The sequence below is a fragment of the Hibiscus syriacus genome, unplaced genomic scaffold (assembly GCF_006381635.1).
Source record: "Hibiscus syriacus cultivar Baekdansim isolate YM2019G1 unplaced genomic scaffold, ASM638163v2 tig00110813_pilon, whole genome shotgun sequence".
NCBI classification, from domain to species: Eukaryota; Viridiplantae; Streptophyta; class Magnoliopsida; order Malvales; family Malvaceae; genus Hibiscus; species Hibiscus syriacus.
The window spans coordinates 301,199-363,900 of NW_024062871.1; the positions used below are offsets into that span (position 1 = coordinate 301,199).

The 62,702-nt window shown below is 33.4% G+C and overlaps 2 protein-coding genes and 5 pseudogenes across 2 annotated transcripts in view; 3 read left to right on the forward strand and 4 right to left on the reverse strand.

Annotated features, from left to right (window-relative positions):
• The window catches only part of LOC120141752 (ADP-ribosylation factor-like protein 2), a 1,622-nt gene extending 1,150 nt beyond the window's left edge, over positions 1–472 (forward strand). The window contains exon 5 of the mRNA XM_039156550.1: positions 203–472. Within this exon, the coding sequence (XP_039012481.1) occupies positions 203–340 (138 nt within the window). The 3' untranslated portion in view covers positions 341–472. The remainder of the gene's footprint in view (positions 1–202) is intronic.
• Positions 473–2,519: 2,047 nt separating this feature from the next.
• Positions 2,520–7,989, forward strand: LOC120141755 (pyridine nucleotide-disulfide oxidoreductase domain-containing protein 2). Its single transcript, XM_039156552.1, is given in 17 exon segments — positions 2,520–2,980; positions 3,097–3,249; positions 3,464–3,510; positions 3,513–3,651; positions 3,877–3,934; positions 4,234–4,284; positions 4,519–4,605; positions 4,833–4,919; positions 5,431–5,472; positions 5,566–5,652; positions 5,786–5,854; positions 6,136–6,251; positions 6,766–6,878; positions 7,017–7,096; positions 7,245–7,365; positions 7,535–7,601; positions 7,717–7,989. Coding segments are annotated over 17 exon segments (1,716 nt in total). The 5' UTR covers positions 2,520–2,717; the 3' UTR covers positions 7,853–7,989.
• Positions 7,990–9,683: 1,694 nt separating this feature from the next.
• Positions 9,684–12,319, reverse strand: LOC120141753 (annotated as a pseudogene).
• Positions 12,320–12,487: 168 nt separating this feature from the next.
• LOC120141787 lies at positions 12,488–13,425 on the forward strand (annotated as a pseudogene).
• A 1,089-nt stretch (positions 13,426–14,514) lies between these two features.
• On the reverse strand, positions 14,515–16,593 carry LOC120141754 (annotated as a pseudogene).
• Positions 16,594–45,037: 28,444 nt separating this feature from the next.
• Positions 45,038–47,488, reverse strand: LOC120141717 (annotated as a pseudogene).
• A 1,950-nt stretch (positions 47,489–49,438) lies between these two features.
• LOC120141788 lies at positions 49,439–59,032 on the reverse strand (annotated as a pseudogene).
• Between the last annotated feature and the right edge of the window lie 3,670 nt (positions 59,033–62,702).

A 62,702-nucleotide genomic window follows, 5' to 3' on the forward strand; every position in this document is an offset into this window, starting at 1 on the left:
ACGAGTCATCTACTTGTTCCAAAAGTTATTGTATAATGCCATCTAATCTTTGCAGTATAGGCTTTCTTTTCTTACTTCATGTTACACTTTATTTGGGGCATTAAGCCTTTCATTCGAAATTCTGATTTGTTTTAGCCATGTAAATGTCATCGAAACATATACCTTTCTAACTTTTATTAGCTTGATTTTTTAAAATATGCAGGTGCTGAACTTGGAAGCTATGGACAAATCAAGGCATTGGAAAATTGTAGGCTGTAGCGCATACACTGGTGAAGGACTTCTTGAGGGATTCGATTGGTTGGTTCAAGATGTGGCCTCCAGGATCTACATGCTTGATTAGCTTTAATCTGTTTGATTTGGGAGCTCAGATTTAGGACCAAGGTAATAGGATTCCAAATCCACATGCCTTGTCTTGGTTGGCTGCTGAAACATAATGATGAAGTTTTGAATTTCTGTCAATGGTTTAAAATTTCTTTAAATTTTATGGTTTCAAATACATTCTGCCACTTCGTATTTTAACAAATCCATTCAATTTTAACACCCTGTGTTTTCATATTTCTTTGCTAATGGATTATGTTATTTATGAAAAAGAAATCGAAATGAGTTCATACGGGACACATTTTTGTATTGAGATTTAATAGTCTTTAAAATCAGATCTTTACTTTTTCGATTTCAAATCTAAATTTAATCATTAACGTTAGCATTTTTTCATTGAAATTTTCTGGTTTATAATATTTATTAAGAGGTCATATTTCAAAATCACAGTAAATTGAAATGAAAAATATTAACAGTAAAAAATAACATATATTTTAAAAATGGAGAATAACTTTACCCAGATAAAGATATTCACGAGATATTTGGATAAATATATAAAATATTTAATACAAAATAAAATAAATATATAAAAAAATAAAATGGTTTCGGCAAAGCAAATGAACCAATGAATTTAAGAAACATCTTTTCAGAGAAAGACGAGAAAATTCTGCCCAGTAAATTGTAAGCACTCGGTAGAATTTATCTGGTTTTTATGAAGAGGAAACAAATAGAATTGTAGGCACCATAGCGAGCAAATAGCTGGTTGTAAAGTGCATAAACTGCTTTCTGAGATGCACAGTTTGCTTTCGGATCCTCTTACCCTGTTTCAGGCATACACATGCGAGGTCTCCACTACGACCATAAACCAAAATTATATATGCTCCAATCATATCTCTACGAAGAGAAATTTGAGCAACAATCGAAGGTAATTGAACGAAGGTTGCTGTAGATGAAACGACGAAGCGAAAGGTATTCGAGTGAGGTGAGTGAAGAGTTAAGATAAAGTGAGTGAGATAGTCAGCTAGGGTTCAAGAGGAATTTGGTTAGAGATTGCTTGAATAATGCAGAAGTGACAAATGAAATGTGTTTGAGTGAAAATGGTTTACAATCTGTTAATGGGCAGTGACCCAATAACATCTATCTGTAATCTATATAGCTAACAAACTAATCATCAATCTGAACAAACTAACGGCCTTCAACAATTGACCTAGTAAACTTCTTATAGCATGTAACAAAAAATCAACAGATTAGTGTCTTCTAACCATCTCGTCACCTCAACCTTCTAAATTTTTTTAAAGTTGTCCTTCAAACAAAACATACAATCATAATTAGTCTGTACCACAAGTGAGTTAGTACGTGAATTTACAATATTTTTTATAAAATATGTGTAAAACTGAAAAGAATTTTATATAGATTTATGATAATTAGATGAGTGAAAACAAATAAATGAGATTATAGTAGGAAATAAGAAGATATTCATTAGAAAAATAAGGAGTTAATCTTAATCATTTTTTTCACTTATCTAACTGTCCTAGATCTGTGTACAACTCTTTAGTTTTATACTGTACAAGTGGATCCTAACTCATGAATGATCTTTCGACTATTAAAAGCTATAAAATAGTCATTCGACTATTTATATGTTCCAAACTCGACATTTTTCGTTAAAAAATTGGCAATCGTATAAGCTGAACGTTAACTCATTGACTAAGGTATGATAAAATATGATACAAAAATCATTTGAGTTGTATTTTATGTATCAACTCTACATCTATATTATGTTTTTGATACAATGCTTTAAACATTATGTCGTTGAACTAATATTTGAAAACAATGTCGATATCAATAGACATAATTGAAATATAGTTTTATCATAATTTTATAAATAATTACCATTAGACTTAAATAAAAATTTGAAGAACTGTTCAACCCGATAAAATAAACATCTTTACTCATAATATTTATTGCAAATTTTTGGGAACCACTTGGTCTCGAAGGAAACAATGACTAGCTGAAAGTTATCAAATTGTTAATTTTGCGCAGATTAGCTAATAGCACCGGTATTCATAATTCAACTAAGCTCGAAAGTCGAGGACTGAGATATATTACAGAGAATTCTGGTGGCATAGTTTATTGTTTTTGTTCGTTTATCTAAAAGTATGTTTGGTAGTGGTGGACGCTCTGAATTTCAAAATTTTATAATACCATAATATACGAACATATCGTGTCTTGATTTCCAGATAGTATGTTATTATTAGTGACTAAATAGTGAATACCGATGCGGATTCCTTTGTCTTGATTCTAAAAGCTTTGAAACACTGCCATTCGCTGCAACTCTCATCATTTTCTCTGTAATTTTCAAACTCTCTCCGAAAGCAAGCCGAGTGACTTCAGAGTTCAGTGCAATGTGGCGGAGGAGCTTCGGTACCGGCAGCTACGCGAGCGCTGTGCACGCGCTAAAGGAGAAGAAGTGGGACGCGCTTGTGATCGGTGGAGGCCATAACGGTTTGACAGCAGCGGCTTACTTAGCTCGTGGCGGTCTCTCTGTTGCCGTGCTCGAGCGACGGCACGTCATCGGTGGAGCGGCGGTGACAGAAGAACTGATCCCCGGCTTCAAGTTCTCCCGATGCAGTTACCTCCAGAGCCTCCTCCGTCCCTCCGTTATCAGGTTTCGAAGCACTTTTTCCATTTTATACTGCTATTTTCTTTCATCTTTGTTCTTTTTTTTTTAAAAAATAAATTAAATGAGTCGATATTGTTACTGTTTATATTTAAATTTGTTAGTGAACTAGATTTAGCGAGACATGGATTGAAGTTGTTGAAGAGGAACCCATCATCGTTTACGCCTTGTTTGGATGGAAGATATCTTTTGTTAGGGCCTAATAAAGAGCTTAATCATTCTGAGATCTCCAAATTCTCCAAGCGAGATGCCGATGCTTCCAAGGTACATGTCAGTTTTGATCTTCCTTTTAACCTGATTGATTTTCCTTTAAAATTTTGAGTTTGGTGCTTAAATTTATGTGTGAATAAGTTAATCATTTCTAGTAGGAAAACAAGATTATTTAAATTTTAGTTGAATTCGAGTGGTAGCTAGTTCAAATAGCGATCTCTGTTTCTTCTTCTTATTCAGTAATCTGTTTTACTGGTTCTTTTTTCATAGATACGAGAATCAATTAGAGAGGTTCTGTAAACTCATGGATCCACTTTGGATTCATCACCTCCTGAATCTTCGCAAGGTATTTCATCTCTCCAAGATCTTTTCAAGAATAAAGTACACAACTCAGTATTTTGGACTCGTTTGCTGCACCAGGCTGCTTCCTTGGGGCAGAAAGACATGGTGTAAGAGTTTCTTTCCCTAAGTTGAAGTGGCTTCTGATGTTGTCATTGTTTCTATGTGAACAGAAAGTTGTTAGAAACTTCCCTATAGTGATACTTTATTTAGTATTTTCTAATGACCTAACTACCTTGAGGTGCTGCCACATTTTATTTGTGAAGGCAGCCAGTCCATTCTATTGAATCTAGTCTAAACCTTACATCATGTCTGTTTATTTATTTATTTTGCAGGGATTTTATGGATCTTTTATTGTCCTCAGCTTCCAAGGTTTTGAATAACTGGTTTGAGGTGGTTGTTTGATCCTTTAATTCCCTTATGTATTATCCTTTTTACTTCATGGCTTGCAATAATCAGGCAGCTTGGCTCATTTCCTTCAATGTCATAAGGAAATGATTATGGTGATTTCAGTATATTTGTTTTATGAGTACTTTTGCCTTGCCTGAAACTAGATAACTTTGATAAATACTAAAACTGGTTGGATGCTCATTTTATTTCTCTGCATTAGCTAAAGGATAATTCATATTTTTTACCAGTTTCAAAGTTATGCTCATAGTTTACAGTTCTGTTGTTGACTGTTAAATGTACAGACAGATGTTCTGAAGGCAACCCTTGCAACAGATGCTGTTATTGGCAGTACGGTAAGAACTTTTAATAAAAGCAGCGAGATGCCTCAGCTTTCAATAAATCAGTCTATATAATAAGTCACACTTAGAGGGATATATGATATACCTTAAACTTGCTGTGAATTGTAACAGGCATTCTTTTTTCTCCGAAGAAAACTGATATGTTGGTGAATCAAACAAAATTTTCTTTGGCTACCTTGTAATAATTAGTGGAATATTTGACATTTTCTCCTTCAATTTGTGTTCTAGGGTAGTGTCTCCACACCAGGGGGCGGATATGTACTGCTACATCATGTGATGGGAGAAACTGACGGTGATCGTGGAATTTGGACGTATGTATTTATTGCTTGATTTTTATATTAATTATAGGGTTAATGTTTACAATTTTGTTCTATTTGCACTGTTATACTATGCTGACTCTTCCCTTCATAGGATTCTGGTTTTGTTCTGTTCATGTTAAATTTATTCCCAAGAGCCACAATGTCCTTTTAGATTATGCTAATGTACTATCATGACAAGCTTTCTCTTAAGAAACCAACATCCCGAGGCTTACAATTTTGTAGATATGTGAAGGTGGAATGGGGTCAGTATCCATGGCTATCAGCAATGCTGCCAGGGAAGCCGGTGCTCATATTGTCACAAGTGCAGAGGTGTAGTTTGAATCACTTCTCTAGCTTACTTTTTTCGCCTTTCTCCTCATGAAAGAATGAAACTTCTTCTCTGAAGTTTTATTTTTATGTCTTTTGTTATTATACAACTACATTGAGTCGTATGCATTATGAATGAACATGAATTTGAAAAGAAAAAAAAGGATCTTTTTTAGATCTATGTACAACTAATTCTTCATAGTTGCATGATAATAATTAATATGATACTAGACTTGTTTTTATCATGCTAATTGCCATGTCTTGGTTAACTTCATTTGCTCTTGCACTGCACCAATATGAAGCAAGGACCTGGAAATTGGTTACTGTCATGCTAGTCACAAGTCGGGAGCATGTAGTTTGTGGTGGAGGATCTCCTTTTCCATTTTAACTTCCTAGTTTCTTTTTTATATTTGCACTTTCTAGCAGAATGCATTTTGGCCAATCATGTGGATTCTGGGTTTAAACTTTATGCTTCAATTCTCACCTTTACTATATTGGCTATGATATTGTCAAGGTTTCACAGCTGATAGTTGATGACTCGGGCAAAGTGAATGGGGTTAGTTTTCCAACCTGCGTTTCTGCGATGCTGACAGATCTTTGAGCTTGAATCACACTAATTAAATGTCGAAAACATGACCATCTTGTTTAGGTGTGGCTGGCTGATGGTACAGTGGTTCAGTCTTCAAGCATTTTATCAAATGCAACCCCTTATAAACATTCATGGTAAAATTTTACCGCAGCTTATTCAGTTATTTTGTTTAAAAATTAGTGTTATCAGCATAAAGAAAGCATCATATGTATTTTGCTAACTAAATTGCGCTTTTAAATGTTCTTTTTTCACCATTGGCTATGCTTAATATCTGTCACAGGAATTGGTGCCGCAAAATGTTCTTCCTGAAGATTTTACCCGTGCCATTAAGTATTCCGACTACAGCTCTGTATGTTCTATTTACATTCTTTTATTTACTGCATATTATTTTTTTCCTTCACCACTTAATCAGCTATACAATTGCTGGCCAAAAGAGAAATTAGCTACACTATTAGAGTTTTTACAATTTTGTCCGTTGATAAAGAAAATTTACAATGTGCTTATCCATAAGTGTGAAATACACTGATTTATGCCTTTCGCTAAATAGGGATGGGGCCATCGAGCAATAGCTGCAAAATGTGGTTTTACTGCCATGCGCTAAACATATTTCGCCATCATTTATTGAAACAGGCAACTACCAAAATCAATCTAGCTCTTGATAAATTGCCTGAGTTCCGTTGTTGCAAGTCGATATATCCTGGTTCAGGTCCTCAGCACACTGGCACCATTCATGTTGGTTCTGAGAGGTATGCTGCTATATTTTAGGCATGTTTTCTAAATGATCCAGGCAAAGAAACTGGTTACTGATATCAATAACTTTGAAGCTTCCTTGAACTAGAAAGTCATTCTCACTTTTCAAACATAGACCGAGTGCCGTGTAAATGCATGTCGCAATTTTGGCTTCTTTTGGATAACATATAAAGTTTGCTACATCAACTTTTTGATGACAGCTTTAAACTGTTGTCACAGAAGATGCATATATATCGATGGCTTATAAATTAATTATCCAACAATTCTGGCAATTGTAACAATAAATATATAGCACTTTTACCCTATGGTGTTCTAACTATTCATTTTACATGAAGTAACCATGTCCGACACATAGATATGGGGATAAGATCTCCAAGGATTCGCTAAATGTATGGGAAAACTTAGGAAACTCTAATCATAACACTTGAACCCTAGTCCGAGTAATATAGCTTTTACTGTATCTTTTTTGCTTTCAATCGCAAGTTTAAAGTTATCCTTGGCGGTTTTCAGCATGGAGGAGATTGATTTAGCTTGTAAAGATGCTGCCAATGGATTGCCATCAAGAAGGCCGGTCATTGAAATGACAATTCCATCCGTATTGGACAAGACGATTTCTCCACCTGGTACCTAATTTTGGCATTTTTGTATCTTCACATTGTTGGATCATTTTCTTCTCTCTTTTTACTCCAAACATATTTTTTACATTAGAGCATAATGAGATTTGCTACTTAATAGAACCGAGAGTGTGATACTTTTCACAGGCACGCATGTCATTAACTTGTTCATCCAGTACACCCCTTATAATCCGTCTGATGGCAGATGGGATGATCCTGCTTACAGAGTGAGTAGAATTTTGACTTTGAGCTTGGGTAACATAAACTTATTAGCAGTAGTCTAGTTATTTAGCGGCCACTTTTGGGCAAGGTGCAGGGCATCATTTCTCCATGAGTGACCATTTCCTCATACTAATCATATTGTTTATATTGTAGGAATCATTTGCACAAAGATGTTTCAACCTGATCGATGAATACGCTCCGGGGTTCAGCTCATCGGTCATTGGCTATGACATGCTAACTCCTCCTGACCTTGAAAGGGAAATTGGCTTGACAGGTTTTCTTCATATCCATAATCCTGTGCATTACAGGCCTGCTAATTTCTCGTTTCAGTCAACTTCATAAAATCATTTTCAAGCTCTTCTACTTGTTGGTATAATTTATAAATACAGGGATGAGTAAAAACAACTCATCTGCTTGAGGTCTCTGACATTCATTGTTATTAGGAGGAAATATCTTTCATGGAGCTATGGGATTAGATTCTCTTTTCCTCATGCGACCTGTTAAAGGATGGTATATTTTTCTCCTTTTCCTTTTTTAACTTTTAAAAGTGGAGAAAAAGGTGCATGTTTAAATTTATACAAATTTATATAATGCATAAAATATTAATCCAAATTTGTGGATGCAGGTCGAATTACAGGACTCCATTGGCCGGCCTTTACTTGTGCGGGAGTGGCGCCCATCCAGGTGGTGGTGTGATGGGCGCACCAGGCCGCAATGCAGCAAAGCTAGTTCTTGAAGATTTCAAGAAAAAATTGAATTGATTTTCAGGAAAAAAAAGAGTCAAATCCAGGACTGCTTTTGTGAAATAAATTCTTTGCTCAAATACAGAGCAGATGCTGCCCGTTACCTGGTCAGTTATTTGGACTTAAATTTATTCCTTCACGTCAACTGTTGTCTTATAACCATAATGCTGTTCGATGAATATTATCTAATAAAAAGTATAACTTAGATTAATTCTATTAATTATATCATTAATATAAAATTAAGTAAAATAAGTACAATTTACTATTATCGTTGATTTGTTTAGTTATCTAGTAATATAATTTTATTTTCAAAATTAGTTATAATTTGCTTAATTTATGTATTAATAATTAATAATTTAAGGATAAGAATTCTTATTATATTTGGTAATATGTATATGTATGTATATATATATATATATATATATATATATATATATATATATATATATATATATATATATATGGAGTGAAAATAGTTGAGTTTATAATAATTTTAATGTGACTTAATGTATAGTTTTTTTAAATACCATGAACTTGTTTTTTATCTACTCTACTTGTTTTATTAATTGAGGGTATTTTAATATTTTTATAAATTAGTGTAACTTAACTCATAACACTAATTTAAGTCGAGAATTTAACTAATGGCATATATGTAAAACGATAGGATACTGTATTTCATTACTATTTTATTTAGGGTCATCTAAAGTAGTTTATGTTAGTAAACAATTGAGTTAACTGCAGTAACGTTTCTAAATTATGACCTTATTCTATATTAGTCTCTAAACTTTAAATTATTTTAATTACATCCTATTTTTTGTTAATTAAATCCTTTCATTATTAAAACAGTTAGTTTAATTTTTAAATATTACATCATCTTTTAATAATAAAAATCTAATTGACATAGACTAATAATTTGTGATGTAATTAGAACATTTTAAAATGTAAAATCAATTTAGAATTAGGGTCATAATTTAGGAAAGTAACTCTAAATAATTTAATATTATTAACATCTTTTTTCACATTTAATTAATTATATATTAAATATTACAAATTTAAAATGTAGTAATGTCTTTTTTCATGAACTTTTTAAGGATTTCTTCTCTTTAAAAAATTTGCCAAAGATTAATATTGGAATAGGCTACCAAATTGATGCCTAAACTTTCGTTTGAATCAAATTGACCCCCCAAATTAACAAATTTAATCAAATTGATCCCTAAACTTGACAAGTTTAGTGACCTTTGAATTTTTTATAGCAACTTATTTAGTTGGGAGTTGAATTGACCTCCCAAAAATTCAAAGGCCAACTTGTCCAAACTTGTAAAATTCAAGGTCAATTTGACCTCAAAAAAAGTTCAAAGGTCAATTTAACCAAACTTGCCTAATTCAGGGGGGTCATTTTGTGGTTTAAAGCATTGAAATATAGTAAAGCCCAGTCGCATACTCACCTCCCAATCACTTTAAGGCATCTCTTCCGTTAAGCAATGGCTTAGGCCACAAGGCCGGTAGCTGCCTACCACCACACCCTTCTTCAGTTCCTTTACTCCCTCCTTCCCCGTTTCTTCTTCTCCACCCTTTCTATGGCTCATTCCCTCCTCCAACCATCCCCATAGCCATGATTTAACTGACGTTTCTTTCTTTCGTAACAGACTACAGTATTACTTTAAGATCAGGTGTTTTCTAGTATGGATGGCCATATCATTTTCTACTATGTGTGCAGTTAAAGCTTAAAATATACCGAAGCTGTCCTAGTTTCCTTTTTATGATCCAAACCATTCAAAAACTACCGCTCTAACGAGTTATAACACTATATGCCTCACATTAAAGGTTATAAGAAAAAACTAGTTAAATATAATACCCCGAAACTTTATGATAATGAGGCTTTCGTCAAGATACACACCCTTCACCATGGTCCCAAAAAGTTGGTTAAAATAAATAGTTATCAACTCACAGAGAGAAGAAAATAATTCAAGGATCAATTTTAACAGCATTTGAATACAAAGCTACCTACTCAGCCAACCGGAAGCAGATTTCGGGATGAGTGTGATAGCATTTGAAGCAGCTTCTAACCTGTATCATGGTTAACGCCATCTGTTATTAACTTATTCTGTAAAAATATAATGCAAATGGGGGCAAAATAAAACCAATATAAATGCACGTAAATTCTCACTATCCTTTAAATGTTAGATATGGATATGTGTCTAACACAAGTATTTTCAAATTTGTTTAAGTTATTTTATATTTATAAGATTATATCCATATACTCATATCTGAATGCAAATGCTGATGACATAGCATGCTTGACAGACAAAAAGAGAGAGAGAGAGAGAGAGCACTTAGATATCTCTTCAACAGCCCTAATAATTTCTGTTGATCTTGTTTCAAGCACTTGACCTCCGAAAATTATCTCATCTAAGATAGTGTGTATCTGCGTAAGAGTTACCGAACGTTTGAATGTATAGACAAAGCCAAATTGATGAGGAAAGAACAACACCAAACAAAAGCAATTATACCATAGATTTAAATCAGAATAGTACAACAATAAAGTGTTCAATTGCCATTAAATCAGTTTTGAGTATAAAACAACTAGGGCATTATAATGATGTCAGAAGTGCTAATCGAGCATATTCCAAAGACAATCCTTAGCTAGCAGGGCATAAAGGCACTAATGCTCTGCTTTGACACCAACCAGGGATTGAATGCAACATTAACAACACAGGATTCCAAGTCAAGATATTAAGGACTTCAGGCAAAAGCCAGCTGCAAAATTAACATTAAAAAGGCTAAATTACAGAGCGCGCCAAGCATCATAAAATGCTATGTTATTCCAACTTTTCATTTTTCTTTAACTATCCATGTCTAACACCAATATATCCGGAAATTGGTACGGAGAGAACTTAAGCATACGGCATATCGGTATAGGACACGTGCTCGTATTACGGTATTATAACATAGGTGCTATCCTCTTGTACTCAAAAGTAAAAAATATAAATAAAAGCACACTTTGTGTTTACTATTCCAATAAAAACACTAGATTTCATTTGAATGTAGAATCTAACATTCCCTGGCACTAAATACATACAGATATAAGTGAGGACAGGATGCAAACCTTGCTGTAATTGAACACAATGTCAAGTTCACAAACATTCTTGAAGCATCTGTCCAATGTTTCCACAAGAACTGAAGGCATCACATCTAAAGTAAGTAAAATTATCCAAAATTTGAAATAGATATCAGGCAAAATGTAATTTTAGAGCCAATATCTTATGCTTTAATAACAATAATCGCTAGCATCATCTATTCAACAAAAAACAAAGGAAAAGAAAAAGTTGTATACAAAATGACATCTGTAAAGCTTATTGATGCAATTTAACATTTCCACTTGAAAGACGCCAAAGTTAAACTCAACTAATTTTGATGACACAAGCATAGTGATCATGATTCTGCGCTCAGACAATAAAATCAATTTCATAGAACAGTGTAACTAAACTGAATTCACCTTCATATCATCACAAAGACTATAAAACTGTCTGCAATCATCTTTATGAAAAATTTCATATCTATAATGGAAGATATAAATATTCAGAGTTCAGGCACCTCAAACAATTAACTGAAATCTTAACTTTGGAAGGACCATGCCATAAGTATCTCTCAACAATATTTAGAAGCTTACCTTGTATCACGTCAAGCATGGCTAGCTCGTTTTCAGAACTATCAAATACAAAAACAAAGTAAAGAGTGGCAAAATGCTTGTAAACAAGGCGACTATCCTGCGAGTGAATTAAAAAGCAATTAAACAGAGTTCTAGGACCAAGAAAAGCTAGTTCATTATTAACAAGAATAGAATTGCAAATCAAAAAATTAAACAGAAAATAAAGGAAATTACCGGACCGAAAATTGATTCCGCATCTACAAATTGCTTACGTTCTCAGGTCTACTGCACAAGACTGTTAAACGATCAATATCAAAATCAAAAGCAAAAAAGAAAATGAATGTTAAAAAAAAAATCAAAATGCAAAATCAAGATATAGGTCCAATAATGAACGCGAATACAAAAATGCATCTAAGGTTTATGCGATCCAGAACGAGGAAAGTTCAAACTAGTTACAGCTAAGTAAGAAAAAGTAGGTGAGAGATCGAACCTCCAAAAACACTGCGTATAAGTTCCTGCTGTTTCTCTACTGGCTGATTTCAACAAAATTCAAAGCGCCATGGATAGCAAAGGAAATCGGATTAGTTAACATTAACAAGATCCCGATATCCATTATAATTATTTAAAAAAAGATCAAATGAGAAAAATCTCAAAAAGAGAAAACGAAGTTTACCAGATATTCGAAGAATTTTACAAGGCGAGGTTTGCCTTGAGTGTTCATCACCATCACAGCTTTTATCATCTTGGCTCCTCCTCAAGTATTCTCTCTCGCTCTTGACCAAACAGACTTTTAGATCTCTCGAATTTAAAATTTCACATTCGAGGACATATAGTTGTGAAATATATAAATGGACAAAATGTCTTCAATTAGTCGATAGTAACGAGGTATGTCAAAAGGCTAAATTGGATACTGTCAATAAGGATGATTGGCAACAAAATAATAAATATATTAAATAATAATCCAAGTCGTCTTTTATCTGGACCAACCCTAGAGAAATATACCATACCAGCTTTGGGACTTTGGCGGCGCGAATAAAACGGTGTCGAACAAAATGGCTTCTCTAGAAGACGATGAAGTCGGTACAGATCCAGTTAAATGATTTTGGCTGATGAAGGGCGGAGAGAAGAAGCTTACTACGCTAGGTGTTGGTGCTGCGAAGCCACATATGCAGAAACATATATCCGTTCGATCGAGGCAATGGTTGTGATTAGCAGCTTCCTTCCGAAGAGATTTCTCTCCAGCTCTGGTCAGCTGCTACAACGCTCGTACTCTTCTTGATGGCTATCTTAGTCACCTTAGCAAAAGCCCCCTTGCAAACAATCTAACGGCTTTATCTAACGGTGGAGATAATGGTTGGAAACTGAAAATCCTGGAGCTTGGTTCCGGCATTGGCCTTGTCGGAATCGCGGCGTCCGTCACGTTAGGAGCTAATGTGACGGTGACAGACTTGCACACTTCATCCCCAACCTCAAATTCAATGTTGAAGCGAATGCTGACGTGTGGCTCGAGAGGTGCTCGTGAAGAGGTGGGGCTGTGGGGCTGACGTGACGTGACACCTATGAGGTGGGGAGAGGATGATGACATAGAAGTTATAGGCGGGAATTTGATCTTGGTTTGGCTTCAAATGTGGTTATCACGATCATCTGTTCGAGCCATTGATCCAACGCTGCATTTTCTGCTGAATGGAGGAGCAAGAGGGGATGGAAAGAAAGTTTTCGTTCTGGCTCACTTGAGAAGGTTAGAAAGGAGACTGCGTTTTTCAAGAAAGCGAAGAAACTATTTGATGTTGAGATTTTACACACAGATCCTCCGAAGGAGGGGTCTCGAATTGGAGTTGTTTATGCGATTCTCCCAAAGTCTCTTTCTTTTATAAGATTAGGATTAGAATTAAAATTTATAAAAAAAATATGGAAAAAAGTATCAAAGTCCAAGAATATGTGAAAATAATGTCCCTGCTTCTGAATTCCATCATACAACAAAAACAAAGCTTCTCATGCTCAGATCCTCTTCATTGTTACAAATCGTCACAAGAAAGAACGCCAAAAAAACAATAATCGTAGTAATTAAAAAAAAACAGAAAGATGACCTAGATGCACTCTTCTGCAAAGTACAATGACAACACACATGAGCAATATACATTCTGCAAATGAGAATTGTGTTGCAACTAAGGGTATGTTTGTTTCCCGTAATTGAAATTACGGAATTGATTTTCCCTGAATTCCCGTGTTTGTTTCACGTAATTCGTTTTTCGAAAAATATTTTCCCGTGTTTGTTTCACGTAATTCGTTTTCCGAAAAACGTTTTCCCGTGTTTGTTTCACGTAATTCGTTTTCCAGAATGTAATTTATTTTCCTAGTAACAGAATTTCCTTTGTGTTTTCTGTAAAATGACTTACGAATTCATTTTCCATAAGTCATTTTTTGAACTTTTCACTTCAAAGCAAAAATACTCAAAATAATTTTATTTTATGAATTTAATATTAATAAAATATTTTAATATCATTTTCAACAAAATATTAATTATTTAAATAATTTAAAATATATTTATTAATATTTATAATAATATAATATATATTTTAATATTATATAAAATAATCAATTATATTATAATAATATAAGATATTATATTTTTATTTTAATAATATATAATTTTTTTTTATATATTTAATAATGAATAATATTATTTATATATTTCAATAATATTTTAGTAAAGATATTAAAACATACTAATTAATGTTTTTAAAATATAATATAGTACTATTACTTTAATAAATAATTAATATAATTTATAAAATTTTATTTCACTAAAATATACCGAAAAAATGTTTAAATAACATCTTCCAAACATCATAAAACGTTTTCCAGATGGTTTCCAGAAATGTAATTCATTTTCCAGAAATGTAATTCATTTTACAGAAATGTAATTCATTTTCCAGTAATTCATTTTCCAGTAATTCAAATTCCAGTAATTCAAATTCCAGTAATTCATTTTCTGGAAAACCAATTACAGCTAAACAAACAGACCCTAAGTTATTTCTTATTGCATTTAGAGCTGGCTGATGTTTAACCTGTACAACGCGCTTTAAAAAAGTTGAGCATACTTGCTTTCAAAGTTCGTTGGAGTGAAGGCACTCGTCTACAAGTTGGCGAAGGTTAGGATTCTCCAAGGCAGCGGCAACTCTTTCTTTATCATTCAACAGCTTATTAACTGAAGAATGAACATGGTGAACATCTTAAGAATTTGATCAATGCAACCGAGAGATGAGGATGGTGAAAGAGACAAGCTGCTTCTATTGTTATAACACATTACATGCTAGAAATAGCTAACACGACATGTAAGTTTTAGACTTTATAACTCGCAAGAGAGAGAAAGATTGATGAATGCAAAACTACTACAGCAGTTGAATAACTCAATCGAATTTATAAATCTCTTAATTTCTTCTATGTTGCTCAAACTCTCTTTTTTCATTTACCCTTGTCTAACACATATCCAACAAGGTATGAAAGGCCCTTTAGTTACAAGAAAAACTTTGAACATGTCCGTCTTGAATACATACAAAGTATCCGAATTCCAGTAACATAGATTCTCTTCATTTATTCAATCTCTCATCTTTATAGGAAAGAAAATCCCTTTTGTTAAGAAAGAGCAAGTTAAAATCCCATTATGTCTAAATCGTATCAAAGGCACTCCATTAAAAGATCACCTATATGAATTTATAGACATCTAAAAATTGTTGCGTGCCAGGTAAACTAAAACCCATTTAGAGAGGAGAAAATAATGAATAAAGAAGCGGCAAGGGTCCCAGATGATACATTTCAACACAGTGAGTTCTCACTTTAGCACAGGCATTGCATATTTGCATGAATAATCAAGATTTGTTGGTTATTCTCTTCAAGTTATCCTATATGAACTTTATATCCCCCACTAAAACTTGAACAATCAATCCCAAACACCTAAAAAAATAATGCGTTTTGTAGAGTAAACTTCTACAAGCTTTTGAACTTCACCTGATTGTTCATCAGCGTGAGATCCGGGGGCAACTTTAATGTCTACCTGCAAAGATAAACAATTAGCAAAGCACATTGTCATCTGTTTAGACTTAGAGCTTAAGAAAAGGAGCTGAATCAAGTTTTACTTCTACGCAAACAATGCAATAGAATTTCACTCTTCAGAAGATTAATTGACAGAAGAAATTAATATAATATTTATAAACTTTGATTAAAGGAACAAAACAGACCTTAAAATGTGGAGGAAAACAATCTTTTAATTTAACCCTTAGGCATAGACCGATTACTGTTGCCATGCTGCAATGCTGGATAGTGGAGTGAAAGTTATCCTAAACAAGTAATCAGCTATATTACCTCAAAATAAATAATGTGGAAGAGTTAGTTTTAAGCGGCAACAAAATACCCCTTAAATTAAACTATAAATCTAATACCAGGGTTTCAGAAATTGAACCTGAAAGCTAAAATTTACTGAATTCAAGCTGTTTTTTTTTCATTTCACGATATTCAATTCAAAATTAAATTGAGAAAATACTCACAGAATTCGACCCATCTTCTCATCAACTGTGATTGATTCCTCCGAAAGAACACTAAGTTGCTCTAATGAATACGGATGTTCAGGATCTCTAATATCCCTAACGAAATTTGGACTTTCAGTCAAAGATCACAACATTTTTTACATTAACTTTGTTTTCCAATTATCATGATGAAGAAATGAAGAGAAAAAGCAAACAGAAAAATTACTATTTGGCTGCTGAAAAATAAGTAATTAAAACCTAAATTAGAGCTTAGCCTTTAACTCTTTCATAATCAGATAAAAAGATGGTGAAAAAAATAGTAGTAGAAGGATATCATAGATTTCGAGTGGATCAACGGCATCGTCACCGTGAGGATCTTCAGTACGAGCAACTCGTTCTTTCTTGGCGTGAACCACTGGGTTCGCATTAATCAAGCCCAGTGTCATTTTTCCCTCTTATTCTTCTTCTTCGTTTGTACGGCTTTGGTTCACTGACTTCTCTTGCACTCTGCTTTCGTTGGGAGACGAGGGGGAGTGCTTTGAAGTTTACAGGCGTTGATTTTTTATTTTTTTATTTTATTTTTTGGCCAACCAAGGCGTTGATTACTTCTGATTGATTGATTGGCTTTTTGTTTTTTTCTTTATAACTTCAACACGCTAAAGTATGGTGGGGGATTTTTTCGCATAAAGCCTAATAATAGTATGCTTCCTGATCTTCCCACGTATTATATTGAGAAAATGTGGATCCAAGTTGTTTGTTTCTTAAAAAAAAATTGTTATTTCTCTCTATAAGTGTTGCATTTTGTTGACGAAATGAAATCACTGTTGATTGAGTTATTTTAGCATAAAAATCTTTAGAAGATTGACACGAAAGTTCCACTTTACTCTTTGGTATTTGTAACTGACGTTTGGTTCGTTGAAATATTTATGAATGAATTAAAATATATGAAATAATTGGAATCTATGAATGAATCGAAATCTGAAGGAATTGGAATCTGAATTTGAAACATATTTGGTTGACAGGAAATTAAATTGAAATCTAATTTCATATTCTATTTGGTTTACATGTCAGATGAATTTGATTTTAGTAATGTAAAATGACAGAATTACCCTTTTTATTTTTTTTTGCTTAATTTTAGTTTGTTTTATAACTTACATGTAGCAATATATTATAAAAATTTAAAAAAATATTAAATTTCATTTTATTGATTGATTATTCATTTTAATAAATTATAAAAATCATACTAATAAATATCATAAGTTAAAATTATGACCCGATAACAAGGGAATCTCCACCTGAGACCCGACCCAACCAAAATAAAGTTTCACCCGACCCGACCCGAATATATGAATTAGAAACCCAACCCGACCTGAAATAATAAAAAAATTATTTTTATTCAATAAAAATAGTGACTTAATTAAAAAAATTATATAAAGGGGTATTATTGTAATTATTCCTAAATATATAAGGTAAAATTATATATTTTGTTGGGGTCGGGTTGGGTATTTTACACACTAAACCCAAACCCAACCCGAATATCATACTTAAAAAAACCCGACCCGAACCCGATTTTTTTTTAAAAAAATCCAACCCGAATACCAAAATATTGATGAGGATAGTATGATCAAATTTCACATTCCCTCTTCCAAAGGATTTCAATTTCATCATGTTATGGATGAAATTTACTTTCCCTCCCTTGATGAAATTTATTTTCCCTCCTTTGATGAAATTGGATTTCAATTTCTCCTTTAAAAACTTAAACCAAACATGGGAAAGTGGTGGAATTAGATTCTAATTCCCCCTAATTCTAAGGGATTCTAGCGAACCAAACGCCACCTAAGTTTCTAAACCTAATCTGAATTTTGTTAATAGTGTAATTAATGTTTGTTATTTTGATAGAACCGAAAATCGTCAAGAGAAAGTAAAATTAATTTTAGAAAATTTGGTGTAAGCCTGATAAAAAATAACTTTTGTTGACAATCAATTTAGAACGTTTTAATTCTATCACACAATGTTTACCTTCATTATTTTAGCTTTTCACCATTAAATATTTAACAATTTACTAACTTGAATTGAACCTTTCAATGAAAAAAATTAATCTTTATAACATTATCTTTTCAAGACTAAGGGGTTGTTTGTTTACTTCAGAATGATTAAGCGCTGAATGATTCAGAGGCTTTCTATAAATTAACTCTGAATGTGACATGTTGTTTGATAATAGCTCTGAATAATTCAGAATGCACTTCTGTGCTGAATTATTCAGCATTGTTTTGTTGAATCAGTCAGCACTGAACCATTCAGAGGTGCGAAACAAACGCACTGAATGCTGAACGATTCAACATTCAGCGTTGAATTATTCCATTAAGAGACAAACAAACAGCCCCTAAGATGAAAAAACTCTCTTTATCTTTTACAATGGCTAAGTTATAACTACTATAATTTTCTTAAGGTAAAATCAGAACTTCTCTTTTTTACAAGATTTGATTTGTATAAACAGTGGATATCTCTTTAAATGGGTGTATATAAAATTGAGCTCAGAAATAAAGAAATAAAATAAATATACAACCAAATTGTATACAGTATGTACAAAAAAAAATAAAGATTGAAACTCTTTTTCTCTTGATCTTTAAATTTGGATGAGTGTAGTAATCTTTTTTAAGTTTGGATGAGTGTAATAATCTTCTTCAAGTGCTTTTGGATTGTTTATATAATATAAAATGAATTTTTAGTCGTTTATGAGGAGATGAATTATAGTTGTTTTTGATGTAAAATAATTATTACCTGCAAAGAAAAATAACTTTAACAACACAAATATCGATCCGTTTCTGAAAGTGATCAGTTCTTTTACAGATATTTGATTGTTTCCAACGAAGTGATTGATCCTTTTTTACAAGAGATCTATCCTTTTTTTTTATAAAGAGATTTGTCCTTTTGAGAAAGATATCAATCTTTTTTTTAATTGAATCGGTCTATAGACTATTTGAATAAAAGAGATTGATCATTTGAGCCAAAGTTCTCAGAAATATAATTTTTTAGCGCAAAAACAATAAATAAATATTTGAAAAATATTTGGTTAAGTTAGAAAACATTTAAAACATATTTTAAGTTAATTTAGACTTTGAATTATTTTTGAGAAATTTTGACAAATTTGATTAAGTCTACTTTTTTATAATTATTCGTTATATAAAATACTAGAATTCAAACTTTATCGAGGTTAAAATTATAATAAAAAAACTAAGCATGAAATTAAAAATATTAACAAAATATTGAGGGCTAATTTTACTATTATATTTGGGGAACATAAAGAATAAAAGGGCTTTATTTGAAAAATTAGTGATACGTTGAGGACTGCTTTTTTCATTATACTTAAAGAACATAAAGAATAAAAAAGGTTTATTTGATTTTTGAAAAAGGTTACAATTATAAAAATAATGATAAATTAAAAAATTAATGAAACTTTATGAATTAATTTTGTTATGATGCATTGAGAATAAAATATGATCTCAAAATAAGTTTTATAAAAACTTAACAAAAATTGGTCTAATTCAATGGTTAAGTGTCAAAGAAATTTTTTAATGTTTCAATTAGAGGAAATTTTATATAATATTTTTAATATTTCAAGGTGATTATAATATGTATTATTTGTTCAAAATTTTTCTTAACTTATTAATTTGCACATACACCTTTTAATCATTATCGTTCAAACTAAGTTTTTTAAAAATAACAATATTTCTTTTACCATCAAGACACTCTATAGATTTAATATTATATTATTATAATTATTTGATTAATTGGGTTAATATAAGGTAGTAAATGTTTAAAACTCTCAATCATTTTACATTAAACACTTATGCCCTTGCATACGTAGTGCTCAAACTTATGATCTCAAAAAACAATAACGATTATTTAATCACTAAGGTCACTTAATTTGTGCAATATTATCATTAATATTTATTATTAAAATTTTAAAGATGAGTACGTTTAAGGGTGTTCATTTTTCGATTTTAACCGAATTAACTGATCGAACCGAATTAGTTCAATGAATTCGGTTGGCCACCGAATTAGTTTCATCGAGGAACGGTTAATAATTTTTTTTGAAATCAGTTAATGGTTAATTCGGTTCGAAATCCGTTAATTGACATAATTAACTGAATTAATCGAAATTAAATATTAAATATATTATATATAGGCTCAACCCAAACCATTTAAAACTCAATTGATAATTTAAGATTCAGTAACCTTTAAACTTAAATCAATATTAATTAATTAAAGAAAACCTAAAACCAAATGGCTGTTTTTTTATTTTATAATTAGATATTATTTAAATTAATGGTAAAATTTTTTTAATTAAAAAATATTAAATTGTTATATAAATTATATTTTTTTAAAATAAATCAATTAATTTTAAAATTGACTAAATTAACTGAATTTTGTTCGGTTTAGTTAATAATTTTCAAATAAACTTCGTTTCGGATAACGGTTATAAAAATAGTTTGGTTAATTTTGTTATTGTTAATTCTGTTCATTCGGTGAATGAATTAACAGTTTGAACACCCCTAAGTACGTTATTTCATTAAATTAATATCGATATTAATATAATATTTTAATTTTATTTTAAAATTAATTACTAAAATATTTTCATTAAAAAATAGTAAAATATTTAAAATACATCCAGATATGAGATTATGGTTAAGATTAAAATAGAAAAAAACGTTTTTATTTTCTAGAGATGACATTTAGTTAATAATGATTATGCAAAATGCCAATGCATCAAATTCTACGGTGTGGTCAGTGGAAGGCCAAGGCCTATGTTTCTTTAAACATCTTTCATTCGAGATTCTAGATTTTAACCACGCATTGGCCCATTAGGAATGCAAAGGTACATGTTTATGTTCTCTTGGATGTAGGAACTCGTAGAATTAACCAAATGGATCCAATTTTTGTATTCCAATATGATTCACAATTATGACATTTTGTAAAGATGGAATTGGATTGAATCAGGATTTCATACATAGAGAGGTTAAATTATTTTATTTTAAAAATATAAAAAATAATTTTAAAAATTAAACTTTATTTAATACGTAAATTTACAAACATTTAAAATGTCATTGGATAAAAAATTTTGAGAGACAAGCCCCTCCCGCACATTCTTTAATTATGTCCCTGTTTACAAGAATATGAACAATTCACAGACAATATATCTATAATTATAAAATCAAATAATGTACGGTGATTAAAAATTATAAAAAAAACATACATAACATATATTAGATGATATTTGAATTGAAAATCTTAAAATTTTATAATCTTAATATTTATTGTTAATGTCGAGATCTCGTCAACTTTAATTTAAATTTTTCTATGTATATATAAATATAAAGTGAATACAATGTAGTATTGTTCAAAGATTTTCAACCATCGATAATGAATGTTTAGATCCCTCACATATGCGGTGCTAAAACTTAAAATTACATAAGATAACAATAAAATCTTTAATCACCGTAATCACTTAGTTCGTGCAAATCAAAATATTTAAATAATAATAACTAGTATATTAAAATAAGTATAGATGAAAAATTAAGTCATTAGTTTTAATTATAATAATCATAAAATTTCATGCATAAATTTAACTTAATGAAATGTATAATTCTTTTTTATTTCATGGGATTTTAAAAAATTTAACTTAATGAAATGTATAATTCTTTTTTATTTCATGGGATTTTAAAAAATTTATTTGTTCTTATTTTAATTGTTAGGGTGACATTGTCATGAGGCTTGACCACGGATAAATCCCATACAAAAATCGATACCTTCTGGAACTTCATATTTGCACTCTGAGATTTATTGTCAGATAGGTGACCTTTAAAAGAGAGTAAACAATAAAGTATACAAAACTATCGGGTATTATTTTATTGACTTTATCTATTATTAAAAGTTATTAAATGATATTAGATTATAGAGTATTATGTTGGTAAATCTTTTAATTATTAAAAGTTATAAAATAATCATTTAACTATTCATATATTTTAAACTTGTTATTTTTCGTTAAAAATTTGAAGACCGCCTAGGCTAGACGTTAACCTGTTAACCAGGATTAAGATAAAATTATATTTTAATGATGTCTACTAGCATTTTCGTCGCTTTTAACACTAGCTCGCCGACATAATGTTTCAAAGAGTAACTTAATGGTATAATGTAAATGCAAAGTCAAATGCACAAAATACAACTTAAACGGTTCTAATATCATATTTTATTATGTCTCAATAAATAATTTAACGTCCAATTCAGATGACTATCAATATTTTTAATAAAAAAGAACGAGCTTGAAACATATGAATAATTATGTGATTATTTTATAACTTTTAATAGTCAATATTTTTAATAGTCAATATACTCAACTAAACAATACTCTATAATACATGAATTATTTAAAATTTTTAATAATCAATTGACTTAATAAAATAATACACTTAAAAAATAAACTAAGAAATTGGCTGAGGTTTTAAAAAATAAAATGCTTTAAGGTCACGTTGAGTGATTCGCATGCGCATAAAAAATCTATGGCGGTGTTTATTTTTACTGTGTAAGGTTTGCAAAGTTCTTATGTCTGCGCCGCGCAGACCACGCGCAGACATTGGGCTTCGCAGACTGTTTGTTTTTTAGAAGACAGAAGTTCTTCTAATGTTTGCGTGTGGTCTGCACGGCGCAGACGTCACTTTATATCTGCAGACGTATTCTAACCTCTTTAAAGAGGTTTTATATTTTATTTTATATTTTATTTGATTTTAATATTAATTTTTAAATAAATTAAATATTAATTTTTTAATATTATATTATAGATATTAATTTTAATATTAATTTTTAAATAAATTAAATATTAATTTTAATATATATATAGATATTTAATTTTATATCATATAAATTATTTTATATATTATTAAAATTTTATATTTATTTTTATTATTTTTATTTAAGTTTAAATATAATATTTTTTTGGATTTTTTATTTTTAAATTATATTTAAACTTTTTATACAAAATGTAAGTATTTAAACTATATTGCTTAATAAAAAATGATTTCATTATTTGATAAATAAAATTTTAAAATATAAAAAATTATAAATCATGTTTTTAAAATTTTAAAATATAATCACAATTAAATAAAAAATAATCATAAAATTATTTTACAAATTAAAAAATATTTTCTAAAAATATCATATAATTATAAAAAATAAATTATGAATATACATTTAAAAAAATAAAAGTATTACATAATTACATATTTAAAAAAATTATATAATTTAATGATCATTTATAAATTTTATTCTATAAAACTTATAAAACTAATAACATGTGATTATGTGAGACTTATAATAGAATTAATAAGGTGATATTTGTTTTTCTAAAAAAAATTATTATTGTAGTTGTATGAATTATTTAAATTTCAGTATTGTAAAACTAAAATTATTTAAATCTCAGTATTGTAAAACTCTTTTAAGTTTAAAAAATCAGTTTATTTATATTTCAACTTATTTTAAAAGTACGCAAACGTTAAAAAATAAATAATCTTCTTCTTGTAGACTGCAGACTTTTAATCTATCTATTCTACTACATATACTTATAAATATAATCCGTAAACTATAAACCTTTTACTTATGTAAAAATAAACATCACCTAGGTACTTGAGCTCACGGGAAACCTGCAAAATAAATGAATTAGAAACAAAAAAAAAAATGAAACGATGGTGGATACGTTGCTAAGGAAACAAAAGGCGGCAGTGTCAGAACCAGCAAAAAAAAGGACACGTCTCATAAATGAAAACATTAGTCTCATGTGTCAAACCGTGGAATCAGTGGACCGTTGCTGTCACTGCTGCATCTGATCTCATTGCGCACCTTCAATTCAACCATCAACACTTCAGGAACTCATGCGTGCGGTCTGAGACGGTTTATCGGAGAGAAACGACTATAAAAAGTTGGTATGTCACAATTCATTTTTATCTACATTATTTTATATCAATTCGACTGAAAAATATTAAAATATTTTTTATTAATGATTGCGATTAGAATTTCATCCCATATTATATGGGTTAATTTACCCATATATATATATATATAATTTTATTTATATAATACCATAATTCTAATATTATTTATAAAATAATATTTTTATCACAAGAATAAAAATGTGTTCTATTAGTCGGGACTTTTGATACATATGCTTGATAGTATATAACAATTATAAGATAATATATATTCTGGTTTTTAGCATATTAGTACTATACACACTATACAAATTATAACTGCTCGAAATTTTGATATTTTAAGGAGAACAATATTCTCTTTACCGCTAAGACTAATCAATAAGTTATGAAACATTATTTTAAATAAGTATAATTTCGTGATTTCAATTTGAATCAATTTATGATTAATTAATAATATCAAATTCATCAAAAATTAAATAATTGTATAGATAAATGATATTATTATAAGAACAATTTTACTATTTTATAATTTATATAATCTTTTAATAAAATAACTAAAAATTATCACTTATAAATTAAACTCAATAAAATCGTATATAAATTTCTTACCACCATACCTACAATAATTGGTTAAAATAACTTTTATAAACATATATTCACATAAAATATTTTCAATCATATTTACTATGTGATAAAATTTTATTAAATAAAAATAATCATATTTAAATATTAATATTTACTATAACAATTATGAACATGTTGAAACTGTTACGATAAGAAAAGTAGTATTTTTATTTTTTTATTATTATTATGGTATAAAAATCATTATATTTGATATAATAAATAGTTAAATTTCTGAAATATCCGATTGATTACATAATTTAAATGAAAACAATACACACTAACATAAACGTTTCATATTATAATTTTTCTTTCGGCACTTTAATTTTATCGTCAATCATTTCAAAATCGACTTTAGCAGGTCTTATGTTTATTTCTAATTAAACTTTTAAGAGAAACTTATCGTGAATTCACCACATGATTAGAAGATATTGAGATAAAATTTAATATTTTAAAGATAAGATTTATGAGAGTGAACAAACAGGCCATGCCTCTATTATGCAAACATGCAAGATGAAATCAAAACTCGGTGGCCTTGAATCTGGATACAAGGACATTGATCAAATTTAATAATATCAGGGCATCAGCATACATCAATGCCTCCCTCGAGGTACCACCGGCGCACATACTGATATTATTAGTTGTCATGTAAAATTATTAGTTGTTATACAACTAATAATAGTTGTATAATGCATAATAATGGTTCATAATGCATTGTAAGTTGGCAACAATAATGGTTCATAGTTGACACTAATAATGGTTGAAAAGTGACATGGCAAAATCTCACATTTAGTCATTGTAATTTAGGGTATTTTCAAGATTAGTCCTTAAAGCTTATACTATAAATACCCTAGCTCATTTAGCTTCAAAATCATCCCAAAGCATTCTAGCTTTCTTGCAATACTAGAGAGAATTTAGAGAGTTTCTTGAGAGTTGTTTTCTCCTTTTTATCAAGAGAGAATTATCATTGTTTTCTTCTTGGTAGATCAAGAGAAGTTGTAATTCCTATTTTCTTATAGTGAAATTCTTCTACCGTTGCCCGTGGTTTTTACCCTATATTATTTAGGGGTTTTCCACGTAAATTTTGTGTCTTTTTTATCTTCATTTTTATTTTCTCAAATTATCAGTTGTGATTTTTCTCTATCCGATAGCTGTCTTCCGCAACAATTGGTATCCGAGCCAGATTTAAGTGTGTAATATCTGCTTATTGTCTTTATGGTTGCCACCAAAAGGTGGATCCTCCAACATAAGAAAGTAATAAGGTATTACCCATTCTTTGAAGGTTCTAGAGAACTATTCACGATAGTGAAATAGTGGGAGCTATCCGTAATAGAAGCTATGGCAACAAAATTTGATATTGATAAATTTAATGGGAGAAATTTCTCATTGTGGAAATTGAAAATGAAGGCCATACTGAGGAAAGACGGTTTTCTAGAAGCTATAAGTGAAAGGCCGATAGATTTCACAGACGACAACAAATGGATCGAAATGGACGGGAATGTTATGACAAACTTTCATCTAGCATTAGCAGATGAAGTATTGTCAAGCATCGAGGAGAAGAAGACAGCTAAGGAGATATGAGATCATCTCACCAAATTGTACGAGGCCACATCGTTGGATAATAAAATTTTCCTTAAGAGGAAATTGTACACTCTCCGGATGTCAGAATCTACTTCAGTGATGGAGCACTTAAACACACTGAACACTTTATTTTCTTAGCTTACATCCTTAAGCTGTAAAATAGTATAACAAGAACGTGCTGAACTTCTACTTCAAAGTCTACTAGATTCGTATGATCAACTCATCATCAACTTGACAAACAGTAATGTCACCAGTCTAGTCTTCGATGATGTTGCAGCTGCTGTTCTACAAGAAGAAAATCAGCGCAAGAACAAGGAAGACAGACAAGTAAATCTGCAACAAGCAGAAGCGTTGACAACGATGAGAGGGAGATCAACAGAACGTGGCCAAAGCAGCAGTCACAAACATGGTAGATCGAAGTCGAGAAGCAAGAATAATTTAAAGTGCTACAACTGTGGAAAGAATGGTCATTTGAAGAAGGATTGTTGGAGTCTAAATAAAAATTCCAATCCACAAGGCAATACTGCAAACACTTTAGATGATGGAGATGATCTATGCTGTGAAGCGTCAACCACCGTAAAATGTAGAAAGAGATATGAAGACATATGGCTCGTTGATTCGGGAGCAACATATCACATGACCTCAAGAAGAGAATGGTTCCATCATTATGAACCTGTTTCAGGAGGATCTGTGTATAGTTGCAATGATCATGCCTTAGAGATCATTGGCGTGGGAACCATCAAATTGAAGATGTATGATGGAACAATTAAAGTTGTTCGAGATGTGCGACACGTGAAAGGCCTGAAGAAAAATTTATTATCCTACGGATTGTTGGATAATAATGCAAGTAAGATTGAAACACGAAAATATATTATGAAGGTGTTCCGTGGAGATCTTGTGGTGTTGAAAGGCGAAAAGATAGCTGCAAACTTGTACATGCTGAAGGGAGAAACTTTGCTAGAAGCAGAAGCCTCTGTTGCCTCGTGTAGTTCAAATTCTGAAATGCTATGGCATCAGAAACTTGGACACATGTCAGAACAAGGAATGAAAGTCCTTGTGGAGAAAAAGCTACTTCTACGCTTAACAAATGTATCACTTCCTTTGTGTGAGCATTGCATAACAAGTAAGCAGCACCGATTGAAATTCAGCACGTCAAATTCTAGAGCCAAAAGTGTTCTAGAATTGGTTCACTCTGATGTATGGCAAGCACCAGTTACATCCCTAGGCGGAGAAAAATACTTTGTCTCATTTATTGATGACTACTCGAGGAGATGTTGGGTGTACCCTATTAAGAAGAAGTCAGATGTGTTTTCCACTTTCAAAAACTTCAAGGCACGGGTGGAACTTGATTCTGGAAATAAGATCAAGTGTTTCAGAACAGATAATGGAGGAGAATACACAAGTGAAAAATTTGATGACTTTTGCAGGAAAGAAGGCATCAAAAGACAGTTCACAGTGGCAAAGACTCCTCAACAAAATGGAGTGGCAGAGCGGATGAACAGAACCTTGTTAGAAAGAACAAGAGCAATGTTGAAGGAGGCAAGCTTAGAAAAATCATTCTGGGCAGAAGCAGTCAATACCGCCTGTTATTTGGTGAATAGAGCTCCATCAACTGCAATATAGCTGAAGACACCAATGGAGATGTGGACTGGTAAACCAGTTGATTATTCAAACCTCCATGTATTTGGAAGTGTTGTGTATATGATGTATAACGCCCAAGAAATTTCAAAGTTGGATCCAAAATCCAAGAAATACAAATTCTTGGGGTATGCTAATGGAGTAAAGGGGTATCGCTTGTGGGATCACACTGCCCGCAAAGTGATCATTAGCAGGGATGTTATTTTTGTAGAAGATAAGCTACAAAGAAAAGAAGACAATGATAGCGCTGAAAAGTCAGAGACTACACAGATACATGTGGAAAATGAGTTTGAACAAGGAGATTCTTATGAAGTAGAACCATCACATGATGAACAAGAACCAGAGAGTTCTGAAGTTCCAACAACTCGTCAATCAGATCGTGTGAGAAGACATCCCAATTGACACTTAGATTATGTTATAGAAGGTAATATTGCATACTGCCTTTTAATAGAGGACGGTGAGCCATCAACATACCAGAAGGCAATAAACAGCTCAGATGCTTCACTATGGATGATGGCGATGCAAGAAGAAATTGAAGCCCTTCATAAAAATAATACATGGGACCTTGTTCCACTACCACAAGGAAAGAAGCCAATTGGTAACAAATGAGTCTTCAAAATCAAGTGAAATGGTGACGATCAAGTTGAGAGGTATCGTGCAAGACTGATGGTCAAAGTATATGCTCAAAAAAAAGGTATTGATTACAATGAAATATTTTCTCATGTGGTTCGACTAATAACAGTTCGAGTAGTTTTGGCAATGTGTGCTACATTGAACTTACATCTAGAGCAGCTAGATGTTAAAACAGCTTTTCTTCATGAAAATCTTGAAGAAGAGATTTACATGCTCCAGCCTGAAGGTTTTGAAGAAAAAGAAAAGAAGAACTTGGTTTGCATGTTGAACAAATCTCTGTACGGTCTAAAGCAGGCGCCGAGGTGTTAGTATAAGAGTTTTGATTCCTTCATTATGTGCCTTGGATACAACAGAGTTAATGTAGACCCTTGTGCTTTGTCATAACCATTTTTTTAGTAAAACAATTAAATATTATTTTAAAAAACAGTTATGACTTTTATTTGAAAAATTGGTGATTTTGGATTGATTTGAATTAAATTGAAAATGGAGTCGCCATCGACCTTTGGGTTAGGTAGGTCAAATACCTAAAAACGTCTTTTAACAATTTTAAGAAAAATCATTTTTTAAGACAAAATTTAGTCTGCGTCACCAAAGATTCGATTAAATGGATTCGGGAGTCAGTTACGTGTGGGGAAAGAATAACACCCCACAACGCCCAAAAACTGGTACTGTGTCGCTTACACCTTGTTGTAAATGGTGGAATTTATGAGTCGAATATAAAGTTAAAATGTGATCCGTTTATTAAACATTGATTAATTCACTTCGAACTAATTAATTATAGAAAATTATTTAACCCGAAAAGAAATCTGAAATTAGTAATCCTCCATCGAGAAAGCTAACTCGACTATTTCTTATCAGTAAAAGAATATTCCATCAACATTGATTAAAAAAAAAATTGAATCGAATATAAATTAACTATCGACCTCTACATAAATTAAATTGCCATGTAAAAACACATTGAATCATAAGAGATTTAATCAGTAAAATAAATTAAATTTATTTCAAGTCTTATTTCGTTTGAACGTTGTATCGGATTGTACCACTTCGGTCAAGTGATACTCTCCACACCCGTTCTACAAATACATTCTTGAAATATTCGGACAACATTAATACTTAAGGAAATGGAAATAAATATGATTAAAAAATGCACAATAAAATATTTACAACAAATAGAGTTAGGCATATTTATTTACATTTGATACAAATGACTACATAACACGAAAATATGTACATACAGATTGAAATAAATACAAATGAATATTACAACCCAAAATATAATGGTCTAAAAGTAAGTAATTTACTAACATAATTACATATGACAAATTAACATGGTAATAACAAAAATAGAAAGGGCTAAAACAAATGCAAAAAACGTAGGGACTAAAATAGTAATTAAACCGAATGGGACTAAAATAGTAGTGACTAAAATGCAAACAGATGACTAAAATAAACAGAAATTCGAACAAATCTCGAACATCAGCCAAAATATATAACATACAAAATCAGTGACTAAAATGAAACTAATACAAACATTGTGGCCAAAGTAAAATATGAGTATAATAATATAACATGTAATAATAGGACTAAAATATAAATAAGGAAATTTAATGATCAAAATAGATAAAACAGAAACTTACATGGCTAAAATAATAAAACAGAAAGTTAAAGGACTGAAATAGCATAAACATGAATTTACAGGACTAAAATAATAAAAATAGACATTTGAAGGTCTAAACAGTAATAAACAAAAACAAGAAGGCTGAATCATAAATAATCAAAATGTAAATTAGTGACTAAAGTGATTGATTTACAAATATTGCTTCCAAATTCGAACATAAAAAACATAACACGGGATCAGTGACTAAAATGTAAGAAACATAAATATCATGGCCACTCGAATAGCAAGGAAAATATTCATAACATTAAATCAGTGATTAAAATAGAATAATTAAAAATATGGTGACCAATATCAAACAAAAACAAATATGGTAAAATAAACGAACTAGGGACTTAAATATAAACTCTGAAATGTAAGTGCTCAAAATCAAAGGAATGGAACTTCATTAAATGCTTCAATATAGGATTACAAAACCCTAGGGACTAAGAGTGTAGTTATCCCATAACTCGAAAACCCATATGATATTGGGGGGCAAAATGACTGCGTTTTGCTCGGCACATACCCCCAAAAATCGGGCTCATCTCTCATATTCCCTCATTTCTCTCATTCTTCAGCAAACAGAGAGAGGGAGAAACTGAAACTCTCTCAACTCTCTCAAATGAAGAGAGAACGACCACGGTGGCCGGAGGCTCCCACGGCGGGGCCAACGGCGGCGCACGGTGGCCGGAGAAGGCCAATCGACGCCCAAAATGTTCCTCTCTTCACGCTCAACCCAAAAAACAACACCCTTGACCCTAAAACCAACCCTAAACCAATAGATCTAAGTAGATACCTTCGAACGAAATGAAAAAACGGCGACCTTTCGGCTTCCCAAGGAGCTCCGAAAGCAGGTATGACCCTCTCCTCTCTTCTTCCTTTTGTTTTTTCTTTTTTGTTTCGGTATCACTATTTTTTTCACTTCAGTTCTAATGGTTTCGCCCCTCTCGGTATTTTTGTTTTTCTTTTCTTTCAATCTCTCTTTGTGTTTTTCTCTGAAAAAAACCGAATCCCTTATGATTTCTCCTTCTCCGTTTTTTTTATGTTCCTCTTGTGATTGGTGATTGTTGATTGAATCCCACTGCCCGAAAAAATAGGATATCATTATCCTATTTGTTAGCAGAGATAGGATTAGATTTGTTTTGATTTTCTAACTTGGTGTGATTTCTATCCACTGTTGATGATGGATGTGGGTCACTGTTGTTGCATAATAGGATGGCGTTGACGATGGAGGCTGTTAGAAGGGAGGCTCGGCTTGAATGGCTCGACGTCTGGGACGTTGAGTAGTCACACGGCGGCGACTGGAAGTCCAAATGGCAGCAGCGGCTGAGCTTCAATTTAGGGTAAAAACCCTAATATGTTGGGCCCTTTTGTTGGGCTCGGGTCTGCTGGGTTCTGATGGGCTTGTGAATGGGCTCCAGGTTTTTTGTAATTGGTCAGCTGAGTCACTTGTAATCAGGCCCTAATTTGGCCTGCAAAATATGTAAATGTAATATTTTAGGTTAATAATAATAATAATAATAAAAATAATAAAATAACGATAATAATAATAATAATAACATAACGATAAAAAAACCCGGACAAAAACGGGTGTCTACAGCTGCCCCTCTTTGCACATTCTTGTGTTAATCAAGAATAGGGCAAAGACGACAAGACATCACGTTTTTGTCTGGTTCTCTTTCTTTTGACCTAAAAATTGGATACTTGTTTGTTGGTGGGGGCGACACTGCTCATACGTGGTGAAGAGTTCGGGTCGTCTAAGGGTGACACGATTCCTACGTGATGAAGAAATCTGGTCGAGGGATGACACTACTCATACATGATGAAGAGTTCTTGGCCATCTAAAGGTGATAACATGGTTCCTACGTGATGAGGACGACTGGTTATCTAAGGGTGACACAGCTCCTACGTGATGAGGAGGTCTGGTCGAGAGATGACACGATTCCTACGTGATGAGGACGGCTGGCCATCTTTAGGAGTGGTGATTTCAAGAAAAACCGATTCAAAGATTTGTTTCAAAAGAAACAGACTCAAAGATTTGTTTCAAGAAAAACAAGCTCAAAGATAATGTGTTTCAAAAGCAACTGTCTCGAAAGAGACAAAATTCGTTTCAAATGAAACAACTCAAAAGATGACGTTTAAAGGGAATTGTCTCAAGCGAGACAAAATTTGTTTTTAAGGGAAACGTTCTCAAATATCGGTGTTTCATGGGAAACTGTCTCAAATGAGACAAAATTCATTTCAAAGGAAACGATCTCAAAGATGTTTGTTTGTTTCAAGGGAAACAGATTCAAAGATGATAAATTTTGTTTCCAAAGAAACAAACTCAAAGATTTTTCTCAAAAGAAATTGTCTCGAGAGAAACAAAATTTCGTTTCCAAAGAAAGAGATTCAATGATTTTTTTTTAAAAGACATTGTCATAAGAAACAAAACTTTGTTTTTCAGAAAATTATATCTCAGTGAGACAAAATTTTGTTTCCAAAGAAACATACTCAAAGATTTTTCTTCAAAAGAAACTGTTTTAAGGGATAAAACCTTGTTTCTAGAGAAACAAACTCAAAGATGATCTTGTTTTAAGAGAAAATGTTTCAAGAGACAAAATTCGTTTCAAGGGAAACGACTCAAAGATGGTTTTATTTTAAGAGAAACAAACTCAAAGATTTTGTATTTCTAGAGAAACTGCCTCAAGGAAGTCAAAATTTGTTTTAATAGAAACGATCTCAAAGGTGGGTATTTTCAAAAGAAGTTGTCTCGAGAGATAAAATTTTGTTTCAAAGGAAACAAACTCAAAGATTTTTTTTTTCTCAAAAGAAATTGTCTTTAAGAGATAAAATTTGTTTCCAAAGAAACAAACTCAAAGATTTTTGTTTCAAAAGAAACAATCTCAAAGATTTTTTTACAAAATTGTCTCAAGAGAGACAAAACTTTGTTTCAGACTCAAAGATTTTTCACGAAATTGTCTCAAGAGAGACAAAACTTTGTTTCAAAATAAATAGACTCAAAGATTTTTTTCAAAATAAACAACTCAAAGATTTTTATTCAAAAGGAACAAACTCCAAGATTTTTATTCAAAAGGAACAAACTCAAAGATTTTTTTTCAAGAGAAACTGTCTCAAGAGAGACAAAAATCGTTTTAAAAGATTCAAATATTGTCGATTTTGTTTATATGGAAATAATCTCAAAGGTGTTTTCAAAAGTGTTTATTTTGTTTCAAATGAAGCAATTTCAGGATTTGTTAAAAGGGGAAACTGTCTCGTGCGAGACAAATCAGCTTTGAAAATCTCAAGTGATATTAATTTTGCTTTAAGTACAACAACCTTGAAATTTGTATTATGAGAGAAAATGATGTCTCAAGCGAGACGAAATTTGCTTTAAGATATAGTCTCAAATGAGACAAAATTTGTTTTTAGAGAAATTGTCTCAAGCGAGACAAAGTTTGTTTTTGAGAAAACGATCTCAAGTGAGATCAACTTTGTTTAATGTGAAACAAATTCGAAATTTGGATCTCAAAGGGAAAAGGTCTCAAGCGAGACGAATTTTGTTTTGAAAGAAACAACAATCTAAGGTGAGATTAATTTTGTTTTAAGTGAATCAAATTCAAAATTTGTATCTCAAAGGAAAAATGTCTCAAACGAGACGCAATTTGTTTTAAAATTTTCAAAATTTGTGGAAAAATGTCTCAAGCGAGACATAATTTGTTTTAAAGAGAAAATTGTCTCAAGCGAGACAAAATAAAATTTGTTTTTAAGAAAACTATCTCTAGTGAGACGACACTTTATTTTTTTAAAGAAAATAATCTCAATAGCTCAAAGTTTGTCTATTGATTCCTGCATGTTGAGGAAACGTCTTCAGAAGATCTGATTGTTGACTTCAGGAAGCCAAATATGTGGATTGCATTGTTCTTTCAGGTTGAAAACATCTGGTTATTTCCGAGCTCTTATTTCCTGAAAATATCAAAATGATGCATTTTGACTGACTATCTTGGATGTTATGATGGATGTCAAAATGAAATTTATTTATGTTTTATTGAATTTATCCTCAAGAGAGGAAAAAATGTCTTTAATACACATGATGATAAATGTTTGATGCAAATTTTATGTATCATGTATGTATGTATGTATGTATGTATGTATGTATGTATGTATGTATGTATGTATGTATGTATGTATGTATGTATGTATGTATGTATGTATGTATGTATGTATGTATGTATGTATGTATGTATGTATGTATGTATGTATGTATGTATGTATGTATGTATGTATGTATGTATGTATGTATGTATGTATGTATGTATGTATGTATGTATGTATGTATGTATGTATGTATGTATGTATGTATGTATGTATGTATGTATGTATGTATGTATGTATGTATGTATGTATGTATGTATGTATGTATGTATGTATGTATGTATGTATGTATGTATGTATGTATGTATGTATGTATGTATGTATGTATGTATGTATGTATGTATGTATGTATGTATGTATGTATGTATGTATGTATGTATGTATGTATGTATGTATGTATGTATGTATGTATGTATGTATGTATGTATGTATGTATGTATGTATGTATGTATGTATGTATGTATGTATGTATGTATGTATGTATGTATGTATGTATGTATGTATGTATGTAGTATGTATGTATGTATGTATGATGTATGTATGTATGTATGTATGTATGTATGTATGTATGTATGTATGTATGTATGTATGTATGTATGTATGTATGTATGTATGTATGTATGTATGTATGTATGTATGTATGTATGTATGTATGTATGTATGTATGTATGTATGTATGTATGTATGTATGTAGTATGTATGTATGTATGTATGTATGTATGTATGTATGTATGTATGTATGTATGTATGTAGTATGTATGTATGTATGTATGTATGTATGTATGTATGTATGTATGTATGTATGTATGTATGTATGTATGTATGTATGTATGTATGTATGTATGTATGTATGTATGTATGTATGTATGTATGTATGTGTATGTATGTATGTATGTATGTATGTATGTATGTATGTATGTATGTATGTATGTATGTATGTATGTATGTATGTATGTATGTATGTATGTATGTATGTATGTATGTATGTATGTATGTATGTATGTATGTATGTATGTATGTATGTATGTATGTATGTATGTATGTATGTATGTATGTATGTATGTATGTATGTATGTATGTATGTATGTATGTATGTATGTATGTATGTATGTATGTATGTATGTATGTATGTATGTATGTATGTATGTATATGTATGTATGTATGTATGTATGTATGTATGTATGTATGTATGTATGTATGTATGTATGTATGTATGTATGTATGTATGTATGTATGTATGTATGTATGTTTTTCTCGATCCGGAAGGAGAATAGTTGCAAGAGCAGTCTTCACTCTATCATTGATTCAGTTTGTTTGTATTTCCACCAATGTGTACTCTTACAAACCTTGACCTGAGACCATTTGTTTGTTCCATCAAATTTTGCCCCAAAATTTAGCTTCTCTTGCCCCAGCTTCAGATAGATATTTTTTGAATTCCAAGATACGCCTACAGAGAGATTATCTTGTTTGAAAATGTTTTTCTTCTTCTTTTATTTTCAAAAGTCTGAAAATATCAATAGTTTTGAAAAATGTTTAATCAAAAGATTTGAAAATATTGCCCCTTTTAAGGTTTCACAATTGACAAATCATAGAACAAGAGTTCATTGGATATCAAAGAATTAATTACACTTTTAATCCTTCAATAAATTATAGCTATTTGACAAGTGTCAAGATCAATGTTATCTTTGAGAAATGGTTAAGTAAGGAAGGATAAAAAAAGTCTCAAGTGGTTATTTTTGGTCAAAGGTATGATATTCTCATTTATTGATGTTCACTGATCTGATGGAGTAGCTTTTGTACTTATCTACTGGAATTGTTCTTCGACTCCCAGCTCTCATGTTCTCATTCATGTCGTGCGATGCCTCGTCAAGGGATTTGTGCGATCGCCTCCTATGCAATAGTTTTCATATTCGAGCCACCTTTTAAGGTTTTCAACTCAAATCCTTCTTTGGTTTCAAGACGTTACTCAGAATTTACGTCTTGAACCCCCCTTTGTTATTTTTCTCTATCATGCATTAAAGATTTTAGAAAACCTTTTGTAAGTAAAATATTAATCCTGATAGGCGGGATGAAATCTGAGGATAGTCTCTTCCGCTTAGAAATCCATGTATGATTAGAATGGTCTTTTAAGCACATAATGTAGGCCATGGTTCACGGTTATGAAAGAAATAGATAAAAGGCCCAAACAAGTGTTTAAAGGTGATCGAACCAAGGATCAGTTCATTTTGATGCATTCAATCTTGTCTCGCTTAATTTGGATATGTTCCAATGCATCTTTCTCTTGATGTTATATGATCTTCAAGTGAAGTGATTGTGGATCAATCTCATAGTTTGAAACTTGATGTGTCATTTGACTCGAGGGAATATTTGCCTGTGCTTCTTATCCTCTTTTTTCTTCGCTTTTTCTTTGATTTTTGCTTTGATTTTTCTCTTTGCTCTTTGTTTTTTTTTTCTTTGCTTCTTTTCTCTTTGGTTTGATCTTTGCACTCTGCTTCTGGTTCACCTTTCGGTATCTCATCTGGATCAATTTTCTTCACTCAGATTTCCTTCACATTACCCCCCAGTGTGGAGGGTGATCCTTGGTTAGGGTTGAATCAGAAGAAAATATCATTCAGGCTCAAAGGGGACACAAGGGATATATTTTCTCCTGTTGTGAAGGGATAAAGAAAGAAAGCCGTTCATCATCTCATACATAGAAGTCCTTGCAGAACAGGTATCCCCAGGGGGATAAATTCTCAGGATTAATTGTTTATTCACATGAAAAAATGTAATTAATGCATGTAAAATTATTTTGAAATAATTTCTTTTTCTTCTTCTTGCTCCCGACATGTCTCAATTGCTTATCTTCAGGAAGTTGATACGAGATGCCCCATGTTGCCTTATTGTAGGAAGGATCATGTTTAAGCGAACATCTTGTACTCAATGTTTGCAGGTTTTATTGGTAGAAAAATGTTGATTTTGCGTCTAAGAAGACGATGGTGACTTTATTGGCTCAAAGAAAGATATGTGTATGACTTTTGTGTATCGAAAGGATAAATGCAATGTTTCAAGGTGTCAAAGAATGTTTCAAGGTCTTAAAGAGAGGGAATGTCAAAATTTGGTTCTTTGGTAGTGACCAGGAATTATTTTGGGTAAAAATAATCGAGAGATTTTATTTTGGGTTTTAGACAGGATAAGAAAGGTCTAATATTGTCATATGTCAAAAATCCATAATTCTTGAAGAATTAAGAGAATACGTAATTCATTCGATATTCAAAGAACTAAAGATTAAAACTTGTTCAATTTTCCACCTTAGAAGGCAACATAAGTTCAAACATTAAGATTAAAAACATTTAAGCACATATCAAAGACAGTGCAAAAACGATTTCAAACAAAACAATCTCTTTGGATGCAAATGGTAAATGCCATGCCCCCATCCTTCGTCGATTGTTCATGCCCCTGAGTAAATCAGGTTCTGGATCCTGTGCTTTTCAGTTTTCAGCGGAATGTCTGGAGCTTCCTATGTGATATCAACATTATGGACTTCAGGGAACGGGGACTCTTTTCTTGGATCATCCCGGAAGGCTCAGTCCTACAACCAGCTGAACAAGCTTCCACTGTACTGATTTCAACTTGAATCTTGCTTCTACTCTCAATATGGTGTATCGTAGTTAGGACCACTTCATCTAATTCATCCACTGATTAATTCCATGTTTTCATGAATGATGCATTTGAAAATGCTTAAAAATAAAATACAAATGCAAAATGCAAAGATGCAAATGCAGATGCAAAAATGTTGATCCCAACGATGAATATCATAGAATAATTTTCACCAGAAATAAAAGCCTTCACATTACAAGGCAGTCCACTTCACAGACATGCCTTTGCTTAGATGCTGAGTCTGAAATAGATCGATGTTTCGTCTCAGATCTTCGTCATTGAAAACGATGCCCCTCAAGTGATCTGTAACCTAACTCCATTTATGCCCCAGTGATGTTAAAGTCAGTGTGTCACTCCTTGATAAATAGTGATGAAATGATTGTAGATGAGAATATACTGCTGGATTACTTCTAGGATCAGTGGATCACCATTCCAGTCTCGAATTATGGACGATCTTCGAGCAAATCTCATTTTTGTGTTCTGAGCTTGTTTTAACCCTCAGTACATGTCTGTATACGAGACTGCTTGATTGAAAACTTTTACCTCTTCTTGTGAAAATTTCTCTCTCGAATATCCCCTTGCGGATCAACACTTTTCACATTATGTGATGACGATGCAATGCAATACAAAGAAGGATAAAAAATGACATAAACAAAATAAATAAGTTAGTGTATAAAAACAAAAGAGAAAAACGAGTTAGTATGTGTAAAACAATTTATACGGATAAAAATGTTATTCAAAGATGAATATAACACCTACCCGACATGATATCTACCCTAACATGCTTTAATAGATAACAATCCTACCCGGACAGGCTTTCTACCCAAAATTATCTATTTTCAAGAAATTGTTCCTAACCGCATGATATCTAGTTCGCATGCTTTTATTCAACATAATATAAAACGAAAAGGAAAGGTTCAGAAACGATCCTCCTTTATGTATACCTAAGTTGGGTACCTACTAACGGAAAAAGGTTCAATATCACTATACCTAGGGTGATCGCTCTATGGTTCATTATATGCATGGTTTCGGCTCTAACAGAAAAAGGGAACTCGAATTGTCCTTGATGTCGGTGCCTCCTTGGGCTGCCAGACCCTCAATCCTCACCCATTACAGGTTTCAAACGGAACGAGTTCAATTCGAGGGGATTCACTACCTTATACCCATACGAGGAATAAATCCCTACGAAGGTATAAGGTATGTATCCCATGGGTTATTTGCTAAAACTCATACGAAGAATAAATTCTTACGAGAGTAAAGCATTCACCTCGACTAATTTGGATCAAAGCTCGTGTCTAGAGCTTATGTTATGCAAATGTATGTGATGTGTGTGAGGAGGAACGTACCTACCTTTGACTCAAAACAGAAAAGAAAAAAACACGACGAAAACTTGGACCGATCTGAAAGAAAAAAAAATCAAATGTTAGTATGACAAATAAAAATGAAGCAATTAAAAACATCAATAAACGGATCATAGATTAACTAAAGACTCGAACTCATAAATCCGACCACAACGACAATGTGTAAGCGACTTACAGCTCGACTCTAAAAAATTTCCCCAGCGGAGTCGCCAAGCTGTCATAACCATTTTTTTAGTAAAACAATTAAATATTATTTTAAAAAACAGTTATGACTTTTATTTGAAAAATTGGTGATTTTGGATTGATTTGAATTAAATTGAAAATGGAGTCGCCATCGACCTTTGGGTTAGGTAGGTCAAATACCTAAAAACGTCTTTTAACAATTTTAAGAAAAATCATTTTTTAAGACAAAATTTAGTCTGCGTCACCAAAGATTCGATTAAATGGATTCGGGAGTCAGTTACGTGTGGGGAAAGAATAACACCCCACAACGCCCAAAAACTGGTACTGTGTCGCTTACACCTTGTTGTAAATGGTGGAATTTATGAGTCGAATATAAAGTTAAAATGTGATCCGTTTAATTAACATTGATTAATTCACTTCGAACTAATTAATTATAGAAAATTCTTTAACCCGAAAAGAAATCTCGAAATTAGTAATCCTCCATCGAGAAAGCTAACTCGACTATTTCTTATCAGTAAAAGAATATTCCATCAACATTGATTAAAAAAAATTGAATCGAATATAAATTAACTATCGACCTCTACATAAATTAAATTGCCATGTAAAAACACATTGAATCATAAGAGATTTAATCAGTAAAAAATTAAATTTATTTCAAGTCTTATTTCGTTTGAACGTTGTATCGGATTGTACCACTTCGGTCAAGTGATACTCTCCACACCCGTTCTACAAATACATTCTTGAAATATTCGGACACCATTAATACTTAAGGAAATGGAAATAAATATGATTAAAAAATGCACAATAAAATATTTACAACAAATAGAGTTAGGCATATTTATTTACATTTGATACAAATGACTACATAACACGAAAATATGTACATACAGATTGAAATAAATACAAATGAATATTACAACCCAAAATATAATGGTCTAAAAGTAAGTATTTAATAATTACAATGACTGACATGGTAATAACAAATTAAAGGGCTAAAACAGCAAAATAGAAAATTAAAAGACTAAAATGGCAAAAACAGAAACGTAGGGACTAAAATAGTAATTAAACCGAATGCAAACTAGTGACTAAAATAAACAGATTTACAAATCTTAGAGTCAAATTCGAACATCAGCCAAAATATATAACATACAAAATCAGTGACTAAAATGAAACTAATACAAACATTGTGGCCAAAGTAAAATATGAGTATAATAATATAACATGTAATAATAGGACTAAAATATAAATAAGGAAATTTAATGATCAAAATAGATAAAACAGAAACTTACATGGCTAAAATAATAAAACAGAAAGTTAAAGGACTGAAATAGCATAAACATGAATTTACAGGACTAAAATAATAAAAATAGACATTTGAAGGTCTAAACAGTAATAAACAAAAACAAGAAGGCTGAATCATATATAATCAAAATGTAAATTAGTGACTAAAGTGATTGATTTACAAATATTGCTTCCAAATTCGAACATAAAAAACATAACACAGGATCAGTGACTAAAATGTAAGAAACATAAATATCATGGCCACTCGAATAGCAAGGAAAATATTCATAACATTAAATCAGTGATTAAAATAGAATAATTAAAAATATGGTGACCAATATCAAACAAAAACAAATATGGTAAAATAAACGAACTAGGGACTTAAATATAAACTCTGAAATGTAAGTGCTCAAAATCAAAGGAATGGAACTTCATTAAATGCTTCAATATAGGATTACAAAACCCTAGGGACTAAGAGTGTAGTTATCCCATAACTCGAAAACCCAGATGATATTGGGGGGCAAAATGACTGCGTTTTGCTCGGCATATACCCCCAAAAACTGGGCTCATCTCTCATATTCCCTCATTTCTCTCATTCTTCAGTAAACAGAGAGAGAGAGAAACTGAAACTCTCTCAACTCTCTCAAATGAAGAGAGAACGACCACGGTGGCCGGAGGCTCCCACGGCGGGGCCAACGGCGGCGCACGGTGGCCGGAGAAGGCCAATCGACGCCCAAAATGTTCCTCTCTTCACGCTCAACCCAAAAAACAACACCCTTGACCCTAAAACCAACCCTAAACCAATAGATCTAAGTAGATACCTTCGAACGAAATGAAAAAACGGCGACCTTTCGGCTTCCCAAGGAGCTCCGAAAGCAGGTATGACCCTCTCCTCTCTTCTTCCTTTTGTTTTTTCTTTTTTGTTTCGGTATCACTGTTTTTTTCACTTCAGTTCGAATGGTTTCGCCCCTCTCGGTATTTTTGTTTTTCTTTTCTTTCAATCTCTCTTTGTGTTTTTCTCTGAAAAAAACCGAATCCCCTATGATTTCTCCTTCTCCGTTTTTTTTAAGTTCCTCTTGTGATTGGTGATTGTTGATTGAATCCCACTGCCCGAAAAAATAGGATATCATTATCCTATTTGTTAGCAGAGATAGGATTAGATTTGTTTTGATTTTCTGACTTGGTGTGATTTCTATCCACTGTTGATGATGGATGTGGGTCACTATTGTTGCAGAATAGGATGGCGTTGACGATGGAGGCTGTTAGAAGGGAGGCTCGGCTTGAATGGCTCGACGTCTGGGACGTTGAGGAGTCACACGGCGGCGACTGGAAGTCCAAATGGCAGTAGCGGCTGAGCTTTAATTTAGGGTAAAAACCCTAATATGTTGGGCCCTTTTGTTTGGGCTCGGGTCTGCTGGGTTCTGATGGGCTTGTGAATGGGCTCCAGGTTTTTTGTAATTGGTCAGCTGAGTCACTTGTAATCAGGCCCTAATTTGGCCTGCAAAATATGTAAATGTAATATTTTAGGTTAATAATAATAATAATAATAAAAATAATAAAATAACGATAATAATAATAATAATAACATAACGATAAAATAAACCCGGACAAAAACGGGTGTCTACATGCTTATTTCAAGAGGTCTGGTGATAACGATTTTGTTATATTAATGTTGTATGTGGATGACATGTTGGTTGCAGGACCCAACAAAGATCATATTAAAGAATTGAAGGCACAACTGGCTAGGGAATTTGAAATGAATGACTTGGGATCAGCAAACAAGATTCTAGGGATGCAAATTCACCGAGACAGAAGTAATATAAAGATTTGGCTTTCACAAAAGAATTACTTAAAGAAGATCTTATCACGATTCAGCATGCAAGATTTGTAAGTCAATTTCTACCACTCTTCCTATTAACTTCAAATTATCCTCCAATATGAGTCCTAGCAGTGAAGAAGAGAGGATTTAGATGTCTCAAGTATCGTATGCATCGACAGTGGGAAGTTTAATGTTCGCTATGATATGCACAAGACCAGACATTGCACAAGCAGTGGGAGTGGTTAGTCGGTGCATGGCGAATCCAGGCAAAGAGCATTAGAATACAGTAAAGAGGATCCTGAGATACATCAAAGGGACCTCAAATGTTGCATTATGTTATGAAAGATCAAATTTACTTATCAATGGGTATGTTGATTCTGACTATTCAGGGGATTTGGATAAAAGCAAATCTACTACAGGATATGTGTTTAAAGTTGCTGGTGGAGCTGTAAGCTAGGTTTCAAAATTGCAGTCAGTTGTGGCTACATCCACAACAGAAACAGAATATGTAGCAGCTACACAAGCCAGTAAAGAAGCAATTTGGTTGAAGATGCTATTGGAGGAGCTTGGGCACAATTTAGAGTATGTCTCTCTGTTTTGTGACAGTCTAAGGGCCTTGCATCTAGCAAGGAATCCAATATTTCATTCAAGGACAAAACACATACGAGTTCAATACCATTTCATTCGTGAAAAGGTGGAAGAAGGGACGGTAGATATGCAGAAGATCCATACCAAAGAGAACATAACAGATTTCATAACGAAGGCGATCAACGCTGATAAATTTATCTGGTGTCGATCCTCTTATGGCCTGTTAGAAACGTAAGCAACATGAAGGTACAATGTAGAAAGAATGGTGTGAAGATATAATTATTCTAATCAAATCTTCAAGTGGGAGATTATTAGTTGTCATGCAAAATTATTTGTTGTCATACAACTAATAATAGTTGTATAATCCATAATAATGGTTCATAATGCATTGTAAGTTGGCAACAATAATGGTTCATAGTTGGCACTAATAATGGTTGAAAAGTGATATGGCAAAATCTTACATTTAGTCATTGTAATTAGGGTATTTTCAAGATTAGTCCTTAAAGCTTCTACTATAAATACCCTAGTTCATTTAGCTTCAAAATCATCCCAAAACATTCTAGTTTTCTTCCAATACTAAAGAGAATTTAGAGAGTTTCTTAAGAGTTGTTTTCTTATTTTTATCAAGAGAGAATTATCATTGTTTTCTTCTTGGTAGATCAAGAGAAGTTGTAATTCCTATTTTCTCATAGTGAAATTATTCTACCGTTGCCCGTGGTTTTTACCCTATATTATTTAGGGGTTTTCCATGTAAATTTTGTGTCTCTTTTATCTTTATTTTTTTCAAATTATCAATTATAATTTGATTAAAATATATCGATATAAATCTGTACTAGATCGTATAAATTTGATTAAATTTTCATATTTATAGAATCTATTGAGATCTCATTCTTATATCTAAATATCGAACACAAATCCAAATTTCAATGCATGAAATATCATGTTCAAGCTACTTCTTATGTTTATCTATCCCTGTTTCCACTTATGGGTGGGAAAATTAGACCATAATAACGATTTATAATCAAAAGAGGAACCCACGGATCGAGAGATAAGATCTGTTTGATTGAATAAGAAAATATAGTTTGATTGATTCAGCCGAAAAGGACAGCCATTAAATATAAAACCAACAACACGTAGCAAGGCCCATAGATTGAGAAAAATAAGATTAGCGGAAATGGAAACGGCCAACCACATGCAAATTCAACTTCAAAGTCCTTTTATAGCTTACCAAATATCAAAGCAGCCTTAAAAGATTTAAAGCTTGATAGAGAGAAGATAGCGAAAAAGATAACCTGACGGATCATTTACGACAACACAGAGTTTCTACATAGGTCTTAATCAGAAAACCCTCTTCCTTGAAAACTGTAAGTACTGTGTAGGTCTTCCACAAGCACCGAATTCAGAAAGTCACAGTTCAAAACAGCAGTCTCAACCAAATAAAATTATGTAACATTTAGAACACAAATAATAATATAAAAGTTAATTATTATATCAATTATATATACATAAAAAATACAAATCTAAGTTTAATCTTTATTTCATTAATTTATTGTTAACTTGTATAAAATATGGATCGAATTACATTTTCCTAGAGACGTTGACATTTTTAACTGGTTTTCTGTTCATGTTTTTTACTACACCATGAAGGGTTGCAGCGGGCCTGGGGAAGAAATCTGATGCCAATAGTAAATATTGACAGATTTCTGCAGGTCTTGGATTCAGGGGCTGACAGTGATCAGAACAAGAAACTACAGCTTCCAGAGTTTCCTTTTTCATCTTTAGTTGCAAATTTGCGAAGGGACTGAATTCAAGTGAATTAACATGAAATTAAGATTAGAAAAGCATATCAAAATGTTACAATTTTTTTCATGCTGATTGCTGAAAGTTACAAACCAGATCAAAAATACCCCAACAAAAAGAGAAACCCAAAAAACTAAAATACCAAAGAAAAATCTAAGGTCAAAAATCAAATTGATGAAACTATGGAAATAATCATTGCACTTGATTTTCACCACTGTGTCACTGAGACTTTCTCACGTTAAAATCTATTTCTCATTCCACACTGGAGAAAAATTACCAGGTGGAAAACATTTACAACATTAATGCCAAATTCCCTCACGAAAAGTAATCAACGCCACGAAGAAACAGTGAGTAGAGGCACCTCGTTCCAAGCCAAAGAGAGAAATCCAGGTTGGGATTCAATCAATGAATACGAGGAGCTGTAATTATAATTCCACAGTAGAATTTTCGCTTGACTAATAGCGTAATGGCTAAGGGCTACCGTTTCGAAACCGGCATTTTCCATTAAAACCTTCCATTGCTCTTTATCTTCCATCCGTTCCCTTCGGTTCTCAGCTTCCTGCGGTCCAATAACCCCGGCGATACTCCGACCGAGTAAGAGTCTCTCGACTTGTATTCTCTCCTGTGAATCACGAGGCAAGTTCGGCTCCAAAGAATCGAACATGGCCGAGTAATACCTCAATGCGTTTTTGAACCGGTTCAAGAACCCGACTCTGTTCAAACTCGTCTCGTGCTCACCCAATGTCACGATTTTGGGTTTAAAGATTAGCCAAAGCTAGAGCAGTTTCCACAGCGGCTGGAGTCTCATTAATAAATTGTACAATTGAAGCATGAAATTCACAGCCAATACCTCATCCTCTTCAACCCGGAATTTCGACCCGTCAAGTTCCATAATCGGAGTTAGAATTGGATCAAACTCAAAATTCAAATCCAGAAGCTTCGCAAAGTCACGTAGACGGTTACCAGTAGCATAAAGAGAAGGAGCTGGAGTTGATCCTAGAGCCGGAGCAGGTATACCGGAGATACGGATTCGGGTCGGTTTTCCAGCTGATCGAGTCGCTAAAGCTTGTAACAGAGCAGCCCATTGAACTCCTTGAACAATACCAAAGTCAACTATGTGAATCTTGCTTGCTCGCTCAGTTGCTTCAAGAATGGCTGGTTGCCGTTAAATGGGCGAACTTCGAGAAAGGGCACGCGTCGTTTAATGCTTTATAGGAAAGAGTGAAATCCTCCGAGGACGTTTCGAGCATCGTCGATCTTTTCTCAGCTTGAGGGAAGACTCTGCTATATAGAGCTTCGGTGAAGTAAAAAGCCACTCTTTCAGTTGTATCTCCACAATCTGACACTGATTTCCTGAGTCTAGCCAATGATTTAATCGCTCGTTCAGGTTCCGACTCAGCGAGTCTAGCACAGTCGAGTAAAACTTTTAAAAGCGGAGGAGCGTCGGCCTCATGGGAACTAGAGGATACGCCTGCGCCGTCGGTGTTGGTTGGGTTTGGGTTCTGGTTTTGGGGACTGCTTTTTTTTGTTTCTTTAACGGTTACTTGCGGTGGAGGAGGAGGCGGGGATGGCGGCCACGCAGGTAGCTGAGTCTGATGCTGGGCTTGAGCTTGAAGAGTAGTACTAGGGTTTATCTGTGCCTCTGTTGACAAAACCACTCGGTTCAGATTAGACGGCGGAGAAGACGTCAAGCTGAGTCGACTCGGGCAAGCACTAAACGGATCAGAACCGTAGAGACCGAAATAAGCATTGTTCTGCCACGCGTCACAACCAGACGGCAGATTCGAACTATCCGTTGAATGTCCACTGTTCATTAAGCTATCCATCCATTCATCGGAGTCAACCTCACCACCAGCAACACCACCGAAATCCGGGAACCGAAACCCACTCGAATGATGATGATGCTCCATGTTAGGGAACTGAAACCCTTCCCCGGTATCCCCCTGCAATGGGTCGGCAAAACTCGGTCCCGAAAGCCCGTAGCTGACATTAGGGGAGTTGGAAACGCCATGGTGGGTGTTCGACCAAGGATTCAAAGAGAAAGGATTAAGACCAAGAAGCTGCTGCTGTTGCTCTTGCTCTTGCTTTTGTTTTATCACTTGTTGAGCGATTGCCATTAGATTTCCATTATCAGCCCACATATATTCCATCCTCCGGCCAAACTTCCCAGAAAGTGTTAAGTGTGCTGCACTCAGTCTCATTACCCACAAAGGGAAAAAAAGAGAGAAAAGATCAGCAAAAAGAGGACGTTTTAAAAGAACGCAAAACAAATAGAAAAGATAAGAAGTACATACAAATACACTGTAGAACCAAGAGTGACGGGAGAAGCTCTACAAACTTAGATTTTTCTTTTTGCTTAGATAATGAGAGAGAGAGAGAGAGTATTTAGCTTTTAAAGAAGGAAAGCTAAAACAGCATCAAGCAGGAGGCAAAAGCCGAGTTACAGGTCCTCCAAATGAAATGTGGGTCCCTCCTTCCTTTTCTCAATGAAAATGGAAACGTTGAGAAAGTTGGAGGGGATGAATCCAATGTTGCATTAGCACGGTGAGCGACTGCGACTAGCCCTTACTACAGTCGGCAATGACTCTCTCTCTCTCTCACACACAAATCAGTGCCCAAGTGTTTGTTCTTATGTCGCAATAAAATAAAATTTCCAGATTCAAGGAAATGCAGTGTAAATTCAGTGATGCTTACTGCTTGGGTTGTTGTAGCAATTTGCAATTAATTTAATGCAAGTTAATTTAATCCTCTGTTCAATCCAATGGAATTGGTAGGATGCATGCATAATGCACATCCGACAAATTGCCAACATATTTATTTAAAGTTTAATATATTTATTTTATTATTTTTGAATGAAAATGAGGTCAAGGCCAGAAAATTAAAGTTATACGTCGGTATGGAGGATCAATAATACCTTGAAACATAATATCAACTAGCTGAGCAGGGGTAATTCAAAAACAATAATTATTGTTTTTTGATAGAGTATCACATTTAACAATGAAATCGACTGATGCATTGACTATGGCTTGATCAGAGTGAAGTCTATCATCCAAGCTCTATGTAAAAGGTCTTCAATGGCACGAACCAGTGTGTGCGAACTTGTTGGAGAGGGTGATGTGAGGAGCTTGTGAACGTCAGCATTATTGGTTTATACCATGACTCGCTCAAAACCATCAACTAGGCAAATTTTAACCCTCAAGGACCATCCGGAGCTTGGCTTGGAGTACCGATATGCGGCCAAGCTTTTTGTTAAAGGCCAAGACGAAAAAACCACTGTTGTCACGAAAAACGTCTCCAGCTAAAACAGAGCCAGTCAATCGGAAAACAACACCATCAAAATTTATATTTTTAATCTTACATATATTTTTATTATATAGAAATAATTTTTATATTACATTTTTAATCTTACGTACTTTAGAGTTATTGTTTGATACTGCTAATAAAGAAATAATTATAAATAGTATTCTGATAAAATTATTTAGACAAATATTGTGAAAAAATAAAAAAATAAGGAGGTTTGGAAAATATGTCAAAATCTATAATGTCTGATAAAATTGTCCACAGAAGATGCGACTTAATCAAATTCATCCTTGCTAGGATGAAAATTATATGCATGGAAGTCATGACAACTTGTCAAAGTTATGGATAGTCGTCGATGTCTAGACAAATCAAATATGACCAAATTAAATAAATTAAAAATTAAGTAGGGACTAAATCCAGTGAAAATAATCGAAATAAAATAAGACCTAAAGAATTATGTGTTTACGTATAAAAACAAATGTTAACATAAATCGAATTAAGTGCCAACCATGAGCGTGTAAGGGCCCAATCCGTATGTATGTTAATGCATGTCTCTGACCCGTAAACATTAATGTTTCTTTGGGGATAAAGTAAAAATTAATTTAAGTGTTCAAATTGTATCTTAAGTTAATTTAGATGTTTAAAGAGTTTTTATTAAAAAATACATGTTTAATGTTTTTTTTGTTACATTTTTATGTGTCAATACAATAACGATCGTTAAAAAAAGAATTGAGTAACCAATGTCAAATTTAATTTTTTTTTAAAATTACTTTAAAATTGTTATTATTATTAAAAAACAAATGTTTCAAAAATATTAAAAAGACCATTAAGATTCTTAAATCCAAACCATCCAACTTTTTTACTCGTCGTATTGCTACTATACCATCGTTGACTGTCATTGCCGTTATCGCTGTTCGACCGCATATCCACATATCATCATTTTCCATGAGTCATAAATCCCAACAACTCCTCCATTCATAATCACCAAGAGATGAGGCAAAAAGAATGATAATGAGATAAGAAGCTATATATAAACACACACGACATTCAATATAAATCTTGCAATACTTCAAAATATGAACTTTATGATCATGAAGATTTCAAAAAGATTAGTAAGAGTGATAGGACGACAAAAGCACCTGAAGAAAAGAAGAAATACCACCATCCAACTGTGTTAGATTAACTAGGAGCATAACCAGCAGCCGAGTAAAACTACATCATGGTTTATACAACAGATCCATGGCTATTTTAATCATCCCCATTTCAACCATCTTAGTACCCATTCCTGCATTTCGGGACAGATTTACAAGAGCTTCAGCAGCTGGTTCTGAAACTTCCTGCAACATATATACATGAGATAATCACTCCATAAAACAGAATATGAGATAGGCCTGTAAATGAACTGAACGTTCAGCGAACCGTTCATGAACCGTGCGGCGGGAAGTTCGTTTATGTGCGTTTATTTATTAAATGAACGAACATGAACAAGATTTTGTGTTCGTTTAATTAAATGAACGAACATGAACATAGGTCTCGTTCGTTCATTTACGTTCGTGAACGTTCGGTTATGTTCGTTCGGTTATGTTCGTTTATGTTCGTTCGGTTATGTTCGTTTATTTATGTTTAACCCAATCTTCTTAAATCAATTTTGGTGACCAATTTGTAAGTATCTTAAAAATATTAATTAATCTGATATTCTGATGACCAACTCCATAATTAACCCAATTTTATTTGGAAAACCCAACAATATTAACATGGTTTAGTTCTTTTTGAACGATCCATAAGCTGCATACCCATCACCGTCAACATCCACTACGCCGGAACCCTATGTGACTGTTCCACCAGCTGGTTATCCGATGAGCAAAGAGGAGTCCCAGAAACCGGTTGCTTTCAAAACCAAGTCCAAAGGTGATAGATTCCAGAAGGGATGTTAAGTATTAAGCACCGTTTCTTCTACTCAAATAATATTCTTTTCTTTCATATATAATGGAGTATCCGAATTTACAAGCAAATAGTGATCAACCAGCAACTCAAGTCAACTTAGTTTGAACTCAAGAACCCAATAATGGTAAGGCCTTATTCCATAGGTTGAGAAGTTCTTTAACGCGTTTCATCAAACAAATTTTGTGCGCCATCCGGATATGGAAGTTTAGCCAACCTACTTCTCTCATCTCCCAATTTTCAACTTCTACATAGCACGAAGCTAAGGACATGTTTGTTTGATCCCCAAGGATTAAGGTCGACAATCACATGAAACACAATCTGTGTTCATCTCGACTGTTGTTGAAGGAGATAGGAAGAAAGAAAGTGGAGGAACGTTATGCAATCCCACATCAGTAGCAAACAAGCAGCTCGGGGTTGGTAACTTATATAAAAGAAAATGGGGGAGAATAGGTTTAAGCATCTTTACGCTTGGGGCAATGTTAAGCTTGAATCGAGCTTCAATCGAGCTCAGAATCGAGCTTCAATCGAGCTCGAGTCTCGAGTTTTAATCGAGCTCTTAATTTTTTTTTGAGTTCGAACCTTTTCGAGTTCTAGCCGAGTTTCAATATTATATTTCGAGTTTGAGTCGAACTTGATAATTTTAAGCTCGCGAGTTTTCGAGTCGAGCTGACTTTGAAAGTTTTCAAGTTTGAGTCGAGCTCAGCAATACTCGAGCTCGACTCGGCTCGTTTACACCCCTAGGTAGGGTCTCCAACGTTTATGTTCGTGTTTATTTATGTTCTTGTTCGTTTATGTTCGTGCGCGTTTATGTTCGTTTATTTATTAAATGAACGAACATGAACAAGTTATATTCCTTAATAAACGAACATGAACAAAAAAAAAATTTGTTCGTTTATGTTCGTGTTCGTTTATGTTCATTTATTTATTAAATGAATGAACATGAACATACTTCCGTTTGTGTGCGTTCGGTTCGTTTACAGGCCTAATATGAGACAACCCCCGGTGGGTATGCCATAGGTGACAATAGCTGCGGCAGTGGGACTGACAAAGGAGTTAGATGATTTGGGGTTGAGATTCTTAGGAGTCTTTTAATATTTTTGAAACATATAGATTTTGAAAATAACAATATTTTTAAGTTAATTTTAAAAATATTTTTTTAGAAAAATATATAAACGTGATATTTGTTACTTAACGGAAAAAGTTGACAACAACCAACTTTGACAAAATTATATTCATTTAAGGATGACTTTATCAAACAGTATAGAATTTGATGTGTTCCCTCAAATAATATTCTTGCATCTTTTTTTTCATTTTCATTTCTTTAAATTTGATTCAGATAATTTTAAGTGTATTTTATATATTTAAAAAATTATTTTTTTAACAACCAACTTTGACAAAATTATATTTCATTTAAGGATGACTTTATCAAACAGTATAGAATTTGATGTGTTCCCTCAAATAATATTCTTCATCTTTTTTTTCATTTTTCATTTCTTTAAATTTGATTCAGATAATTTTAAGTGTATTTTATATATATTTAAAAAATTATTTTTTTGGGTATAATTGTTTGTAATTATATAAGTATAGATTGTATGACATGTTTAAGTATCTATTATAATTGTTGAGTTTGTTAAATCAAACTTATTTAGAGTATTTTAACTACACTTTAATCTTATTGACTTTCAATTTTTTTATTTAACAATTGTAATCGATGAGTCTAGTTAGATTGTGTATGATTACTATGTGCTAACCAAGTACAATATTAACAAAGATCGAGATTAACACATTGTCCTGAAAAAATATATTTTACAAAAACCAATAACTTAATGCGAAAGGCAACAGTTTTTTTCCTTTTAATGTTTTGGTTTTCTTTTTCTTTTGGGGGGACTTTACTCCAACATGTTAAATAAATCGTTGGTTTTGCATCTCTCTAGATGCCATCCCTCTCGAGTGTTCGCTGCTCGAAAATTCTTGGCTTGATAACATCGGTTGCTTGAACTTCATGTCAGTCTCATATGAGGCACTTGTTAGTCAAACAAGGCTGCACCAATCATTGTATTTTAGGGTAATGGTTAAATCATACATTTAGTCATTGTATTTTAGGGTAATTATAGGATTAGTCCATAAGTTTTAACTATAAATAACCTAGCTCATTTAGCTTCAAAATCATCCTAAAAATCATTTCTTTCTCCCAATACTAGAGAATTTTCTTGTAAGTAGTGAGTGTTTTGTAAACACCTGTAAATTTCTCTCTTAGTAAAAGATCTGCAGCAGTCCGGAGACGTAGGCACAATTGGCTGAACTCCGTTATCAATTTTTCGGGTATTATTTTTTTGCTTTTATTTTGCATTCTCACTAATCTGATTATAGGAAAATTACTTGTTTATTCGTTTATTTCCTAAAAACTGGTATCAAAGCTTTTGGTTGTGATTTTTGTCAATTTTTTCGGGTTACTATTCATTACTATTCACATGAATAGTGAATTTCGTAAATAGTGAAATTTTGTCGGCGATACAAATTTATCGACGGAGGTGTTCTAATACACGGTGGTTCACAAGAATTGTCAGAAACGATCCAAACGAAGCCAGATTCGAGTGGGAGTGATGACTGCAGACGAAGGGAAGGTGAAAATTGAAAAGTTCGATGGTGCAGACTTTGGCTTTTGGAAGATGCAAATTGAAGATTTTCTGTACCAGAAAAATCTATATCAACCCCTCTCAGGAAAGAAACCAGAGGGCATGAAGAATGAAGATTGAGCTCTTCTCGACAGACAACCCCTCGAAGTTATCCGACTGACGTTGTCCTGAAATATTACTTTCAACATAGCAAAGGAAAAGACCACGGCATGTCTTATGGCGGATCTCTCCAGTATGTATGAGAAAACATCGGTCTCAAACAAAGTTCATTTGATGAGGCGATTATTCAATTTGTGGATGGCGAAAGGGGCATCGGTGACACAACACCTAAATGAACTCAACACAATCACAACCCAGTTGAGTTCAGTGGAAATTGAATTCGATGATGAAGTTTGAGCTTTAATTCTCTTATCATCTCTACCAGACAGTTGGAATGCTACTGTTACAGCAGTCAGCAGCTCATCGGGAAATAGTAAATTAAAATTCGACGATGTTCGGGATCTTGTATTGAGTGAAGAAATTCGACGAAGAGAATCGGGTGAAGCATCAACCTCCTCAGCCTTGCACACGGAGTCTATACAGATAACTTCAGAAAGAAATTCAAATTGAGACAGATCAAAATCCAGAACAGGAAAATCAAGAACGGGAAAGAAAGATTTTACCTGTTATAACTGCGACAAGAAGGGTCACTTTAAAAGAGATTGCCGAGCACCGAAGAAAAATACCGGCGTACAGGATTCTGCCAACATGACAGAGGAGACAGGTGATGCCATGATTCTAAGCATCAACAGTCTGATTGAATCATGGATCTTGGATTCAGGGGCATCTTTCCACTCAACCCCATGCCAAGAAATCATGGAGAACTGTGTCAGTGGTGATTTTGGAAGGGTTCATCTAGCTGATGATGAAACCTTGAAGATCATCGGAAAATGAGACATCCGATTAAAGTTACCAAACTAGACCACCTGGACGCTGAAAGGAGTGAGGCATATTCCTGGCCTCAAAAGAAATTTGATTTTTGTAGGACAGCTTGATGGAGAATGATATAATACAACATTTTCAGGTTGTGAATGGAATATTGCCAAAGGAGCACTCGTCATTGCTCGTGGTAAAAAGACTGATACTCTCTATATAACCTCAAATTTAGATAATATCATTACTGCAGCAGATGCTGATGGAAAATCAAACCTATGGCACCAAAAGCTTGGCCATATGAGCGAGAAAGGGATTAAGACACTTTTGTCAAAAGGAAAGCTGTCGGATCTAAAGAATATAGATGTTGGACTATGCGAATATTATATCTTTGGCAAACAAAAGAAAGTCAGTTTTGCAAAGATTGACAAGACACCCAAGGTAGAAAAGTTAGAGTTGGTTCACACTGATGTATGGGGACTATCTCCAGTTCCATCTCTTACAGGCTCACTATATTATGTCACCTTCATCGATGATTCTACAAGGAAGGTGTGGGTTTATTTTCTGAAGAAGAAATCAGAAGTCTTTGATACATTCAGAAAATGGAAGGTCATGGTGAAAAACGAGACTGGTTTGAAAGTCAAGCGGTTGAGGTCTGATAATGGAGGAGAGTACAAAAATAGAAGATTCAGATATTTCTATGCAAACAATGGGATCAAGATGGAGACAACAGTTCCCATGACACCGCAACAGAATGGCGTAGCAGAGCACATGAACAGAACTCTAAATAAACGTGCCAGAAGCATGAGGATACATGCCAGATTGCCCAAATTTCTATGGGTTGAAGCTATCAACACTGCAGCTTACCTTATCAACCATGGGCCCTCAGTTCCCTTGGATGGTGGAATACCAGAGGAAGTTTGAAGCAAGAAAGAAATAAACATTTCACACTTAAGAGTGTTTGGTTGTATTTCTTATGTACACATAGACTCTACTGAAAGAAGTAAACTTGATGCTAAGTCCAACAAATGTGTCTTTGTTGGTTATGGCGGTGATGAGTTCGGTTACCGGTTTTGGGACTACGAAAATCGAAAGATCATTAGAAGCAGAGTTGTCATTTTTAATGAGAATGTGATGTACAAAGACAAATCAACTGTAGAATCAAGTAGCTCCGATACCAAAGCTGAAAAAAAGGAATTTACTGAGTTCGAGGAGATTTCTAGAAATGATGTTCAGATCAATCCTGAAGCAGTTCAAGAAGAACCAGGCATACCAGAATTGAGACGCTCCTCCAGAATTCCTAAACCAACACAACGGTATTCTCCTTCTTTGCACTACTTGTTGCTAACTGACAATGGTGAACCAGAGTGCTATGATGAAGCAATACAAGTGGAGGATTCAATCAAGTGGGAGTCTTCCATGAAAGATGAGATGAACCCGCTTATGTCAAATCAGACGTGGGAATTAGCTGAATTACCACTAGGCAAGAAAGCACTCCATAACAAGTGAATTTACAAGATCAAAGAAGAGCACGATGGGAGTAAACGCTACAAAGCAAGATTGGTTGTTAAAGGTTTTCAGCAAAAAGAATGTGTTGACTACAATGAAATTTTCTCTCCAGTCGTAAAACTGTCTACAATCAGACTGGTGTTGAAAATTATAGCTGCAGAGAATTTACATCTTGAGCAATTAGATGTAAAGACAGTTTTCCTTCATGGTGATTTGGAGGAAGAAATCTATATGAGGCAGCCAGAAGGCTTTATAGAGACAGGCAAGAAAAACCTGGTATGCAGGTTGAAGAAGAGCTTGTATGGTTTAAAACAAGCTCCTAGACAGTGGTACAAGAAGTTCAATAGTTTCATGAGTAGCAGTGGTTTTACCAGATGCTAAGCAGATCATTGTTGCTACATCAAGAGGTTTGACAATAGCTTCATTATTTTATTGTTGTGTGTTGATGACATGCTCGTTGCAGGCTCAGACATGCAAGAGATTATAAACTTGAAGCAAAAATTGTCGAAGGAGTTTGCTATGAAGGATCTAGGCGCTGCGAAGCAGATTCTTGGGATGAAGATTAAGAGAGACACAAAGTCAGGGACTTTGATATTATCACAGGCTGAGTACATCAACAAAGTACTCTCCAGGTTCAACATGCAAGATGCTAAACCATTAAGTACACATTTAGGTGTTCATTTTAGACTCTCCAAAGAACAGTCACCAAAGACGGAGGAAGAACGTGCACACATGGTGAAGGTTCCGTATGCCTCAGCAATTGGAAGTCTGATGTAAGCCATGGTTTGTACTAGACCAGATATTGCTCATGCAGTGGGAGCTGTTAGTAGGTACATGAATAATTCAGGCAAGGTACACTGGGAAGCTGTCAAATGGATCCTCAGATATCTGCGGGGTACTGCAAACAAAGCACTTTGTTTCAAAGATGGAGATACTATACTGACAGGCTATGTAGATGTTGACTTAGCCGGAAATGTCGACATTAGAAGAAGTTCTATAGGGTATGTCTATACTCTAGGAGGAACTGCAGTAAGTTGGGTTTCTCAACTACAAAAGATAGTTGCTCTCTCCACAATTGAAGCAGAATATGTCGCTGTTACGGAAGCCAACAAGGAGAGATGGTCTGGCTCCAAAGTTTCTTGGAAGAGTTAGGCAAGAAACAAGAAAACAATGTCTTGTATTGCGACAGTCAAAGTGTTATCCATCTAGCGAAGAATCCGTCTTTTCATTCCAGGACGAAGCACATACAATTGAGATATCATTTTATCCGGTCTCTTCTGGAAGATGGGATTCTGAAGTTGTGTTCAACTTCAGTTGGCATGCTAGAGTAACAAGAACAGAAGTACTGCTGCAATGATCGAGGTGTGAAGACAGATTAAAATTAGTCTTCAAGTGGGAGATTGTTAGTCAAACAAGGCTGCACCATTCGGTGCATTTTCAAAGTTTGGCACCGAATGGTGCACAATTTCAAAGGGCAGATTTTTGTGTTGAATTTGGTAATGCTTAAATCATACATTTAGTCATTGTATTTTAGGGTAATTACATGATTAGTCCCTAAGCTTCAACTATAAATACCCTAGCTCATTTAGCTTCAAAATCATCCCAAAAATCATTTCTTTCTCCCAATACTAGAGAGTTTTCTTGTGAGTAGTGAGTGTTTTGTAAACACCTGCAAATTTCTCTCTTAGTAAAAGATCTGCAGCAATCCGGAGACGTAGGCACAATTGGCTGAACTCCGTTATCAATTTTTCGGGTATTATTTTTCCACTTTTATTTCGCATTCTCACTAATCTGGTTATAGGGAAATTACTCGTTTACTCGTTTATTTCCTAACAACATTGTTGTTATCTAAGCTTGCGAGCGAGCTGTTGCTTGCATTTAACCCCACACTCAGGTCATCCAGGGACGCCTGTCCTAGCAAGGCACACACTATATGCTTTCAATGATGATATTACATGAGAAACACTGATAAAAAAATGTAACATTATATGATTAAAGGTTAAGCCATGGAAATTTGTTCCGAGATCATTGGAAACCTGACTCATTTTTGGTCGTAAAGTAAGTAATTAGATGGCTTGAAAAGAACGACTGAGGCAATTAATGGAACAAATTTAAACTCTAATGGAAGGTCAAGTTGGAGAATAGGCCACAAACCCAATCTACTAAAGTGTCTTCCATTGTATTATCAACAGGAGGCTTTCCAGTTATGAGTTCTAAAGCATAATCCCAAATGAGTAAACATCTGATTTCTCTGTCAACTTGCCACTTGAGTCATACTCTGGAGCCAAGTATCTACATTACAACCAAAATCATTAGATGATTTCCAATTTCCGTTTACTAACTACGAAAAATACTTCTTTCACTTTTGTTTATAGAATCAGAGTGCCTTACCCGAATGTTCCCATCACACGAGTCGAAACATGCGTGTGGTTGTCAGTGGACAGCCTTGCCAACTCAAAATCAGCCACCTACAGAAAATATGAACTTGATAGTTTTGATATCAGTACTTTCAGGGTGTATTAAAACAACAAATTCAATTTTAAGAAAAGATACCATCGCTTCAAAGTTTCATCAATGAGAATATTGGCTGCTTTAATATCACGATGAATAATGCGGGGATGACCTGCATGTATGTTTCAATATAGAATTGAGAACCATAGCGAGAAATGTAATCCGAGATTAAAAAAAAGTGAGATACTGGAAAACCCTTACAATCTTCATGGAGATAAGCAAGCCCCTTTGCAGCACCTAATGCAATACGAAGTCTCGAGGCAAAATCCAAGACCGGAACACCTTTTCCATGGAGATGATGTTCCAAAGTCTTGTTCGGAACAAAGTCATATACCAACATCCGCTGTGCACCGGCAACACAATATCCGACAAGTGATACAAGGTGGCGATGATGGACTCGACTGATTATTTCAACTTCACCTGGAATTCTCTTTTCCTTGCCACTACCAATTTTTAAGCTTGATTGCAACCTCTTTTCCATGGTAGCATACCTCTGTGAAATATCCAAACCCGCCTTGGCCGATCAGATTTGACTCAGAAAATCCGTTTGTCGCAATCAACAGGTCCTCATAAGTGAAACTGTTCTTATTGAACCCAATAGGAATGCCCGGAGGAGGAGGTGGTGGCAAACCATGTTGGAATAGGCCTGAAAAATTGTAGCTTGACTCACCACTGTAAGCTGGTCCTGGCACTTGGGATGATGGATTACATCCATTGCCACCGCCACTAGTAGTTAGATGCATTTGGGATGATGCACCCCATCCACTGTCACCACTGCCGCCACCATTAGGCGGAGGTACTCTGATAGAATGCTCTGCACCTTGAAAACCATTGCCCCACTGAGGAGGATTGTAAGAGTTATTATAACGTGGATCACCGCCACCTGCTGAAAAAACCACACGACATAACTAATTCATAAGTCATAATTAATTTTTTCCATCAATTCTCAACTCGTATAGTTGATTTATATGAAAATGAGAACTTTGTTGCTAGTATTTATGAAGTTCAAATATTTCTTTTTTTTTCCGCCAAAAACTTCATCAATGAAGAAACTAATGTTTCCCAGGAAACAAACTAAGGTATTTCTTCATTTAGGAGGAAGCGTATTGTAGGTTTATCACCTTGAGGTTCAAAATGTGGATTTTGCTGGCGTTTCTTCTTTTGGAAAAACGCATCTGGCTACAAAAACAGAGCAACAACGACCAATAATCCAGCACCCGCAGCTACTCCGATAATCATTTTCCCCATCCGTGTCGTTCTTAGTGGATGAAATTTTGGTTGGTGATGCATTACCGCCATTTTTGCGAGGATGACGGGGAGTGGTAGTTGTCACGACTACTATGACCAGGTGAAAGAGGAGGGTGATAATTATTTTTTTTTAGGTGCTAGACGCGGTGGTGTGTTACTTGATGTGGATTTGGAGTTACTTTTTGATGAATTTGACGGTGTTGGGGATATGTTTACCCAGTGGGGAACTTTTAGGTGAAGAGGATGGAACCATTTTATGTTAGCTCTGCCAAAGTTCGAGCCAAGAAAAGCAAGGTTACCACGAACCCCTAAAGAACTCTGCTGATCTCTTAAGGGTACGAGGAACCCGCTTTTCACCTCATTAGCTCATCTAAAATAATTGAAGAACCCTGAAGAAATTTGCAAGTTTAAGAAAGGAATAAAATTTCCAATATCATATATTTTACACGTGCAAATTCAAGGAAGAAAAAAGGGTCTCCTGAAGAACCATCAACAATTTATAATACAAGTGAAATACGAGTTATGCATTGATCTTGCATGGTGAAATTCATGAAATGATCTAAAAATTAACCAATAAAAAGAGGTTTATTGTAATAAATGAGTGAATTGAAGAAACAAGAGAAGTTTGAAGAGAAAAAAAGGTACCCGATAGAAAAGATGAAAGGTTCTCAAGAGAAGTGAGAAAATGAGAAAAATGTGCATGTTAAATTGCCATGGTAGAAGGGGGTCTCTCTGTCGTTCTCCGGTGGCTTCCGATAAAGCAGGACTTTTTTATTGCTTTTTTCCTCAACCTCCTATTGTTTGTTTCAGCACCCTTGTTTATTTTGGAGTTTGTTATTCTTTTTAATTTATTTATTTTAACTATTTCCTGCTTTGCTGCCTATTTTTTGGTTCGAAAATAAGTTTTCATAAACAAAGTACGTCTCACAAATTAGAACATAACTTGCAATCATCCTTAAGTGTGGCGCATAGAGGACAAAATGTTTTTTTTCTTCTGAAGAATGATCATGTCTTTGCTTATGTTTCCTTCATGCAGACAATAGAAAACTTTTGGATGGCAAACCAGCTTGGAAGATGAAATTAAAAAGTTGGGCCAACTTTCTGTTTATAAGTTTTAGAAGTTTTTAGTTTGAAAATCAAACCAATGAGCGTGATGCATATTCGGTGAATTGGTTGTTGGAAGATTTTTACTACCAAGTAAAGTTGTACCATTGGGTTGTCTTATCAGTTGATTCTTGTGAACAAATGAAGGCTTTGATGTTATATTGATTTCCATTTCATCATACCTTAGGCCATCAGGTGCAGAAAGGAGAAGCTGAGACCACTAAATTAAAGATTAAATGTAGTAATTTCTTGAGTCCAGAACCAATAACTTGTCGTTCACATGAAAAACTCTCGACTTTGACAGTACTTTCCTTCATCTTTATCTGACTTGCTTGCAGTGGAAAACAAAAAGAATTTCGATAAGAAAAGCAAAAATATGACCTATCTTGGACAAAATAAAATATAATGTTAATGACATTGAGTTGCAGATATCATAATGAGCCACCATGCGTGCAAATTTTAGTTGAAATCACACTAAAAATATGAACCTATCTTGGACAAAATAAAATATAATGTTAATCACATTGAGGTTGCAACGGTTCGTCATAATCCTCCCTTCGACAGCTTCCATCCACAAAGCCAAGCTTGTTCTTGGCCAGAAGTGCAATTCGCATGTATCTGCTCCACACAATGTAGTTTTCGAAGCCCGTGAGTTGATGCGATACTAATTGGATGCCAAGTGTATCCGAAGGATGCAAAAAGAGGGGTGATTGGAATCGACTGTGAGAGCTATGAACCCTAGGAAAATTGATTTGGGAGGAAACGATGGAGAATGGAATCACTGCAGCAACACACCGAGCCTCAATGCTCAGTGAAAAATGAGTCACGCAGAGAACCCAAGTGAAAAAGGCCTGTAACTGATACCATGTTGAAATATGCTAAAATGAATAATTCCTCATATATTATTTGTGTATGGAATCTATACAAATATATATACAATTTCCAGCCTAACTAACTAACTGCTATTAGTTACAGCTAAAACAGAAATAATAAACTTTTACTTCTAACAGTTTATTGCTAATTTGTTTGTGTGTTGCAATGAAAGCATTATCGCTATTACTAACTACTGAGAATTTCCCATCAAAGGTTTTTTGTATGCGTGTTAAAGGCAACATTTTTCATGTAATTAGCATTTAGAAAATTAGAAATAAGAAAAATTGTGGTATGTTAGCATGATTTGCATTTTCATCAACATTCTTTCCCTTATTTTCTGTTAATGAGTGATATACTTGAATTGAGAAGATCGGTTTGTCTTGGTGGAGATTGAAGATAGATGAGGAAGGGATACATGATTTTATGTTAGAAGGGCGAATTTTTTTAAATTTTAGAGCGAGTTTATAAAATTTTAGTAGATGAAAATATATTATTAATAAAAAATATTTAAAATATATGATAATCTAAAATTTTGTGTGGAGGACTACCTAAGGCTGCCCCCTCTGTAGATTCCTGGTGTAGACCAAAGGTGTGGAAGAAAAACTCTTAATCCACTGTTTTGTGGTATCCTCAACTTTGTAGTGACTAAATGTTCAGCTGGTGATAGAAGTGTATAATTTGTTCTGGGGGGTGTTCCCTAATGTCTTGCTTTTGCTCTTGTCATAGCCATATGATATGAAAAATGTGCTCTCTTTTTCTCCCTTAATATATTCATATAGCGGTTATGGGATCCAAGCTCTTACTGTTGGATCTAGCGGTTTGTGATATATGTTTTTTTTATTATTAATCTGTGATTTATGTTGTATTAACTAAACTTTGGAGAAAGAATGGGTGCAAGAACCTTAAGAATGCATTTTAGGATTATTTTCAGAGGCGACAATGAAGCTAGAGAGCTCGTAGTATGATCTACAACCCTCTTTCATTACAAATCGCTTGTAAGGAGAAAATGATTTCTCAGTTGAAGATGACATGAAAATTGCAGTCATGATGTGATTTTCTTTCCTTTTACTACTTACTGACCGGAACATCTACGGAGTTTGTGAATATGATTTTTGAAGATGACATGAAAATTGCAGTCATGATTTTTTAAAATAATAGGCAAAAGGGTATGTGAGGTAATTGTACTTTTTTTTAAAAACCAATGGGGTCTTTATCCTTTTTTTTAATGTAATGTGACCCTCAACTTAGAAAACAAATTCAATGTGACATTTTGACCTACGGTTTTCGACGTTGATCGTTATGGTGCTGACTTGATACTTCACAATGTTGATGTGGCAGTCCACAGTGGTTTGTGACATGGCAGATGGGCTAAATTGGTTTTTTGGTCGAGTTTGAGGGTCAAATTGAATTTTTTAAGTTCAAGGGCTTATTTGATTTTACATAAAAAATTTATTTTAGATTTTAAATTTAAACTATAAATATATAGAAAAAAATAAATATAAAAATACTAAAAATAAAAATCAAATTACTAAATAATTAAATATATATATATATATATTTAAATGTTTAAAAATAAAATTACTAAAGAACAAAATAAGCACCTTGACCACACGATCAAATATACTTACTCAATGTGACCCTGTAAATTTATTATTTTTAACTTAAAGATTGATATCATAATTTAAAAAATATTCCCGAACAAATTAAAAATTTGAAGTATCATAATCAAAAAAAATATTCCTTA